This window comes from Eschrichtius robustus, chromosome 19, assembly GCF_028021215.1.
Source record: "Eschrichtius robustus isolate mEscRob2 chromosome 19, mEscRob2.pri, whole genome shotgun sequence".
Classification (NCBI taxonomy): Eukaryota; Metazoa; Chordata; class Mammalia; order Artiodactyla; family Eschrichtiidae; genus Eschrichtius; species Eschrichtius robustus.
In genome coordinates, this window is record NC_090842.1 from 30,797,262 (window position 1) to 30,869,350 (window position 72,089).

The 72,089-nt window shown below is 45.1% G+C and overlaps 1 long non-coding RNA gene across 1 annotated transcript; it reads right to left on the reverse strand.

The window, feature by feature from the left end:
- Nucleotides 1-11,765: 11,765 nt before the first annotated feature.
- Nucleotides 11,766-45,211, reverse strand: LOC137753849 (uncharacterized). The gene is made up of 4 exons (XR_011071600.1): nucleotides 45,159-45,211; nucleotides 14,766-14,895; nucleotides 12,350-12,599; nucleotides 11,766-12,070 (listed from the first exon to the last, which is right to left on the reverse strand). It is a non-coding gene; the product is annotated as an uncharacterized lncRNA (long non-coding RNA).
- Between the last annotated feature and the right edge of the window lie 26,878 nt (nucleotides 45,212-72,089).

Consider the following 72,089-nt stretch of genomic DNA (forward strand, 5'->3'; position numbering starts at 1 on the left):
GAAGGAATGTGTCATCTCTATTTGCACAGAATAGATTGATTTTATGAGCTTTTGCATCCTGGGTGCAAAAACCAAACCCGAAACCCCACATCTCTCACCCTTGCCCTTCTCTCAGCATCGTGACGGTTTCAGCTGATTGTCTGTCCGGTCTCTATGCCCACAGGTGGTGATGGTGGAAATGGTAACAAAAATCCTTTCCCTTCAAATCGTTCGTTGAATCCTCACAGCAATAGCATAAGGTGAGTGTTATGATCATCCCACTTTACAGATGAGAAAACTGAGACTCAGTGAAGTTCAATCACTTGACCCACATCCCACTGTCAGTGAGGGTAGAATCAGGCCGAGGGCTTCAGCTTCCTGAGCAGACAGCTCACAGACCCCTTCTTCACCGGCAGAGCAAAGGGGTGGGAGGAAAGAGGTGTGGTTGACCAAACCCCACTAGGAAAAATGTTAACCTCTGGGAAGCCAGGAAGCCAGCATTGGAAGACAGGTGCTGATGTGAGCACTTCTGTCTTAGATCCTGGAAGCAGGAGGAAAGGCCTGTGAGGTCCATTCATTCATTCACCATTTACATAGAAGGAACTCCGTGTCAGTCGCTGGCTGGGGACACAAAGTTGGTTATAGCCCCAGTTTTCGAGGTACTCACAGTGTGGTTGGGAGAGGGAGGTCTGTAGTCATGGGAGTCCTGCCTCCCTGCGTGCCCCCTCCCGCTGCTGCTCTGAGGGGTCCCTGGGCTGGCTGGGGCCCAGCTCTCGGAGAAGCCCCCCAGGTGTGGAGTGAACAGCTGGCGGCCGCCCTACATTTCCTACCAGTGGAAACCTGTGCATCCGTCTGTTTCCTAACATCTCATCTTCGGTCATTTTCTGAGCCTCCTGTTTCTGAAGTTATGGAAATAAGCCTCATTCTTACCCTCAGCACAGATCCCAGGCCTCTGCTTTGGGCCCCCTTGGGTCTGTGTTAGGATCCAGGAGCCAGCCATCCTGCTTCTGGAAGAGAGATCATTTCACCACCCCATGAGAGGATTGGCAGCTCTGGCCACCCCGTGGTGTCATTGGACCCAGTGGGCTGGGCACCCAGTAGCAGGGATGGGAGGTCACATTTCCACTGGTCCTGGCCTCTCTTGACTAGCATCTTCCCCAGGTCCCAGTGTTGTGCCAGCTTGGTAAACAAGAGGTGTTAGGAGGCCCACAGGGAGGTTATAGATTAGTCTGGAAGCCACAAGGCATGAAAACACAGGACTCGAATGGAATTATGGGGAGATTGGGATTGAGAAAGACCTCTTACCATGCCCAAAGCCCATCAGTGCACTTAACTGTTCCCCCTTAGATGAAGGCTAAACAGGGACTGGGAAAATAAAGCTTTGGCACTGGAATCTTTATTCACTTGTTCACACATTTATTCATTCAAGAATAATTTAGTAAGCTCCTTCCACATGTCTGGCCCTATAACATTAGATAATTTAAGTTCCTGACCTCATGGAACTTATAGTCCAGTTAAGGAGACAGGCATTAACCAAGTAATCGGATAAATAAATGGCAGCCCCGAGGCTCTCACCCTCACCCCTCTGGGCAGCCAAACACCCTCATGCCTACCCTCCCCTGCCTGGAGAGGGTGGGTGCCCTCTGTGGGCATCCCCAACCTCAGATGGGGACCACTGCCTGTCACCCTACCTCCTTCCCCAAGCAGAATGCCTCAGTTCCTGAGCATCTAAGCACCCACCCTTTCCTGTAAGACCCCCAAGAATCACTGGTTGAAAATCTAGTTGTCCTTATTTGTCCATTTGTCCTCAGCTTGTGTGCGCCGGGGTGGTTACAACAAACAGCACTGTTCAACTGCTAACGAGAAGCATGGGAACGCCTCTCTTCCAAGTAGGAGCCATCAAACCTTATAATCTTTATCCCACCAGCACAGACTGCCCATGGAGCTCAGCGCTTTCAGGAGGAAAGCCAGGGGCCTTTTGCAAAGCAGATATCACATCCTGCTCTACACAGTTTTTTTTTTTTTTGCTACCATGCTAAGGCATCATTTTAGTTGCAGTGTCCCATGAACTGCACCCATGATCATTAAGAACTTTCTGGAGTTAGATTGATGTTGGAAACATTGATCTCCTGCACTAGAAGCTTTCCACCTTCCATCTGTTGGATGCTTTGACCTTTCCTTAACACCATTAAGAGATAAAAAGTTAATCTACTGAGAAAAGATGCGTGACCTTTCGGAAGAGAATGGGTACCACTGTGCGGCCTCCCATGATTGAAGGATTTTTTACGTTCAGGAGTCAGGCTTTATATGTCTCTGAGCAGGATAACTGTGGAGAATAATATCATGGCACAACCAGGAAGGTCTATATCCCAGCTAAAGTAGCTGGGGATTAGGCAAAATGAACGTCAAGGAATGGGGTCACGTGACCTTGTCACGCCACAGCTCACGCTCATGACCAATCCACTTCATTGTTGAACACAGACTTTGGCCTGAAAAATGGTACTTGCTGACAAGAAACTGTTGACTATGGTAACCCTTAGCCAGGAGACGAGGTACCTAGGATGCAATGGACCAGAGTCCTCTCCATTCAGTCATTCACTAATTTGACAAGTATTTGTTGAGTGCCTGGTATGTACCAGATACTTGTCTAAATATTGGGCACATAACAATGAAAAAAGTCAGAAGCCCCTGACTTCAAGGAGCTCATATCCTAGTTGAGAAGACAGATAATAAATAAGATACAATGAAATATAAACAGTATATAAGTAAAATGCATGGTAAGTAAAATAATGATGAATCCTAAAGAAAAAATAATGCAGCAGGGCAGAGGGGCAGGAATTATCTGAGTGGTGGAAAGCTGAAATTTTAAATGACAGGCCAGAGGAAAGTATTGGAATTGTTTGCTGTCGTTTTGTTTTTATTTTTGTTTTTTTACCTATTATGTCTTTTGAGAAGGGCAGAAAAACAAAAACAAAAACAAACCAAAAAACAAAAAAACCAAGCTCCTGGCCTATGGCTGATAACACATTAGCTAATCTCTTCTCTTTATAGCTAGAGACTTTATCATACAAATTCATGTTTGGGATGAAGAAGCTTACTAAGTCCTCCAAGATCAAGGAAAATATCTTTCTTTAGTAAGTGAATCAAGCAAATGGAAGCACAGATGTTGGAGGGATTTATAACAACAATTGACCAAGGTGAGTCACAAGTAGCCTGAATATATTTAAAAACAAATATATATATATATATTTTTTTAAATTTTATTTATTTATTTTTGGCTGTGTTGGGTCTTCGTTGCTGTACGCGGGCTTTCTCTAGTTGCGGCGAGCGGGGGCCACTATTCGTTGAGGTGCGCGGGCTTCTCATTGCAGTGGTTTCCCTCATTGTGGAGCATGGGCTCCAGGCGCACGGGCTTCAGTAGTTGCGGCACACGGGCTCCGTAGTTGTGGCTCACGGGCTCTAGCGCACAGGCTCAGTAGTTGTGGCACATGAGCTTAGCTGCTCCGCGGCATGTGGGATCCTCCCGGACCAGGGATCGAACCCGTGTCCCCCGCATTGGCAGGCGGACTCTCAACCACTGCGCCACTGGGGAAGCCCCAACAAATATATTTTTAAACGTGACAAATAGAACCTTAGCATCCTACATTTCATACCAAGGTAGAAACGTTCTTATGAAATTAGCGAGGACCGAGTGGATGGGTCCCCACACCTTGGCTTGTGAACCCTCACGCCCATTCCCATTCTTGCCCTGACCCGTGCTGTGTGGCAGAGGTTGACTTGTACCCAGCCATCAGGTAGTCCGTCTCCAGTAACACTGGCCGATGAGAGGCACAGGAGGTGCAGAGCAGCAGGAAGAGAGAGACCAGAGCATCTCGCCCTTCCTTTCTGCTTCGGGTGGTCCCTCCGGGCAGCGGCTCCATCTCCAGCCTGGCTCAACCTCCTGTAGGGCAGCTCCCCTTCCATGGTCTCGACGCTGGCTCTGCAGGTTCTGGTTCCTTCTGGGCAGCCACATCCTTCCCGGTCCCAGCTCCCTCTGGATGGCCGAGGGAACAGCAGCTTCTTGCTGGTGCTGAGAGCTAGGTTTGCTCTTTCAACTCATCCAGCTTCTTTGGCTCACTGTGAATTCCCCCTGACTGAACTATCTGATGTGGGTTCTGTGTCCCTGACTAACCCCTGATGTGAATGCAAATCAACTTCAATAGCTCTAGGACTGAGCCGTAAGAGATCCGTGTACCAAATCTCTCAGCCCCTTATAAACCACCAAAAAAAAATTCATGAATCCATCCCAGGCCATTCCTGCGAGTGAATGCCCTACCAGCCTTGTTTACCTGCCCTCATTAAGCCCCATCACCATTCTTCACTGAAGCACTCATCTTCGCTCCCTGACTACTGGACACACATCAGGCTGCTTACCTCCCTTTCTGAAGATGGTCCACCCCTTGACTCCTCGGCCCCAAACACTTGGGCCAGGGCCCCTTGGTTCATGGGGCTATATTTGGTGGTACTACTTTTGAGAGCCACACATGGAGGCTGAGGGCTCCATTGCGACCAACCCCTCTTTTCTCATTAGATGTTACCAACTTCTTCATCAGCATCTCCTGGAGCTCCCAGAAATTTGCCTCTCAAGGACTCTGGCGGCAGTTTTTTTTTTTTTTTTTAAATGAAGTACATGTGGGGTGACACAAGAGCTACAAGTGTCCGATTTGGCTCTCTGGACACTGGCTCTGCCTGGTCTTCATTTCTGTTTTCTGAAGGGTGAGGATTAGCTGAAGCATAAATGCCTTCTTTTCCGCACAAGAAAAGCTCAGCTTTCTCCACTGCCACCTTTCTCAAGCTGTAATCTGAGGAGCAGTAAGATTTGAATGTACTTAGATTGTTAGTAATGAAGATTCCTGAACCCTACATCCGACTTAGCAAAGCAAAACCCTTGTGACCTGAGAGTCCTGGTCTTAACCACCCCCTGGGGATTTTCATGCAGACCGAAGGTTAAGAATCTGTGTGCCGGGCTTCCCTGGTGGCTCAGTGGTTGAGAATCTGCCTGCCAATGCAGGCGACACGGGTTCGAGCCCTGGTCTGGGAAGATCCCACATGCCGCGGAGCAACTAGGCCCGTGAGCCACAACTACTGAGCCTGCGCGTCTGGAGCCCGTGCTCCGCAACAAGAGAGGCTGCGACAGTGAGAGGCCCGCGCACCGCGATGAAGAGTGGCCCCCGCTCGCCGCAACTAGAGAAAGCCCTCGCGCAGAAACGAAGACCCAACACAGCCATAAATAAATAAATAAAAAATAAAAATTTAAACTGTAGTTCATTCATTAAAAAAAAAAAAAAAAAAAAGAATCTGTGTGCCACAGCTTTTCAAAGCCTCAGACAAGGGCCATGGACACCTACTTGCTCTGTGTGTCCAGTGACCCCTCCACTTCCTCTGGGAAATGCTTCCCTTACCACACAGGGAGTGGTATATGACTTTACCCCACTGGTCAGAGTTCCTTGGTCCAGAAGTAGGCACCTGACCCAAACTAGATCAGTCAGAGACCCCCCTGGGAACTTAAAGTTGGAAGCAGGAAAGAGAGGCAAACTGTCTCCAGGGATGGAATCAAAAGCCCCAATCTGTCAGTGAACATTTTCCACCACAGGTAGAAGAAGGCATGTAGAGAAAGAACGGAAGCATCAAGCAGAATTCTAGAAAAGAAAAGGCATGAGAAAGTCCTGGGGGCCCAGATATATTTCTGCTCCTCCTGTAGTTTGGTAGTTCAGTCTGGTTTGGCTTTACGGGCTCCTTTGGATTCTGGGAACCAGTCAAGTCCTCCTTTTACCTAAGTCACTCTGAATGGAGTGGAAATTGCAATGGATAGATTTTATACCGTGTTCCACAAGTACAAAGAATCGGTCTCAAGCCTAAATTCTCTCTTTTACTTTGCACTTCTCCTAATCGGAGCTGGAAGAAAGCTGGGAAATCATGTCGTCCAAGGGATGTCACACAGTGCTATAGAGTCCTATGTTTCCCTGGAGATTCTCAAGAATGAGCAGGATCTCAAGTGCTGGGGTCCCAGATCCACTCCCAGCACTGCACCTTTTACTCTGTTTAGATACTGGGTTTCCAGAAAAAATTTCATTTGGAAAAAAAAAAAAAAAGAGTTCTATTTCAAGGAAAACAAACAAATACGCTGACGTAGCCTTTCTCCCATTATACAGACGGGGAAGCTGATAAGCAATGCCTTGCCCAAGGTCAAATAACCAATTCTGAGACTAAAAACCTTATGGAAACAAGCAACCTGATTAAAAAATGGGCCAAAGACCTTAACAGACACCTCAGCAAAGAAGATATACAGACAGCAGATAAACATATGAAAAGATGGTCCATATCCTATATTATCAGGGAAATGTAAGTTCAAACAACAACGAGATACCACTGCGTACCTATGAGAATGGCCAAAATCCAGAACACTGACAACACCACATGCTAGTGGGATCTGAAGCAACAGAGACTCTCGGTCATTGCTGGTGGGAATGCAAAATGGTACAGCCACTTGGAAAACAGTTTGGTGGTTTCTTGCCAGACTAGATATACTCTTACCATATGATCTAGCAGTCATGCTTCATGATATTTACCCAATGGACGTGAAAACTTATGTCCACACAAAAACCTACACGTGGATGTTTACAGCAGCCTTATTCATAATTGTCAAAACTTGGAAGCATCCAAGATGCCCTTTAGTAGATGAATGGATAAAAAAACAGTAATACATCCAGACAACGGAATATTATATAGCTCTAAAAATAAATGTGCTGTCAAGCTATGAAGGGTTACGGAAGAATCTTAAATGTGTATTACTAAGTGAAAGAAGGCAATCTGAAAAGGCTACATATTGTGAGATTCCTACCATATGACATTCTGGAAAAGCAAAACCATGGAGACAGTTAAAAAGGCCAGCGGGGCTTCCCTGGTGGCGCAGTGGTTGAGAGTCTGCCTGCCAATGCGGGGGACACGGGTTCGAGCCCTGGTCTGGGAGGATCCCACATGCCGCGGGGCGACTGGGCCCGTGAGCCACAACTACTGAGCCTGCGCGTCTGGAGCCTGTGCTCCGCAACAAGAGAGGCCGCGATAGTGAGAGGCCCGCGCACCGCGATGAAGAGTGGCCCCCGCTTGCCCCAACTGGAGAAGGCCCTCGCACAGAGACGAAGACCCAACACAGCCATAAATAAATAAATAAATAAATAAATAAATAAATTAAAAAAAAAAAAGGCCAGTGGTTGTCAGGGTTTGGGGGGAAGGGAGGAATGAATAGGCAAAGCACAGAGGACTCTTAGGGCAGGGAAAATACTCTGTGTGATACTGTAATGGTGGCCACATGTCATTATACATTTGTCCAAATCATAGAATGTATAACCCCAAGAAGGAAACCCTCATGTAAACTGTGGACTTTGGGTGGGTGATAATGAATCAGTGTAACATCATCAACTGTAACGCAAGTCCCACTCGGGTGGGGAAGGTTGATAATGGGTAAGACCACGCACATGTGGAGGCAGGGGATATATGGGAAATCTCTGTACCTTCTCCTCAATTTTGCTGTGAAAAAGACAATTTTTTCCTCTGAAAAAAGTAAAGCCTTAATAAAAAAAAAAAAAAAATCAATTGACACACACACACAAACCCTTATGGAAACCCACCATATACTTCCTAGATTTGATCCTCTGAAAACTTTTCCTTTTATATACTTGGAAAGGTACGAGTTTTTTAAAAAATAAACAGCAGCATGAGGTCCACTTGGGAACCTATTATCTGGAAGAGCGGCGCTTTTTAACCAGGCTTGTCTCCTGTCCCAGCTGTCCTTTGTCTTATGCTGCCATGGTACATGCCCAATCAGACTTTCCACCACGCCAAACTGCTGTCATCACATAAATGCAGTGGGGAGCCACTTGGCATGTCGTAGGCCCTCAATGGGTATTTACTGAATCAAGAAATAGAAATCTCCCTTTTCCAACAACCTTCCTTCCCTGAGTTAAAACACATTCCAACAGCAACAACACAAAAATGCAGCCCCGCAGCTCAGGCAGTGGGGAGGCGGGGCGGGTGGGAAAAAGCTGATTTCGGGTTCCGTCCAGCTGCCACTCTGAAGGGCAAGGTTGGTTGCCTTCAGTGCCAATCTCAAGAGTGCGAGCAGATGTGAAAATCAAACACAGGATTTCAGAAGTATAAACTGTTTATCTGTGTGCTGAGAAAACCTATTCATCGCCTGAGCAGGCCACTCAGTCCCCGCAGTTCCTTCCTTCCTAATGGGCGTCTTGCAGTTATTTTTTTCTTGGTGGCAGTGTGACTCCTCGCTGGGTGGTAGGGTGTAGGCTGGGCTGTGCAGTGACTGCCCAGGAGACGAGGCCAGCCAGGGTAGGGTGAACACCTGCTGCCATTAATTTTTAGGGAACGAGCACCGTGATTCTACCCAACACCAAGTTTATGTGCCAGACAGCCACCTCCTGGGCCAGAATGGAGCTTGCAGAGCAAGAAATAAAACATCAGGAGAATCCAAAGCATTGTCTGCTGGGAGGAAAGGACTGAAGGGCTTGCCTGTCGAGATTGATGCCAGAGCAGGCCCCAGAGAAGCATCCTGGAATGAACTCATGTGGGTGCCAGGGAAGGACTGTACCCATCCAAGGTGCCTGGGACCCTGACTTCTGGGAGAGAGTAGCACAGAGCAACTGGAGGGTGAAATGCAAAGAAGAGACCTGAGAGTCGCAGGTCTGTGTGGGAAGCCTGGCTCCACCACTTCCTGATTGTGTGACTATGGTTCAGTTGTTTCCCTTCTTTGGGCTTCTGGGTTCTCATCTGTAAAATGGGACAATAGTAGTCCTGAACTCCTAGACTGTCTGTGAGAGTTGAATGAGATTGTCCACATAGGGCTCTTAACATAGTGGGTGCTCAATAAAGGAAGTTATCATTGGTACGATGATCACTGGCCTGTGGGTCCAGGCCATGGAGCAATTGCCTGCATGATGGGGGCTGAGCAGGCCTCCCAGACCCTCTGTGTCCTTGTCCCAGCTGTCAAGGTGGCTCTGTTCTCTTGACCCTCTGACTAGTCAGACACAGATGCCACCTGGGAGGGGTAACGTATCTGGTTTGCTCTGCCACCTCCTAGCTTGGGGCAGGTCTCTTAGCCTCCTTGTAGCTCCATTTCGTCTCCATAAAACAGGGCCAAGAATCCTTACCTTTGGGGGGCTGCGGCGAGCAGTACTGAGATAGTGAGTATAAATTGCAGTGTTCTGTCAGGCGTGCTTGAAGCATCTGATAAACAATAGCTATAATAGCTATGATGGTAAATATTAATAGTGACCATGGATAGCTGTCAGAGCCCCTGAATAATTTCTATCTGAAGGAAAGGCTTTGTGCATGGAGAACTGCCCGGGCAAGATCATACTAAGCAGGCCTCTAAATCCTAACAGGATAGTTACACAGGCTCTACAGAGTCAAAATCTCCTTCTATTCTCACAAAATCTTATTCGTGGAGGAGGACAATTGATAGCTTCCCCTACTTTACAGAGCAGATCACGGGGACTGATTAAGCATATTGTGGGATCACACAGCTAATACCTGGCAAGGTGAGGCTCCAGACCTGTCTAAAATCATGAAGCCCAGTGGTCCTTCCACTGTCACAGTGGATTGCAACCAGGGGCAATTTTGCCGGCTAGGGGACATCTGACTATGTTTGGAGACATTGTTTTGTTTGTTTGTCACAACTGGGAGGGGGAGACCCTACTGGCTTCTAGTGGGTAGGTGCTAGGGATGGTGATAAACATCTTCCAATGCGTAGGACAGCCTCCACGACAAAGAATTACCCAGCTTAAAATGGCAGTAGTGCGGTGGTTAAGAAACCCTGAACTACCCTCTAGCTGCTTCGACCTGAGGTATCCTGACCAGTAGAGGTCAGAGGGATATGGAAGGGAGACAGGAGGCGATGGCAGTGGGGGAGAGGGGAAGTTCAAATACACACCTCACCTCCCCCACCAAGGGAATGCAGCAGCGGAGATGCTATGCCAGTCTGAGCCTCCCGTCTTAACACGCCTAGGATTGCCCACCTCTGCTCTCTTGGGACAGAGCCAGTTTGACTTCCTTGAGGCTAGGTCCTCCTGCTCTGCCTGAGCTGCCCCAGATGACACCATGTGGAGCAGGAATGAGCTACCCAGCTGAATGCAGCAAGACAAATAGCGGTTATTGTTTTAGGTGACTCGTTTTTGGAATCTTAATGATTAAAAAAAACCAACAAAATTTTTTATTGTATTGGTGAAAGCACACGGGCCTGCATCAAAAGGCACTTGGGCCATTTAAAATGAAAAGAGGGCCTCGGGGCCCCCAACATTCTGTAAGGTATACTCAGCTACAAATGTGAACCATTTCTTAAGAAAATGGAAGAATCTCTCAAAGGACAAAGCTAAGAGCCCAGAGAGCTGAGAAAAAAAGCTGGGAAGAAAATGGAATCAGGGGCACTCTTCTAGGGAGAAGAACTGGGTCATGGTCAACTAATATTTCATGACCCCCTCTCCCCAGAGCACAGGGCCCTAGCAACGTATGCCCAGTTTAGGTTTCAGAATTGCTATGGACCAACGAGTGCTATGCGTTTCCCATTCTTCTTCTTTTTGAAAGGGAGTTATCTATTGCAGTTATTCTATCCCCGTTTCACCATTGTACATTGGGTGCAGGAGTGCAGGTAACTAGTCCTTTTACTTTTTACATTATGGCTCTCTCAGGAACTTCATCTAAGGAGTTTTATGTGCATCTGGACCTGATTTCAATGACTACATCTTGAAATTTCTAACTAATGTTGTAATGGTATGTGATTTGTGCAGGAGAAGGGAGTGTATTTTGCATGTGGCAGGGATGTGATTGTTGTGACTACAAGGAGGATTGTGGCAGATGGTTTCAAAGATGGCTGCAAAAATCCCTCTCATGTTCATGTCCTTTTATATTGTGTGAGCAGCCTCTCCCATCAAGAGATGGAGCCTATTTCCCCTCGTCTAGCATCTGGGTGGCCCTGTGACTTCCTTTGACCACCAGAATGTGGCAGAAGTGATGTTGTCCCACTTCTGAGGTCAGACCTCCAGAACCCTGACACCTTCTGATAAACTTCCAGAAGGAGATCTCTTGCCACCATGGGAGGAGGCTCAGTCTAGGTTATTGAATGTTGGGAGACCACATGGAGAGAGAAGTCACATGGAAGAGAACCAAGGTGCCCTATGTGACAGATGGCACAATGTCCCGTGAATGAGGCCATCTTGGAATCTCCAGCCCCAGTCAAGCCAAACCAGCCAACTCCATGAGGAGCAGAAATGAGCCATTCCTGCTGAGGGGAGACCTGCCAAAATTGCCAACCAACAGAATCATGAGCCATAAAAGGTTGTTTTGAAACACTAAGTTTGGGGGTGATTTGTTACACAGCAATGGCTAACTGAAACAAGGGGTTTGTTCAGGTGCTTGCTCACCCTAAGGTGATGAAATTGCTTTCGATTCACTCCAAATCAAAGCTGAGCTGCCAGAAATGACATCTCAGAACCCCACACCTCATTAGTAGCCTGACTTCCTGACAGGCCTTGAAACAGCTCCCCACATAAATGCTGGGAAGCTCAGCGGGGACCCAGATGCTGCTACCAAGAGCACTCGCTTTGCCAGGCTGACATCTCACTTCTTTAACTTCCAAGAAAAAATGAGGAGTGGAGGACGAGAGAGGAAGAAACGGCACTGGTGCTCTCTCATTGCCAAATTCCAAAGAGGATTTTTTTTTATTGTGCTCATTTTCCTTTTTAGCTGCCACTACTGCCCAGCTGTTAAGTGCCAGTCATGTTGCATGGATAACTTTTAAAAGTTGAAAGTTGATTCCCCTGCAATCCCCACTTTGCAGATGACAAAACTGGGACTCTCAGAAATGATGTCACTTAGGTGAAGGCATTCAACTCGAAGGAGGGTAACCTGGTATAAGAACCCGGTGTTTCTGACTTTGGACGCATTCTGTTAACCTCCGTGTTGTCACGTAACACGTGTGCAGGGCTGTTGTTCATTTCGCCTCCCTTCGGCGTCTACACTGCACTTGTCCTGGCCACACCGAGCTCTGAAAGCAGAAATATAATTTGTAAATGAGGTACCCGAAACGTAGAAAGCTAACTGAACGTCAAGGTGTGGCTTGGGATGGTCATGAACCTGGGCTGGGGTGAGGTACACTACCCTAGGCAGAATGATGGCAGGAAGTGAGTGGAGTGCTTTTTAACAGAGAAGAAAAGGCAAGGTTTATTAGGGATTCCATTCTGTTTGACACTGTGCTAGGAAGTAGGTATATTCGTCCTATTTTAGAGATGAAGAATCTGACCCTCAAAGAAGCTGAGTAACTCACCCAAGGTCACAGAGGCAGTAAACGGCAAGGAAGAAGTTCAGATCCAAGTGTTGCCAATGCCAACGTACATTCCTTTTCCATGAGTTGGGCTAGCTGTCAGAGGGGTGGGGCCGTCGAACTCCTCTTCCAAGCCCGGCTGGAACTGAATATCCATCTTCACGGGCAAAGAGAATTTTCCTTTGGCTCTGTTCCTGTGAGGCTTGGCCATCAAATCTCGAGCAGCTACGTCTGCCCCTCCAGGATCCTGAATCTGCGAATAAAGCTGGTATGTAAACTAGCTGGAAGAAATGAAAGTGTACGACTCTATAGGATCAAATAACCTGAAAGAGTGTGCGAGAGAGGATACCCAGTAATCTCTGTCTATTTCTATTTTCAGTTTTTCCTGACAAGGTCTTCACTGATTCATTCCTTTGACAGTGTGGATTAAACACACACCTTGTCTCAGTGCTATTCTGCTTATTCAAGATGCATTAAGGAACAATACAAAACCCCTGTCCTCAGGAGATCTGCGTTCTAGTGGAGCAGAAAGACCCTACACGGTTTTCTGCTAAACAAATCTCCTTTTTCTCAAATTAGAAACAAGCCCAAGATGGTCAGAAGAAGCAGGGAAAGAGCAAACTCTCCATCAGTCTCCTTTTTCCATTTATTAAAATCTAAACAAGTTAATCTGGGATGAAATCTCAATGTGTAATGATTTTTACCCACTGGCCCACGCCACTCCCCATCAGGAGGTCAGGCTGTGGTGAAAGGCTATTTGGAGCACCCTGACTAAGAAGCCCTCTGCACCCACCCCGACGGCCTAGCTGACCACAGGAATCCTCACTCAGAGCCTTCCGTGTAGCCAACCCAGCTCCAAAGAGTCTCTTAGAAATGCGCCAGGAGCGCTCCAAGACATATTTTTCCCCTTACTGATAGCAATTAATGTGCCACAAGTCATTGCCAAAATAAGTTGCTTATTTTAAAGCAACTCAAATAGGCTATTTCATTTTCTAGGCCCATTCATTACAATGTTGATTCACCCTTCGCAGAAGCAATTGAAGCCCTGTTTGGGAGGACGACCACGGGTCCAACTTTAGCTTAACTCCTTGGACTTTGAGGTTATTTACTGCTTCGTCATTCCAGGAGGGCGAAAGGGCGTCTTATTTTGATATTTAATTCAAAGGCAGAGGAATTAAGGAGGGGGTGGGTAGTGAAATGACCAGTTAGAATTGGTATCATTGGCAAGAGTTTTTAAGGTCATTGAAGAGTCATCGACCCTCACGGCTGACAATTCCAAAAAAAATAGTAGTTATAAAAGGGAAAATACCAATTGTTGTCTTGTCAAACAAAAAACTAAGCATTGTGTTTCGCATGAACACCCAGTAGCTTCCACCAATTTTGCTAAGCACGTTTCCCTTTGGGCGGGGATTGTCAAGTCTTCCCTTCTATTACATCCTTTCATTGACATGCTGGAGGCCCCAGGGGAGGACAAATCCACCCAGACATTTGTAACTCTGAAAGTTCATTTGCGTCATTTGCGTCCAAGATGGGTCATTATTCTAGGCTCAAACCACATCCTGCAAAATGAAAACAACAAGGAGACCTTTGACCAAAAACTGGGGAGGAGGTGAGAGAAGAAGCAAAGGGATTGGCACGCTGGTAAGGTGTTAAAAGACGCAGCTAGTGTTTCAGGATTTTTTAGAAACAAACTCTCCCTGCAGTGCAATGTACTTACAACCTTTTCTTGGCTACGTGTAGTACCCTGGAGATTACCATAAGTAACTTATAATAGAATTTTTATTAGCGGTAGTAATTTTTTATGATAATTAGCGTAATCTGCAGCCCATAAAATCAGAAGATATATAGTTATATCTTTTGTACAGGAAAAGTGTTTCTTCCAACAATGGAAACACCATAAATGGCAAATGCAGCTTTATGGCCACCGTTGGCTTTTACGCTGGGCTGTTTGGTGTCCCTTTCCTTATTAACACTCTTCATTACTCTGGTAGTAAACATTGGATGACAAATTCAAAATGTGCTCAATGCCATCAAAAGGCAGCAGAAGCATCTCCAAATGCCTGCTAGCCTGGTGCCCTCCTCCTCCCCTGCTTTCTCTCTTCTGTCCAGAGGTTTCCCAAAGGCAAGGTCATTTGTTAGCCAGCCCCTCCAGGCCCACCCCCAAGCTCAGCCCTGTCAGCCTCTGCATTTTGGGTCTGACACAGAACTATTACAAAATGATCCAACTAGGCTATAATTTCAAGAGAACTAATGGGGCTCTCTGAGTTTGTCCAGAGGAGTATGGAAAACGATTTGAAAAGAATACTCAAGTCTGTACTGGCTGTGCACTAGTAAATGGACGTGTGTATGCTAGCTGCTATAACAATTAAACCCCTGCATTTCAATGATTTAACACAACAGATGTTTATTTGGGGCTCACCTATTAGTCAAGTGCCCGTGAACCTGGTCAGAGAGAGTCTTTCCTCCAAGTAGTGATTTAGAGACCAAGGCTTCTTCCATCTTGAAATTCCACCATCCCTTGGGGGCTCATAGTAATCTGTATCCATTTGCTAAATGCAGAAAGAGAGAAGGAAGAGGGCACTCATTTATTGAAAACCCCATCTCAGAAGTGATGCACTCAATTGGTGAGAACTAGTCACATAACCACAGCCAGTCGCAAGGAGTTCTGGGCCCTTTAGATCCAGGCATGGCAGCTGCCTCACTTCAAGAACTTTAGTCTATAGAAGAGGAAGCAAGAATTTTGTTGAGTAGCTGGTCCATCCCTAAGCCACTGAACAAGACACGGCTAGCATTTATACAGACTATATGGATAGATGTATGTAGATGCCAAGCTCTTCACAGAAACATAACATAATGAGTATAACGTTTAAGAAAAAGATTCTAAAGTCAGACCAGCTGTGTTCAAAGCCAACGTTTTCCTTTTATTGTCATTACGTTATTATTCAGGTTACTTAACCACTCTGAGCCTCAGTGTACCCAGCTGTAATATGGGAATAAAAATAGCTAAAGTGAATTGAATGCATAAGATATGCTATATAGTGTTCTAAGTGTGCTACAAATGTAAGTTCCTTTAATACTCATTGTAGCTCTATGAGGGAGGTGCTATTATTATCTGAACTATGCAAATTGGGAAGCTGAGGTACAGAGAGGTTAAGTAAGTTGCTTATGGTCACACAGGTTATAGTGAAATCAGGATTCAATCCTAGACCTCTCAGGCACTAGCCCCATAGCCTCATTAATGATAATGTCTATCTAACAGAGTTGTTGTGAAAATTAGATGGGATAATAAGTAGAAAAAGATTTTGACAACTAATGAGCACTTAATTTATCTACTTAATTACTTATTTATGCCACCAAATATATCCGCCATCAGCTGGTTGGAGGAGATGCACACAATTAGAATCAGTGGTTTAGGTTAAGGTAGAATTTTTCAAAGGCTGTTCTGCTTAAGTCTATTATCAAAGGGTATTCCTTAAAAGGGGTCTCTATGGTCAAATAAATGTGGGAATGCCGAATATCTTGTCTTAGAGATTCATAGGCATATTAGCCTATCAAAAGCTCTGATAAGTCCTGCAATAAAGAAACCTGTTAAATTCTGTTTAACCTTGCAACTCTCAAGTGTATTTGCTTCTGAACCCCCTAATTAATATAGCCTAAGAAGCTAGTGTTCCATTTAATATACTTTATTACACACTGGGTAATGTTATATTGTCTTCAGGAGCTCTCAGTTGAAAAGTATGTATCTGAAAGTTATGCCTGCAAAACCTATCTGAGGATGGGCCTTAGGAATTTTGGTCAAGAGACTGATGTTTTGTAAATATGTCTGTTTCTACTTAACAAGGGTTTTGTTTGTTTGTTTTGTTTTGTTTTTGAGGGGGGCTGCATATCTATTTAAGCTCTACTAGCTTTCCCAGAAATTCCTGGTGATTTTTTACTGACATCATCAAAAAGGGTTAATTATAGCTCTGCTGAGATCTCAATGCCTTCTATTTACCTTATGTTCAGTCCTAAGAAACAACTCTGCCCACAGTATGGAGGGAGTTGTCAATGGCCACGGAACAGGATAGGGGAGAGGAAACCAAATCAAATTCCCTTTCAGCTTCATTATTTCATTTGCAAATGTAATACAACTTTGCAACATGTCCCCAAGTTAACCCCACCCCCAAATCTTGATTGTTTAATCAACCAGAAGTCAACTAATTAGAATTCTTAATTAACCAGAAACTTGTCCCTTCACTATTCGTTGGAGAGGAAAAATAGATAAATGACAAATTAATAAGCTGATAACAGTAATTTTAAAACAAATGGGAAAATATTTTCCGTAAGAATGACGAAGATATTATTATCCTTAGTGAGTAAACAGGTCATAAAAAATCAGTAAAAAATATCAAGAGTTAATAGAAAATATAGTCAAAGGACAGGAATAGATTAGGTACAGAGAATGCAAATGGCTAATAAACATAAAAAGTCATTTTGGTAATGAAAAAATGTAAATTAAAATCGATAAAACCCATTTTTTCACGTGGCAAATGAATAAAAATTAAAATATCTTCCATGTTTGTCAGGGTACCAAGCATAATATATTTATGCCCACTGGCCTGGTAATGCCACTTCTAGAAATTTATCCTAAAAAAAATCGAACAATCAAATACAGATTTATGTATAGATGTATTTATTGCTGTGTTATTTGTAATAGTGAATGAAAAAAAGGCTAGCTTAACTGCAGAGAAAGATCTGGGACTATCATGGTTGTCCATAGTGGAATGTTATAATTATTGAGTATAAAATGATATTTCCAAAGCTGTATTAATGATACAGTAAAATTATCATATAATTAATAACAAGACACGTTGCAAGATATGAAACTACATTTATACTATTAATTCTGTAAATATACAAGAGGGACAGAAGGAGAAAGAAAGGGAGGGAGAAAAATGAAGCAAATATAATTAAAATGTTAACAGTGGCTATTTCTAGCTTGTAAAAGTTAGAAGTTACTTTGTTTTGTAATTTCTACTTTTCTGTATTTTCCAGCATTTCTACAATGACTGTGAATGATTTTTATAACCAGAAAAATGAAAAAAACAATCAAATCAAAGAAGACATTTTCCGATTACTGCCGATTCAGGTCAGCTCTCCCTTTCACACCCAAGCTAGTATATCATGAAAACTGATGTTTATTCAGAATGGCAACCCAGCAGCCCTGGGAGAGCCTCACTCACTGAGAAAATATTCGCTGAATTTACCACACTGAACTTCCTGAGGCAGGAACGTGAAACACCACATCTTGGAAAGATTTTCAGCAATAAGAAACCAAAAGATGTTTTGGCCAGCCCTCATTTAACTAAAATATCATGTTAACTAAAATAGCACATTAACAGAGAATTCTGATCAGGTGAGATTCTACTGTGCAAATGGTTGTTTAATTATCTGCTACTCTGGCTGACTTATACCTCTGCCTTTATTTTTAATAACATGGAAACTAAAACCTGGCTATATAACTCAGTTCTGGAACACTCCCTACGTTCTCTCCTGTGGCAGAGGTTATTTTGTGTTCATCCAATCCCACAATTTTTTCCACCTGGGCACACAGTTAGACTGCATTTCCCAGTCTCCTTTGCAGTTAGCTACCTCTATGGGATGAGCGCTGACCAAAGGAAAGTGATCAGAAGGGAGGTACACCACTGCCAGGCCTGGCTCGTAAAAGCCTGCCACGTGCTATCAGCTCTGCTCATTCTTGGTCCTCCCCACTTGCTGGATACATGAAGAGACTCCAGTGGAAGAGGACTCCCTAAGGGATGAGGAACCATTAGATGGAAAGAGCCTGAATCCTTGAATGACCATATGGAGCAGAGTGCAGGCATACACCACCACCACCACCACCCGCCCCCCGCCACACACATACACACAGAGCAGGCCTTTTGGGGACTGTGTCATGAATAAGAAACAAACAATTGTTGCATCATTGAAGTCTGGGAGGTTGTATGTTACAGCAGCTAGCTATCACTAGACTATCACTCTACGACAAACCCACTCAATGCGTTACTCTTGGCAGGATGATGGCAGAGAGGCATTTTAGATGAAGCAGAAGATTTAGAGATTATCAAGCTTGGATTTAAATCCCAGTTCCCCCTTTGTCTAGTTCCAGGGCCTTGAACAAGTTAACTCTATCTCTGTAATGCTCAGTTGCCTTTTCTGCAAACAGAGTACAAAAAAGAAATCCCCATCTCATGGTGTTGCCATGAAGTTTAAATTAATGTATGTAAGTGCCTCACGCTGTTCCAGACCAAAGGTCCACAATCAACAAATGGGGGCTTCTCTTTCTCATATGAACAAGATCCATCATAGCAACTGCTTTTCTCAAAGGGAAACTAAACTTCACACTTGGAAAGCAAAGAGATAGTTCCCTGAGGTCAGCTTTCCAGATCCTATTCCTTCATCCAGGCGCTGCCCACAATTCCCCAGCTCCTAGAACCGTGTTCATCATCTCCTCCACACAGCTTGAACCAAAATGTGTCTGACAAACTAAAAGTAGGAGAATCAAATAGAGGAAGTGTCAGCAAAGGACCCTAAATAACCTTTGCTGTGTTTGAGCGTGGCTGATGTCAGTCCTGTATCCTCAGAACGAAAATCATCTGGGATTGAGATGGTGGAATAAAGAGCCCATCATTGATTCATTCATTCAAACACACATTTCCTGAGCATCGGCAGGCATGGTGGCAGGTGCTGGGGTGACAACAGCAGAAGGAGCCCTCAGCCCAGTGGGTGAGAAACAGACATAAACAGACAAAAAATAGTCAGATCAAGGGCTACAATTCATCTATTTAGTCATTCAGTAAATACTGAATATTGAAATGTGCCAGGCACTCAGAGGGGCCAAGGGCTCATTAGCAAACAAAACAGAAAAAAAAAAAAAAAAAAAGAGAAGAAATCCCTGCAGTTATGTGATTCACCTTCTAGATAATGTACAATTTATCAAATAAATAAGTAAAATATATTCCATGTTAGAAGGTGATCAGATATTTGGAGAAACGTAAAGCCAGCATGGGATGGGGATGGGGGCGTTGCCATTCTAGCGTGATCAGGGAAGCCGTCACGGAGAGGGTGATTTAAGCAGAAGCCTGGGGGAGGCGGGGAAAGGTACCGTATTCTCCAAGGGAAGAATGTCCCAAGCAGAGGCAATGACCAGGACCAAGGCCCCACAGCGGAAGTATGCTTTGTGGGATCACGGGACAGCAAGGAGGCCAGTGTGGCCAGAGCGGAGAAAGCACCCCAATTTTGCTTATTCCATCTTGCCCATCGTGTTGCACTGGTGTTGGCCCTAGGGTGTGTTGGCTTCTGTTCTCCAGCAAGAGTGGGAGAGCTCCTGGCAAGAGGACACGGGTGTAGAGAGGCAGGAGCTGGAGGACTGTGATAAAAGTGGATATGAAATAAGCAAAAGACAAGTATTCTCATGTTTGCTACCACGATGACATGTATTATCACTCCTTCCTCGTCCAGAGATAAGGAGATTGCAGCCTGCAGGTCAACAGAGGGGAGAGATGGAAGCTCTCGCAATGTAAGTAGTTGCTCTTGGGACATGTCAGAATCAAATAGGTCAGAGGCTGCCACTCGGTGGAGAGGGTGAGGCAGATGAGCATGAAGGGGACACAGGACAGGAGCCCAGTCCCAAGAGCAGCCCCTGGAGTTTCTTCCCCCCTTGGCCACCTCCCCTTACCAATGGCGCACATCCTCGGGGTGTCATTGGGGTGGGCTGGGGAGTAGTCAACTGTTTCTATTCTACTTTAAGCCAGAAAGCTGCTAGGAGATAGTGATCTGGCCTTTTCCATTATTTCACTGATTCACAGACCCCGACACCCTGGGCAGGGCCTCAGGTGGGGGCTTACATGACGAGCAACATCGCTCCTGAAAGCTACAGCAGATGCTTCGGGAGTCTGGAAGCCTAGCACCCTGGGCTCCTTTACTTTGCACACCCAGTTTTTAAGATAATTTTCCACTGTGGTGATCAAGTCTGAGCTTTTAAATAGGGTTTGTAAAAAATATCGACTTCATGCATTTCTTTGAATAGGCAAAACCTATTCTTATTGCACAAAATCCCAAACGTCTCGCAGTGAAAACCTCCCTGCTGCACCCACCCCGACCACCCACAAGACCGAACCCATGTCCTTAATTTCTTGCATATCCATGGTCCAAAAGAGATCATGTAGCTCTATCTCCATCTCCCCCTGCCCTTTAGTACAAATGATAACATCTTGCTTTTCTCACTTAACAATAAATTATTACAGAAAGAGCCTACTTATTCTTTTTCATGGCTGCATAGTATTCCACGGTGTGGTTGGACCACAATTTATTGGACCAGTCTTCTACTGATGAGCATTTAGTTTTTTTGCCAACGTTCTGCTATTGCCAACACTATGGTAATGAGTATGTACACAGCATTGTGTGCGTGTTTGAATATATCTATGGATGGATTCCTGGAAGAGGGATTTCTCCATCAAAGGGCATATGCACTTGTGATTTTGGTAGATGCTGTCAAATTGCCCTCTCCAGAGGCTGTTCCAAGCTACCCTCCCACCAACAATGCGCAAGGGAGGCTCTTTCTCCACTCCCCCTCCCCCACACAATTTCTTTTCATTTTCATCCCTGCCAATACGATAGGAGAACATGGAATTTCATTTGATTTTACTGTTTGGTTTATTTTTATCATGAGGGAGGTTGTCTCCATGGAGGTAGATCGGGACCCTGCAGATACACACCCTGCCCCTTCTCCACCCTGCTCTGGACCTGGGGGGCTGACCTCTAAGAATGATTGCATCACTCCAGCTCTCTCACCTCTGGTTTCCCGTGGGCAGGATGAGGAGGAGAGAAGAGGGAGGAAGGGAAGAGACACATCCTTCTCGGCCTCGGCCTCACTGATTTCTGGTCAGCGCTGGGGTCACAGGGTGCGGGTCTCCGCCCACAGGTGCAGCACCTCGGTGGAGACCCTCTTCCATGGTCACAGCTCTCACCAAGCCCCGTAGCATCATTCTCTGCCCTTGCTCCTTTAAGCTAAAGGGAGCTAGCACCTTCCCGCTGGTACCTCTGCATCCCTTGGGGTCCCCATAGCCCTGCCCACACCTCTGTACAGAATGTCATCACCAAAATCTCTTCAAACAAGCCCTTTGGATGTGCCATCCCTTTCCTGCCGGGACTCTGATGGGTGCAAAAAATATACTTTTAAAATTTAACGTGCCAACCTTTGGGGCAAGTTTGGTGTTGGAGATCAACTGATAATTACACATCTAAGAAGAAAAAATCCTAAAAGGAAAGGGTCCTGGCACCAAAGCCCAGTGCATTTCCATTAGCTACCTGCCCTCTGAGCAGAGGCGCCAGTCTGACTGTTCTCCTTGGGAGAGTCCAAAATACTCGTGTTTATCTACCACATCTGCTTTTCCTACTAAACCAGCATCTCTGGCCACCACCATTCACTGCGAGCATCTTCTTCACCCTCCAGCCCACCTCACTTTGAAGCTACGTGAGGTCACGTCAACTACGACTATCCTTCGATGACTCGCAACTTCTCTCAAAAATAAAGTTTAAACCCTAACCGACAAGGTCACGTGCAAGTTAATTCCATAGTTGCTCGCTAAGCACCTATTATGTACTGGGCTCAGAGGAAACAGAGATAAATAAAATGCTTTTCTTTCTTTGAGGTCCTTATAGTCTGAGGGTACGGGGGAGATAATATACTGATAAGGGACGTTAGTCATTAGTGGATTAAAAGCCTATTGGATCTTTGCAAGATAAAGAAAATTAGTGACCCTGAAGTAGATAATCCCACAAACAGAACCAAAAACAATTCAAAGATATAATAGCACCGAATTTCCTTGAAATGAAGAAAGAACTGAATCTAGTTCACAAGGGTACGCCTGGAAATATTGGGTTCCAGGAAATACTGATGGAGGGTGACAGACAGGGAGACATTTCCTGGTCAAGTTCTTAGACTTCAAGAGGAAAGAAATATTTCTTCAGGCACCCAGAAACCGCATCAAGGCTCTGGCAGTTGAGAAGTCATCCCACTGAGGAGTGTTTGCTGCTGAAAAGGTGACTGGGGAACATCTACAGAGTTCTGAGGACAAGAGCAGGTGACCTAAGTAAATTATACCAGTCAGGCTGTCATGCCAGTATTAAAGCAAGAGGGAGATATTTTCGAACACAAAATATAGCACCCCTATCCTTTTTAAAATTTTGTTAAAAAAATAAAACTGTTCAATGACGAAATGCAACCAACCAAGGAGCAAATGGTAAAGAACTAGTGTGACATTCAGTGTCAAAAGACAGTGGATGGGCTTCCCTGGTGGCGCAGTGGTTGAGAATCCGCCTGCCAATGCAGGGGACACGGGTTCGAGCCCTGGTCTGGGAAGATCCCACATGCCACAGAGCAACTGGGCCCGTGAGCCACAACTACTGAGCCTGCGCGTCTGGAGCCTGTGCTCCGCAACGAGAGAGGCCGCCATAATGAGAGGCCCACGCACCACGATGAAGAGTGGCCCCCACTTGCCACAACTAGAGAAAGCCCTCGCACAGAAACGAAGACCCAACACAGCCATAAATAAATAAATAAATTAATTACTTAATTAAAACTTTAAAAAGAAAAAGAAAAAAAAAGACAGTGGAACAACATCTATGAAGTTCTGAAAGAGAGGGTAAATTTTATACCCAACCAAGTGGTATTTCCATTGTAAAGGCAACGGTCAACATCAAGCATGAATGAACTCAAGGCAAACAACCGAATGGACCTGTCTTGATAAAAACAGTATGCTTGGTAAAATCTACCCAAGTACCTCCTTAAACTATTACAGCTTATATAACTTCCTTACAACCCCCCAGACCCAATTCTCATATATAGATATTTTCAGTTCTTACAGCCCGCGCCCCCCCCCCCATTCCAAGGACACTCTCTTGCCCAGAACTAGTGTTGTGAAACCTTCTCTCCCAATGCAGGGGGTTCCTCTTTCTTTGAGCCTTCCTTGGGTACCAACAGCCAACATGCTACTGAGGAGCACTGCTGCGGGACACTGGAAGAGGGCAGCACTACACGGGAGAGCCGAGTTTCCATCTTCAGATGCAGTCAAGGATGGACAGGGATCCCGACCACACTTCACAGTGCCCCTTCACGGAGATATGCCCTCATTTGTAACATCTCTGCTGCAGGACCTCTGTGAGTCCCAGATTTCCACTGTGACATCAATAGGACGTTTTCTGCTTCATCCAACTTTTTGGCTTTTCCATGTGCCAAGAGTAAGTGCCAGAGTGGCCAATGCACAGTCCTGGGGACTTTTGTGCCACATCCTATTATGGGGGCTCATACAGGTAGCACTGAGCCCAACTTGTGTGCATTCTAAGAATTTACCTGTCTTCTTCCTCCCTTCCTCCCCTGTGGAATAAACCACGTCTGAGTTGCAGGGCTGACCAACTTTCTTCATAGCTCCAACTTGGAAAGTTCTCCCTATCCTTGGAAAGAGGAACCAAAAGAGGAACCAAAGGGAGGCTTCGGTGGGTATCGTTCATTTGTTTATTTGAGACTTAAGCTCAGAAAGCCAGATCCAATCTTCGGAAGCTTATCTTTATGGTTTCCATTTTATTGAATCTCATTTTGCTAATTCCTCATGATTCCACACTCGCTATTAGCCATAATGGGTTCTTTATGGGTTTACCCCTAAAAGTATGTTAATTGATAGCTCTTATTGCTTTCAAACCCAAGCTTTCCCACGTTGAGAAGCCCAAACAATCGAGCCATCACTAATAGGGCTTGGATGTGGGGAGAGTCGTATGATTCCAAAGTTGGCAGGGCAGAAGGGGGGTGTGCTATGCACAGAGGTGTCCCAACGTGAAGTTCCTTCGAGGATGTATAAAGGCGCTGGTGGTGAGTCGGGAAAGTGGATGGGCAGCCTCCGCGCACAGTGTGTCGCTGCCTAGAAAAGCCCCTTCTTGGCAGGTGACGCCGCTTGCTGCTGGCACCCCGACAACACATGGCATCAGGACCACGTCATGTTTGGCTATTTGTAAACCAAGCAGGAGCCAAGGAAACATCCCGCTCACAAGGAAAACACTGATTTGAAGAGGCTTGGAGTGGGGCTCCAGCCTCAACAAGCGCGGAAGGGCCTCCTTAAACTGACACAATAAATTAGTTCAAAGCCGATGACAGCCCTGCAGATTACCCACCGCCCCACAAAGGAGGGAACGCTCTGGTCCCCTTCACGAAAACATAGATAAAAATTGTGTTCTTCTCCTCTAATGAGGCAAGCTCAGATATAAGTCAATAGAGCAATTCATTAACAAATCTAATGAAATCCCCCGGGGTTGCCAACGAGATGGCAATGAAATCTCCTTGGGCGGCTGGTCCATATGTCGAGGGTCAGATTGTGGAGTGGTTTTCCTCTGGCCTATTCACTGCCCACATATGGCAGTTAAGGTCACTGTTATCAGACACTTTCTCTGTACACAAAACAAAATTTCCATATGGCCCATGGAAATGGCCCGGCCGGGCTCCTGGGCAACTTCCCACGGCTCTCTTTGTGCAGCGCTGGTTAGAAGTGTAAAAGAGGGTGTGAGGGGTTACCACGTCACTCAACTGCTCTCCCTGCTTTGTGCGTCAGTCCAATTTAGGGAAAATCTGCATCACTTTTCCCCCTGTCTTTCAGGCACAAATGCTCATGTCAGTCTATTAGAACGTGATGGAAGTACTGATCGCAGCCTCCGCATTTAAATCCTTTTGAAACCGCGGTGACCTGCTGAAGAGGGTTCTGAGGGGAAGGACCTTCTCAAGGCTCTTTCAAATTCACAGAAATAAAGGCCTTTCCTGGCTTAAAGTGGCCCCTCAGATTGAGCCCCACAGAGCCCCGAAAAAAAAAAAAGCCCAACACGATTGTCATGGATATTACATGACAGGGACAAGAACAGGCCAGCGAAGACAAGACTCCGGGCCGCACAAAACTGGACGGGGCTTTCTTCCCCATTTGGGCCTGGGATTGTTGACAGCCCAGTAAATAGGCTGTTTAACCCTTTGAAAGTGAATAAAGAGGGTGTAGACAAATGCTTTCTGATGGAGTTTGTGCATGTAATAGGCAAGAGCGTACACACACACTCGGGGACTTTGGGGACTCGGGGGCGGGGGCGGGGGGCCGGCTGAGGACAGCACGAGGCTTCCTTCTTATGCTGCAGACAGAAGTCTCGATAGAATTTCTGATGAAATGGATGTGATGGGGCAGGGGTCCCGGCGCCCATATCTGGACGTGCAGGTGAAGAGAAATGTTTGGGACAGCAGCAGTGATGCCTGTAATGGTCTTGGGTGGCCCCCACGGCTTCTCAACACCCGGTGTTCTGGAAAGTTTGGGGTATGGTCCCAGAGGCCCTCGTTCCCTCCTACCTCCTCGGTTTTCACTTCCTGCTGAGATGAGGACAAGGACAGCAATATGCATAACTGACCATGGCAGGCATCCTGCTAAGCACTGTATATAACTTATCTTACTGAATCCAGGTAACCACTCTGCAAGGTGGAAACAATGAAGCCCATTTTGCAGATGAGGAAACTGAGGCACGGCGTGGCTGAGCCACTTGTAAGAGAGTCACAGCTGCTGAGTGGTGAAATGGGGCTTGGATCATTCTTTCTCCTTCTGCTAACCAGTCTCTAGAACTGGTCTTCCCATTGTCTCGAAACAGGAAAGTTCCTGTTCAGTTGTCCCATTGTTTTAATAAATGTGACAATGCAGTCTCTCTCTCTCTCCCTCCCTCCGCCCACCACCCCCCCCCCGGCCCCCTCTCAATTTGATTTTGGGTAAAAATATATTCCTATTGACCTAAGAAGCCAAAATAAACAGGGGATTGAAACCGGCCGCCCAGAAATTTAAAATTATGCATATTGCCTCCAATTTCATAAGCTGTTTAGGCTCCCACGGAAACAACTCCCCCGTGAGCCACAATTCCTAAGGCTTGGCAGCCTCTGAGTTTCCATAAATCCAAACACTACTGTTTCTAACCTCTGACTGTACTTTAACTGGGAAGGGCCTTTTTAATTCATTTAACTCATTTTAATTGTCTTTGGGGGGGACGAGAGCTTTCTTTGGCCAGCTCTGCTGGCAGGGGGAGCTGATTACAGAGCCCAGGCTGCCATTCACCAGGACCCTCATGAAAATGCATGTGGGCTCCGGCACCCTCGGTAATTGTAGTATTTCTTCCTTACTGTTTATGTCAGAGAGTCATTACTGGGAGAGGCTGACACATGTGACATGTGTGGCATCGACACACATTAGGTGGTCCTTAGATAATTTTTATACAAAGTTTAGTCGGTGTAGCAGGAACCCAGCCCTGTTGTAAGCAGCAGACATAAAAGGAAAAACATCTTCTCGTGTTGGCTCCTTGAACATTATAATTAGCCCGATCTGTGTGGGTTTCTTTCTTTCCCCCTCAAGACCATAAAGTTCTTGCGGTCTGGGGCCAGGTCCTAACCAGGTATGTACCCTCCCTCCCTGGAGGCTGGTATTTCTCTTGTTAGCTATAGTGTCTCCAGCACGATGTTGGGTAATTTACTTATAGTTATCTCCTTTAACGTTCATAGCAAACTTATGAGGCAGATGCTATTACTATTTCATAGAGAAAAAGGTCTGAAGCCCAGAGAGGTCAAGCAACTTGGGCAGAATTAAACAGCTCATACGCCTGAATCCAAACCACGATGTGCTTTCCACCACGCTGCCTCTCTTATTGCAGTGCCCGGCACAGTAAAAAAATCAGTAAGTACTTGGGTGGCTAAGGTTTGAGCTGACAAAGGTTCTATCCTATCCAGGACCTTGGTCTTGCCGGTCCTTCTCCTCCCCACTTTTTTCATCTCTACTGCCCCTCTCGTTGCTTCTGATGCTGTGGGCATTCATTTAAGGCAAGATCAATCCACGTTCAGAAATGTCTCATAATTGCTTGTGTTTTACCACTGAGAAATAAATGAGCATTTTCCATCACCTGATTTAATAGCGCTGATTCTGACTGCAAGAGGAAGCAAATCAATGGCTGGTGAAGGGAAAGGAGCATTTTTTAAAAAAAAAATAACTCACACTTTAGAAACGTGATCTCTAAGTTATTACAAATTATAAGGTTAAGACCTCTTAGACGAATCCTAGCTGCTTAAAAATTTAAAGCTCCAGGGTAAAGCAGTGAAGGACTAATGAGCTTCAGGCAACTAAATACCAGGATCTAGGGGGAGAAGCTTTGTTTTATGTGAGAGCAATGAGGGCATAACAGCCACTCTGTGAAAATCTTTCTATATTGGGGGGGTGGGGGAGTGGCAGTGGGTGTGGGGTGAAGGTTCAGAGGGGTGGTTTAGAACATTCCAGATGAGACTGGCTGGTTCTCTGAGATTCCTTCAAATGCTTCATTATGACAATGCAGAATTAGGTTTCCGTAGCACATCCTTTCACTCTCTGAAGGGAAGAAAGAAAAGCAGTTTATGAACCGCGGTGCCTTCACGCCAAGGTTGGAGGGTGTGTGTGTGTGTGTGTGTGTGTGTGTAAACCTTTCATCAGGAATCGGGATTAAAATCTCTAGCAAAATATAGCAGGCAGAGCGCCATGCAGTATTTATTTTCCCAATGGAAAGGTAAACGGTGGCAGGAAAAGATGAAAATATTTAGAGAAGAAACTGACCAGACCCAATTAAATGCTTCAAGAAATGCCGGCCTTACGAGGACGGGCCAGGGCTGGCAGGCTTCCTTGCAAATGTGACAACACGTGTCACATTTACCTGCCTGCCCACCCCCCAGACGCCCCTCCAGCTCACCACCAAGCACTTTCTGGGGGAGCCCACGGCTCACAGAGACCGATAAAGACCCCATAAAGTTCCTACTCTAGTTCAAAGTTTTGCTGGTATTCAAGACGACAATTCTCGGGTTATTTCTGTTTCCTGCCTTTCTTAGGTTGGAATCACTTTCTCATCCGCCCCAATCTACTATTCTCAGCTTCACTCCCACTCCCCTGATTCAGGAACAGCCCACAGTGACACTCTCCACGTAGCGCTGACTTTTCCCTTCTGATCACCATCATCCCAACCGGGGCTAACAATAAATCCCCAAACGCTCTTGTTTTAATTACGGATGCTAAAATGGGCCTTTTGGAGAGAACTCCTGTTTGCTCAACACAAACCTCTTGCTCTCTGGCCGTCTTGGGTCTGAATTCCACATTTAAAATTAAATTATGCCTGGGATAATATTGTCTTGAGCTCACAGTTGCTGCCATGGATATTGACAAAGACTTAGCCAGTATTTTAATAAGAAAACAAAACGCCAGAAAAGGCGCCAGAGTTTCCAGGCTGATATATTAAGAAACCGCCTTGGAGGCCAGAGGCTGGCGCTGACTCCATCACAGTTCGTCACACAACTTAAACTTCTTTTGACATCTAGTTATGTCGAAATGTGACTGATCACCTAGGGGTTGGAGCTCCTGAGAGGGAAAAGTTCACTGACAGACAGCCATGCGCGGAGCAGTTCTTAAATGAGAATCAAGAGAAAGTAGCATCCTGGCGACCTGACACTCTGCAGCTGCTACCTGGATCCGTCTAACTCAGGCAGGCCTGTTCTGGTGAGTTCTATTAGCATCTGCATGCTTCTGTCTCATTATCACGCATCTGCCCACCTTTATTCCAGGGACGCTGCTTCTCATCTGACAGCTCCGGCGTTGTCAAGAACTGATATTAGGAGAGCAGTGTACAGTGGGCTCGCCGTGTTCAGTTTTATTTTCTAAAGACTGGTGTGCGCTTTGACAGTACCATGCCGAGGAGGTAAAGGAGATAATTAACATATCGGGCAGTTCCTAAACAAAGCCAAGGCGCGGATGCGGGGCGCCACCACCACTGCCTGAGCGGGGGTCGTTTGTGAGGCCAGGAGATCAAAGCCATTGTCGACCTCAACTCCTGGCCCGCTCCCATCGCAGAGAGCCACAGGCCACAGAGGAGCTTAACTTCTCGACATTTCAGCTTTAAAAGACAAAAACAGAAACTCTTGCTTCCATGTTGATCCGCTGAACCGTCCACAGCCCGACTTGGGGATCTTCCGCGGGAACATCGCACCTCAGCTGTGCTGGATGCTTGCAAACGCGGACACCCGGCTGATGGACCAGAGAGGCGGAGCCCCTGCTTGCCCTCAGTTTCCTCCTGGCCTTAAAACAACTGGCAAATGCGGATGCGTGAATGTAAAACGACAGCCTCGCAGAGCTACATCGAAGCTAGGAATCTACCAGTGCACCTGCCACCCCAGAACCAGTGGAGGTGATGCTGAACATGTCAGATCGGAGGGTTCTGGGGTTCCACTCAGTTCCAGTTGCCAAAGGAACTGGCTTTTCCCCTTGCCTGCTGGCTTCTAGCTAGAGGGAAAGGCAGGTGCCTCTGTGTTCAGATAGTCTTGGGTTCTGAAGGGCTGTGAGCATTTCTGAGTTGAGTTCTAGATGTAGACTGAGGTCCTAGGCACCAGAAAGATAAAGGATAAAACACCATCCCTCTGAAGGGAGGGAAACCCAGCCCCCTGCTTCCCAGACGCTGTGAACACAGAGGAAACAATAGAATTTGGCAGAGAGGGTGAAAGGTGCCCCCTGAGAGTCACACCCCGAGGAACCCCAAAGGGAGCCCCAAATAGCATCCCGGACCGGCCTCAGCCAGCCTGAGAAGCTGGTGTGTGCGGATGCATTTGGAGCCATTTAGGAAACCCCTGGCTTCCCTCCCCGTGCTCACGGCTTTCATCCCTCTGATATTTCTTTGTTCTCCAGCTCGCTGAGGGTTTGTATGGGTTAATGGAAAAATTACTGTTATTTTGCAACAATGCAATCAAAGTCAGTTCAGCAAACCCTGATAAAGTGAGAATAGCTTATTCAGATGAGCTGGCAGGCCTGAACTCACAATTGCAAAGTTTGAATACAAAATAAGATATTCCCCCTTTTTTTTTTCAGAAAAAAAAAAAAAAAGACAGAATCCGTTGTCATTCACGCTAAAAAGGCATTACAGACTGTCGACACTGTACAGAAAAATAGGAGATGTTGACCTTTTTATTATAGACTTTTCTCTACTGTTGCCCTTCTTTCAGCGGCACATCGCGGCCCCCCTCCCCCCGCCCCCCTCTGCACTCACACACACTCTTTTCAGCTGTATGTTATCTCAAATAATTACCCTCGCTTCTGGCTGTCCCTGGTGACTTCTGCTGCTAAAAAAGCTACTCATTGTCAGAGACTGAAGAGGGATTTCAAACCTGCTTCTTGTGGCCGGGCAACCGCTCTTAATTAACCACTCAGGTATTGGGGAAGCTCCCAGCCCAGCTCGCTTCCATATGGCTGGAACATGTCCTCAGTGATAATCACGGAAGGAAATATTGTATCAAAAAAGAGCTCACACAACCGAAAGCTTGTGCAAATTATTTTTAATGATTCTTCTCTGGTGAGTCGGCTTATTTGTTATTTCAAGCAGAGAGAGAGAGAGAGAAAGGAAGAGAGAGAGGGAGAGTAAGGAAGAGAGAGAGAGAGGGAGAGAGAGAACCCAGATCCCCCCAATACACACCCCTCGTGCCCCACCCCATCCCAAATCGGATCCCAGGACACTGTCAGGAAGAGGGGACCCCTCCCAGCATCTAAGCCCCTCCAGACACCCTAGAAAGCTTTCCTCACCGTGTTTTTCATCAGCTTTTGTTTCTATTGGGTGCCTGGCTCTTCTCAAACATACGCACAGACACACACGCCAAATTCACAGAATTTCCACCAAGCAAGTGATTTTATGTAACTGGAGTGAGCCGTCTGGCAGTACTTCACATATTCACACCTCTGGTATTTCTTGCTTTACGAGAAACCGGGGGTGGGGGTCAGGGAGCTGGGTGGGAGTGGAGGTGGGGAAGTTTATAAATCTAATTAAAAATGAAGTTGCATTTCCATTTTAAAAAACCACCCGTCCACCAGCATACTGTGTCACTAGACATTATGTACGATTTTACTTTGCGACAGAAACCATTACATTTAAAAATTCATTACAGCAAGGTTAGTTAGACACATGATGGATGCCGCTTTAATCCTGCCATATATTATTACAGTTAAAATGTAAATGATGAAAAATATTTTGTGCTTATCAGCATTTATGTGGAAATGTGTTTTACAGTGATATATGGTGTGATATTTCTATTATTGTGATGGAAAAGAAAGCAGTACAAAAAGACAAAGTGTTTATTAAAACATGGTTACTTGTGATAACATATTTCTGTTGTACATGACTTTAAACATATTCACTGAGGGCATTTGTCCAAAACAACTGTGAAATGTATTTGCTGTGTGCATCGGGCTAAGTTTTTTTCTTCTGGTTACAGCTCTTTTTAATAGACTAATATTAATTCAAAATCATGTAGAATGCTGTGAAGTTGGCAGTCCTGTTTCCTTTCTGATGTGGTTAGAAATGTGTATGTGTGTGTGTGTGTGTGTTTAGAGACACAGGCTCTGGCTATAAAAAGAAGGCTTGCGTGTTTATTTGGTACAACCATCCAGAGGAAGGCGAGCCACCCAATTGAATGTTGTTTCCAAAGTGATGTCATCCAGGGCACAGTAAAATCCTATTCAAGTTGTAATTAACATAGTGGAAAAGTAATATCAAACGTCACTTTCCAATCAGGTGTACGTGAAAAAAACGAAAAGCCCACCTCGGGTCCCTTCGTGGTTCCATCAGGGCACAGGAATGTTTTAGTTGCGACCATGGAAGAACTGATGAGGCCAAGCGCTCTGGAAGCCTCAGATACTGTGCGGGACAGGAAAGTTACCTCCTGACTCTCCTTTTTGCCAAGTTCACTCACAATGTGGTTCCTGCCTCCTGCTCCCCTCCCCTTTTTTCACCAGCTCCAGAACAATAGTACATCCAACTACAAAATGAAATAGAACACAAAAAGAAAATAAACCCTCCTCAGCAACCAAAAAAAAAAAAAAAAAGGAAGAGAAAATTTATTACTAAACCCTATTTAAAGAAAAGGCACATAAGACAAAAGGCCTTCCTACAGACACTCTCCGCTATATCTCCAGTCATTTTAGGACAAGGTGCTTAACATTTCATCCACGTGTTCATTCCCTGCCCACGGCAGAATCTTTAAAGTTAGAATATTGTAATAGTGATACCCGCGAATGACATCCATTAAAGGTAGGTCCACTGTACCTGATTTGCTACATAAATTGTAACTCTTTCTCCCACCTCCTGTTGATGACACATCGTGTAATAGATTTGGAATTGACCAGACCAGGAGATCAGTTCCACCTTTCCCCTTCTTTCATTCTGTGTCCCAAGTGTCCCGGGGGCTGCAGTTGGGGGAGGGGGCCGCGGGAGAAGGCAACATAGGCTTCATGCACATTTCCATCAGGTTTTTGCCCCGGCTCCTTTTTCTTCTTCTCCTAACATCTGCTCGTAGGAGGATGTCGTTGTGTACATTAGCACTGCAAAGTTTCGCACCCTTCGGGGCTACCTCTGGCACAGGAAGCCAGGACTGGTGAGCCAACGATAATACAGGCCTCGGTATTTCCTATCTCAGCACCTCCCTCACTCTGCTCCTGGACCGCCCGGAGTTGTTATCTTTAGGAAGTCCAAGGTGGGGGAGAGGGAGGGCTTATCTGGCTCCCATCCTAGTTACAGACATGAAACTCCTCCCTGTACACCTTGGGAACATTGTCACAGAGGGGTCACATCCGCTCAGATTCGATGCCAGTGACTGAATGAGACCGTGACCTACACCGTCCTTCACCTCCCTTTGTTCGAGGCATAAGACCGACTCAGCTGATTTCCTTCAAAGCACAGGTTATAGAATTTGTGCAAATGTCTTCCCATTCGATCAGGAAGGCAAGAGCCCACACACCCTCTGCAAGGCACCGTCTTTCGCTCGCATTTCTCCTTATTTTGTTTTCCTTTTACAATTGTTAGTTTTTTATTTTAAACATACACACACACACACACACACACACACACACACTCACGTGCATGCTCAAGGAAACAGGGGCTCTCAAAACAACTCACCCAAAGCAAACCTCTTCAGTTCATTTTCCTGCTTCACAAATTTTCCTGAGCCAGGATCCCAGAAGCTGTGGACTGACCTGGGGTTGCCCTATTAAATGTATTTATTTCTCAGAGCTGAAGAATATTTGCTGAAAGCTGGATTATCACTTGGTAGACCACCAGCAGCTGTTGAAAACCAGGGCATAAAAGCTTGTTTATGTCTTTAATGGCCCACTTAATGTTGGAGCAAGTATGTTATTCATAATAAAATGCCAAGGAATAATCTTAATACCCCAATGCATGGCGCTAGTGAATTAAGAAACATCTGCTATGTCATAAAAGAACATTTTATTGGGGGTCTACATTAAAAACATGATTCCATGGAGTTCTACTGATTTATATTGTACACAACAAATTATGATGTCTTGAAGTAATTATACTTTACAATTAAACCTACAAGGGCCACTCTTGGGAAAAAAAAAAAATCCTGCCCGGTCTTCATCATTCAAGATCATTTAAGCACATATTGTGGCCTTCCTTGCCTCGATATATTTCACCAAAGCAATGTTTAAAATCTCCCTTGGCATTTGTGCCTTTCCAGGCAGATAACCAAGCTGAATAGGACTCCTGAAATCACCACTGCAGAAGAAAACAGCTATTTGGATTCAAGAAGAAAAGTGTAAAAAAATAAGTCATTTCTGCCTGTCTCTTGTCTGACTCTGACTTGGGAGCTTATTTTCATGTTACTTGAGGGAAGAAGATTTGGAACCTGGGCATAGTTGCGGATAAAGAGGATGACCCCATGCCCCGCCCCCCAGGCTTAGTGTGTGTGTGTGTGTGTGTGTGTGTGTGTGTGTGTGGCAGGGGCAGAGAAGTACTCCCCCAGAGGCAGAGATGCCAGGAGCCAGGGACAGAGTGGCCCTAGAGATGTCCCCGAAGGCAGGAAGGTGCTGAAGGGACAGGGTGTGGCCAGGCCAATCCCAGCCCCTCCGTCCTCTGCTCCAGATGGCGTCTGTCTTCCACACACCCGTTATCACACCAGGAAGCCGTGTGTCACCACTTCCATGCCCAACACCACTCACGAGTCCAGGGACAAGTCTATTGCTTCCTGGAGCTGGGTCCTCAGAAAGGCATACGATGTAGCAAGAGGAAAGAGGAGTTATTTTAAAAGCTAGCTGCAGGGCAAGCTGGTTGTCCAAGGACAGTGGATCTTGACCCGGGCTGCTTTGGGGAATAACCTGGGCAAATAACCTGTGCCAGACTCTAACCCCAGGGGTTCGGTTCCATTGGTCTAAGATGCCCTCCCCAGCAACACACGCGCGCACACACACACACACACACTCACACTCACATGCCTTGGTAATTTTTTAAAGCTCCCCCTATACATTCTCATGTGTATCCAGGGTCAAAAATTCCTGCTTTAGGGAGATAGGATTTTTTAAAAGATGGGTGGCATTTTCATGAGGCCAACACCTCCATAAGCTTTTTTTTGGTTTTGGAAAGTGAGGCTGCCTGAGGTAAGTGGGAATGTTAAATATTAAACGGCGCTGTAGACAACAGTATGGCGTTTCCTCAAAAAATTAAACATAGAATTAACATATGATCCAGTAATTCTACTTTGGGGTAGAATTGAAAGCAGGGTCCTGAGAAGGTGTTGGTACACCGATGTTCACAGCAACATTATTCACAGTAGCCAAAAGTAGAAGCAATCCGGTGCCTATCGGTGGATGGATGGATAAACAAAAGGTGGTCTATCCATACAATGGAATATTAGTCAGCCTTAGAAAGGAAGGAACTTCTGGCACATGTTATTGATACAACATGGAAGAAACTCGAGGACGTTAGGCTGAGTGAAAAAAGCCGGTCACAGAGAGACAAGTACTGTGTGATTCCACTTATCTGAGGTACTTAGAGTAGCTAAATTCATAGAGACAAAAAGTGGAATGGTGGTTACCAGGGGCTGTGGGGAAGGGGGATGAGAGAGTTATTGTTTAATGGGGACAGAGTTTCAGTTTGAGAAGATGAGACCCTATGGAGACAGATGGTGATGTTACTGGCACAACAACATGAATGTAGTTAATGCTACTGAATTGTAGACTTAAAAAGTGGCCAAGATGGTAAATTTTGCTATGTTTATTTCACCACAGTTTTTTTAAATGTTAAAAGTGAGGCTGCCTGGGCTACTCTGGAGCTAATGACTCTGCATAGTAAAGTCACACAAGTAACACTAACTTTGGTCTCCGTAAAGGACCAGTTAGTATGTATTTCAGGCTTTGTCAGTCAAATCAGTTGCAAATACTCACCTCCGCTGTAGAAGCGCAAAAGCAGCTAAAGATAACGCGTACATGAATGAGTATAGTTGGATTCCAATAAGACTTTATTTATGGACACTGAAATTTGAATTTCACATTATTGTCACAAGTCGCGAAATATTATTCTTTTGTGATTTTTTTCAATCATTTAAAAATGTAAATGTAAGAACCATTCTCGGCATGGCAGGCCGTACCAAAACAGGGCTGGATTTGCCCAAAGGTCATGCCAACCACTTGTCTGGACTCTACTCCTGGCACCCAGGACCCTAGAATTTTCCATGCCCGAGCCCATTTCCAGGGCTGCTCAGACCTGCTCCCCAAGGGCTAAGTGCGCCACAGCCCTAGGCTGTGTGTGGAGACGACGGATGGAGACCGGACGTGAGTCCAGAAAAGTGAGGGAGAGCCTCTCCCACCCACCCCCACTCCTCCCCCAACCCCCAGGGGGTTCAGGGACAACGGCAGGGAGAGGAAGGAGGTGAGCTGCAGACCTAACTCCGAGGAGCTAAGATTCTCAATTCAAAGCCTCCTTCCAGGTGGTTGCCAAGTTCTCTTTGTCAAGGTATGTGGGTAGGACATTTGCAAATATGTTGATATTTAGAATATTTAAAACTTTTAAGTCATGGGACTTCCAGTAAGTGGACCTCCCTCTATTTGTGTCCCAGGCTGTGTAAAGGGTAAGAGTGGGCCCAACCCCTGTCATTCTGCACTAGGGTCTGCTTCTCAGAGCAGATGGGGTAATGGCGCTTTGGAGGATGACAGGAATGGTGCTGAGCAGGGCGGGGGGCATGGTGGCAGGTGCCAGCTTGGCACAGGGCTTCAGAGAGACAGAAAGAGGGGACCATCCTCAGGAGTCCTCAGACCTCTTGGTGAGCGGCTGGCCCTTCCTCAGGGATGGATGCTTAAGCCTTTTTATTTCGATATTGAAGACAGGGGGAGCGCTAAAGGATGTGGGCACACTCGGGGCTCCAGGGGGATCCTCGGGTTCCCGGCATCCTCATCGGAGGCTGCCCATCTGCAGCTGGCCGGCTGCAAGTCTAGTGAGATGCAATCAGAGGCTTCACTCCCCACACGCAGCACCACCATGGAGCTCTCTCTGGGCCCGTTCCATCCTTTTCTGCCTAGCTCATCTTTTAATTCTTTAAGTGCAATTAAAGCTTCTGTCCAAGGGCCAGCCTTTGCCCAGACAGAAGCTGGCAACGAAGAGGGAAGACGCATCTGTAAAACTGCTCCAGAGGCGGATCCCTGCTGCACGGAGTGAAGTGCTGTGTGGACCAGATACACACATCCCAGTGGTCCCCTTGGCCCTCCTGCCACCAGAGCCAGTGTAAACAGTATAGACACCATGATGGGACGGGGCCAAGCAGGCCACCGGAAAGGTGGCCTTAATACACACTCATGGAAGAGGGTCCACATTGCAGCCAAATACAGTGCAGGCACCGGATGGGTTTACTAAAAAACAAAAGCAAGCAAGCAAGCAAACAAACCAACTTTCCATGCCGCCCAGGTCCTGTAGAATCCAGAGCACACCTCTAGCCTGCACTCGAGGCCTCTGTGACCTGGCCCCAATCCTGCGTATCCCATGGGGTCACCATACTCTCCTCCAGCTGCATTCATCCACTCACAGTTTCCCAAGCCAGCCTGGTGTTTTCCAGCCTCCGTCCCTTTGTTCATACCATCCTAACCTCTTAGAATTCCTTCTATTTTCAACTTCACCTTTCAGAGCCTCTAGGCCCCAGCTTGCTCATCAAACAAGGATTTCATCTCTTCTTCCTTTGTTTGAACCTCAGGGTCAGCGCTCCATCATCTGCTTTGGGTCTGGCAGTTAAACCAGACGGTGATTCTACCTGTGTGACCTTGGGGACCTGTACGGCCTCTCGGAATTATAGTTTCCTCCTCTGTAAAATTGGAATGTTGCTAGATCTGCTAGCATCACATGTTGTCTGAGGATTCAGGGAGAGGAGTTATCCTATCTGGCTCAGTCAGTGGCGGCCACCATCATTAGTAGAGTTAGAGGGGTACCGACCAGGATTCCCTGGACGGCAGGCAACTTTAGGGTGAGGACTGAGCCTAATGCACCTCGTAGGTGAGTCACATTGATGGACCCTTAATAAGCAGTTGCTCCCTTGAATTCCACTTCATATTCTTGGATAAGCCTTACCAGATGACAAGGCATGGGTCCTTCCACTAACATGACTCCCCTTGCTCCCCAAGAAAGGGTCCTGCTCTGCTACCTCCCCAACCCTCTCCTTTCTCCTCCCTTCTGCATTCTAGGGCAGTATTTCCCAAATCTAATTTGCATGCCTCTGCTAGGATTTTTGACATATTCAAATGTATTAGTTAGGTATAAATGTATCTGCATTCAACAGCCCCCAAATAACAGTGGTTTTTAAAAAGAGAGAATGGGGGACTTCCCTGGTGGCGCAGTGGTTAAGAGTCCACTTGCCAATGCAGGGGACACAGGTTTGAGCCCTGGTCTGGGAAGATCCCACATGCCGCGGAGCAACTAGGCCTGTGCGCCACAACTACTGAGCCTGTGCTCTAGAGCCCGTGAGCCACAACTACTGAAGCCCACGCGCCACAACTACTGAAGCCTGCGCACCTACAGCCCGTGCTCTGCAACAAGAGAAGCCACCGCAATGAGAAGCCCGCACACCGCAACGAAGAGTAACCCCCGCTCGCCACAACTAGAGAAAGCCCGTGTGCAGCAACGAAGACCCAATGCAGCCAAAAATATAAATAAATAAATTTATAAAAAGAGAGAATGAATGTTTCCCTCCTTTCCAGAAGTGTGGAAATAATCAATCCAGGGCATAGTGCGATGACGGAAAAGCAGGCCCCTTCTATCTTGCTGCTCCTCACTGGGTGGCTGCCATTCCAGAACCATCATGGATCCTGGAGCTACAGCAAGAAGTAGGAGGGGACACAAAACAGGGCCACTTCCTTTAAGGACACAGCTCAGAAATTGTATATACTACCGCTGTTTGTAATTGGTTGGCCAGAGCCACATGGCTATATTTAGCTGCGAGGGACCCAGGATTACCTAGGGCTTATTCTAGATGGACAAATGTCCAGTGAAAAACTGGGGCTCTCTTTCAGAGGAAGAAAGTGAGAATGGTAACTGGGGACAGGGAGAAGCTTCTACCCTATTGTGAAATACCTGTATTGTTATTTCTTTTACTTTAAGCTTATTATAAGTTTATCAAAGTAATACAGGCACGTAACTGAAACAGTCAAATAATGCTAAAAGGTTTATAATGGAAAGATAACATTTTTCGCTGCTCTCCCCAATCCACCTCTCCAGAAGCATCAATTTTAATTCTTTTAGAGGTTTCTTCAGGCATTAACCTCCACACTTCTTACATAATATGATGGTACAGCTATCTCTTGATTGATTAATTTTAGGCTTTTTATATTGACTTTCTTTGGTAAATAAGGATTTGGCTTTCTTTCTCTCAAACACACACAAACACACACACACACTCCTGCCCTGCCTCCTCTCCCCCAGATCTTCCCAACGGGATGATATAAAATTTTCCAGTTAAATCAACATCCAATATTTTTATTATTTTGACAGTGCAAATATCATTCAATGTTGAGCCTAATGGAGCTGCCATAATTATGTTTCCTTTTTGGGAAATGTATCTCTTCTTGGAATCAATAATCATCTTTATATTTTTCATTTTCATAGTTTAAAAAAACTATTTTTTTTGCCTCCCCCAGCTTGTGGGATCTCAGTTCCCCGACCAGGTATTGAACCCGGACCACGGCTGTGAACGCCCAGAATCCTAACCACTGGGCCACCAGGGAACTCCTCCCAAAAAACTATTTTAAATCCCTCCCATTGCCTCCATTAGCTGATTAATAAAATCATCCATGTATCAATATATCAGATCATCTGTTTTTTTTTCTTAGAGATTCTCCTTCTGGAGCCCTCTGTCTTCCTGATCCAGTCTGGACCAGTTACACCACACTGGTATATGGCTGTTGATATTCCCTTGTCCCAGAGTTCTCTTTGCTTCTTTCATGTGTTATATTTGTTTCCTGGATCCCAAGCTTCCTTCTTTGATGAGGTATATCCTCTAGTCACTTCCTGGGAAGGCGTCCATGCGAGGTTAATGCTCTGTCTGTGAGATGCCTTGATTCTACCTCAACATTTGGTATTTGAGCTGGCAACAGAATCCTAGGTTGAAAACTCATTGTCATTCAGTGTGTTGAAGACTGTGTCTCCTCTCTCTTGGAGTTAACAATCTGATTCCGTTATTCCTCCCTGTCTTGTGAGCATAACATGGTTTCTTTTCTTCTCTCTAGAAGTCTTAGGGTATCTCTCATTGGTGTTCTGGGATACCATGCTGATGAGCCTTGGGTGGACCTTTTAAAACTCACTGTGCTGAGAGGGACTTCCCTGGCAGTCCAGTGGTTAAGACCCCGCACGTCCACTGCAGAGGGCACGGGTTCAATGCTTGATCGAAGAACTAAGATCCTGCATGCGGCATGGTGCGGCCAAAGAAAGGAAAATGTGCTGAACTCTGAGTGGCTCCTCTGAACCCACACAAGAAAACTCATGTCCTTCAGTTCTGCAATTCTTTCTTGTGTTATTTCCTTGATAAATTTCACTCCTCCATTTTGTGTTCTCTATTCTTTCTTTCTAGGAGGTCCGATAGTCAGACGTCAGACCTCACAGTTAGGTTTTATAATTTTTAAAATATTTTCTTTCCATTTTTAGTCTCTTTTCTTACTGAAATGTTTCATCAACTGTACCTTCCAACCCATAAACTGTATTTCTTATTTCTTTGAGTTCACAGAGTTCTTTCTTCTTTGTTCTTTGAACCTTAAAAGCAATAGTATCCTGTTCTTGTTTCAAGGATACGATATATTTTCATCTCTCTGTGAATATTAATTATAATATTGTGACATTTTCTTTTATTCCTTGCATTATTTCTCATACCTCAGAATTTCTTTCCTTCTGATTTCTTGTTTGGTCTCTGTCTTTCTTGGTTGGGGTGTTCTTTTACCATCTGTGAATCCTTTGCAGTCATTTTGAGTTTAAGAATGCAGCGCTAACAAAATTATTGACTGAAGGGTTCCTGTACCTGAGAGAGCGTGTTGACAGGTAGGTGATTAGATGGCAAACCAGCTTTTTAGTGTGGTCCTATGTATTTCCTCTGGCTCCAGGTTCTCCAGAGAGGAACTGTCCACCCCTTCACCCCCTACTTTTGGGTTATCAGCCTGATAGTACACTCTGGGCAAAGAAAGTGCACGGCGAGGCTGCACTGTACAGTCAAACTGGCTTTCACTTAATCCACATCTTTCTCTTACAGCACCTCATTCTCATTCTAACTCGGTTATCTCTTCTATATCAGCTTTCTGTTTTAACATATTATGGGTAAGCATCTAGATGGCTTCAAGTTTCAGTAGAGATGGAGACTATTTGGGTTTCTCATTCTTGCAGACATTCTTGCAGACTCACATGAGAAGAGAAGGGGGAAGGAAAGTACCCTATTATCTTCATTCTGGAAAGTACTATGTTATTGTTTAATTTATATTTGTCTCTGTATTTGATTCATTCTTTTCACTTAACTACGTTCATTCAAAAGGGAAATTTATATCACTATTGCAAAATGGCCAACTGGAAAGAAACTATAAAAATGAAGAACAAATAAAATAACACTATTAATTCTAGCAAGGTACCATTGTTTGCTGAAGGTTTGGGGCTTTGTTAGAGAGGCAGGCTAGCAAGTATTAGAAAGATGTTACTAATAGAAAGACATATGAATTAGAAAGAGATATTAATATCATAACAGCACAAAAAAGAATAAAATAATGCCATTTGCAGCAATATGGATGAACCTAGAGATTATCATACTAAGTGAAGTAACTTGACAGAGAAAGACAAATATCGTATGATATCACTTATATGTGGAATCTAAAGAAATTATACAAATAAACTTATTTACAAAACAGAAATAAACTCACAGACATAGAAAACAAATTTATGGCTACCAAAGAGGAAAGAGGGCAGGGGAGGGATAAATTAGGAGTATGGGATTAACAGATACACACTACTGTATGTAAAATAAACAACAAGGTCCCGCTGTATAACACAGGGAACTATATTCAATATCTTGTAATAACCTATAATGGAAAAGAATCTGAAAAAATATATATATATAGCTGAATCACTTTGCTGTACACCTGAAATGAACACATTGTAAATCGACTATACTTCAACTAAAAACAAAAATAAATAAACAAATAAGAAAGAGATGCTAATACCAAATGGAGACATTATCCTTTTGTTAACCAAACAGACCAGAAAAAAAAAACCCAAAATGGGAATAACTGACCCAGTCCGTAATTCAAGTTTATTTACCACTGTGTCCCTTACCACTCCTCTACAGATCTCTGCGTAGCTTTCTTGTCATTGTTCAAATTTCAGCTCAAACTTCTTCTCGGAGAGTCTTCCCTGACTACTCCCACTAATATAACCTCTAGACATATCTCACTACCCTGTTTTCTTTGATTTATTAACACTTATTGCTACTTCAAATGACTCTATTTGTTTACTTGTTTATATTCTGTCCCTTCCACCCCCCTGCTGGAATGTGTCACGAGAACAGAGAGTTGTCTGCCCCATTCACCCAATATAACCATGCCTAAAATAAAGATGGACACATAGTAGATGCTCAATAAATATCTATGAATTGAATAAATGCAGGAATAAAAAAAAATAAGAACCAAGTTTACGATTCAGTCTTAGTCTTTTGCACATTCTCAGCCCTCCAACAGTCCTGCTTTTTCTCTCCCTGCCTCTTTCTCCTCTTCTCTCATCCTTCTCCTCTGTCATCAGGTTTCAACCACTAGGCTCACTCCTATGTGATGGGAAGAGAAGTCATTTTTAAACGGCGGCTGAAACCAAGTTGAAATGTGCTGACAGCCTTCCCAACACCTCTCAACATCTCTCACGAGGGCCAACATCTCACAATGGCAGATGCTGGTCAATTAGGCAGAAATACTTTCATCTTTAAAAAGAGAGAAAAAAAGGACTTTAAAGACCCAAAGGTATTTTTGGCTGACATAAGTGTAATTAAGTTTTTCACAAGACAAAATGGACAGAAAATGAATGCCATTAAGAGATGAGTTTTTAGGCTGTCAAACCAACAAATCAATTCAGGGAAAACAGCCAAATGACATGTTTTCTTTTTCCCCCCCCTCACAGTTTTTATTTTCTTTCAATAAAGTTTACAGTGAAAAGTAGAGAGAGTTTACATAAAATTTTTGATTTCCAGTTAGTCTTATCAGATGGGGTGATCTAAGTGCATTGGCCAGATTCCATCATCTGGATATCATCATGGAAGCTGAGTACTGCCCACCCATTTGGGTGGGGCATGGCATCTCGAGTTTGCCACACTCCTCGCCTGGCCTGCATCAGGGCAAGTGCTAAGTGCTAGGTCTTACTCCTCTTCACGTCCCCTACAAGACGGAACTAAGTACCAGGTACACAGGCAGTGCTCAATAATTGTAGGATAGTTGGATAAAGTTCCTTGTATTTTCCCTCTTTGCAATCAATCTATTGACTCTCATGCATTGGTACCTTTATGAAAATGTCCATTTTCTCAGCCTAAGGGGGTTCCCCTTAATCAATAAGACATCTCTCTAAATTTGTTTATAAATAACATCTTCAACCAGAAATAAAATAGACCTTATTTTAAAAACCCAAGATTGAAACCATTACTCTGTGTTGCCATAACCAGACTGACAAACACTTTACTGCAGAGGATGCCATTTTCAATGCAGAAAGGACTTTATTTCCTCTCCGATGAACAAACATAGAAACATATTCTCTAAAATAAGGTAAGTGCCTGTGCTCACTCATAGGCCAGATCGCTAGATCACGCTGCACCTGGAGGTCAGAGGCTCTCCCAGGCAATGAAGAGAGCTGGCCAAACAATGGCATTTCCACGGTGACTGCAGGGGGCTCTGGGTTCTGTGTGTGCTCCCTCCACACAGGCCAACTTCTCTCTGAATGAGTGAGTAGAAGGTCATATGGACTTGAAGAAGTGGGTCAGTGGGAAAAACTGCAGGTGATTACAGGGCTTTTTTTGAACATTAGCCAGTGAGAAAGTGAGCCGCTATCCTTCTCCTGTAGAATAATTTCCGCTATTGAGACAGTGTGCAAATTTATTTAAGGTAATTTTAAAGAAAAATGACTTGGCAAACATCAGGAAATGTCAGAGTCTTCTCTTTAATTAAGCACCTCCTTATGGAGGCGAATTTGCTCACTGTTCTGAATACTGAGCTGGAGTCAGGGGGGCTTGTGTCTACTTTGCGACTGTAGTATGTGCAATAAGACATAACAAAATAATAGCTGATGAAATTTTGCAAGTGATTGACCCTTTCATATATAAAGAAGAGTTGGTTCTTAGTAATCCATAGAACAGTGTCACTGACTCATTTGCCTTTCTGAGCAGGAGAGAAAAAGATATGGTTATCATATATCAGGAATTTCACATAACCCAAAGTCCAGGTTATCATTGCCAAAAAATGTACTGAGTAATTGTTCCCAATGTACTATTATTAGACTTGATCTGTTCCATTACTATAGAAATTAACTTCTCTGCCCTCAATTTTTTAAGGTTAGTCAAAACCTGGGTCCAGGGGCTTCCCTGATGGCGCAGTGGTTAAGAATCCACCTGCCAATGCAGGGGACACGGGTTTGAGCCTTGGTCCGGGAAGATCCCACATGCCACGGAGCAACTAAGCCTGTGCGCCACAGCTACTGAGCCTGCGCTCTAGAGCCCGCGAGCCACAACTACTGAAACCCGTGCGCCTAGAGCCTGTGCTCTGCAACAAAGAAGCCACCGCAATGAGAAGCCCACGCGCCGCAACGACGCTCACCGCAACTAGAGAAAGCCCACGTGCAGCAACAAAGACCCGACGCAGCCAAAAAACAAAACAGAAAACAAAACAAAACAAAAAACCTGGGTCCACCCATGGAAGCATGATTTCATACATGTCTTAACAGAAAACAAAATGTTAAACACCACTGCTCTTTTTCATAAAGGCAGAGCATTTGCCAGTTATCATTTTTACATTACCCATTATGTTATCATGTCTCTTATGTAAGAATCTATGCAATAAATTTCTCCAAGAATTTAATGTCAGGAAAAATGTTTTTCTCCAGATAAACTTATATGGCTCCTTTCGATCAGATCCTGAGATGAACTACAAAGTTCATCTTCTTGGCTCTTTTGCCATCTGCCAGTAAGTCTGGAGTTTCAAATTTCATATCACCTTGCAGTTGAATGCAGTAAAATGAACACTAAATCCGGAGCCTAAAGATCTGGCTTCTAGACCTAGTTCTATCACTTGTAAGTTGCATGTGCCTTGAAAAATTAACTTGCCTGAGCCTCAGTTTCCATATCTGTCCAATGATAATAATAATATCTGCCACCCTAGGATTTGGAAGACATTCTTGGTTGCCTACTTACCGGTCATCCCCCACTTTTTCTCTTGATAGCAGAAGTCCTGTATTATTCTGAGTTCCCAATGGAAATGTGCTCAGGAAAGGCGGACCCAGTTCTAGCGAGTGAGTCATCGTTGGTCATTGCCAACTATGGTGATCCCAGCCTCCTTTCCCTGAGCTTGCTTAATAGTTGAGTATTCTACTTCTAGTCACCATAAGTATCTTACCTGTTACTTTGAATAATTATACATCAAAACATTTTGAAAAACTATAAAAAGTTATGATAATTATTATGTTTATTCCCAGTGCATCTATTTCTCCTTTTATCTACAAGCTTCTTGACTGCTCACTTTTTATCTGTTTTCCCTATACTGGTTTAAGTGATTTTATGGCAAGTCAGCTCTAGTAATTCTTATTGTTATTTGTTATTGCTATTGATGTTATATAGTATAGCTACTACTCATTGACAATTAATCATGAGGTTAGTATTGTGCTGAGTGCTTTATGTACACTATCTCATTTAATCAACACAAGAACCCTAGGAGAGAGACATTATAATCATCTCCATTTATAGATGAGTAAATTGAAACTCACGGAGGTGAGGGAACTTGCCCAAGGTCACACAACCAGCAAGCAACAAAGATCCCGTCTGAATGATGTTAGAGGTTGTATACTTAACCAAATTCTCAAATATCACTCATTTGGGAGGTGAAAGTGACAAATCAATCAATCTATCAATAAGGAACATACATCTTAGACACCAAGCCTTTTTTTTTTTTTAACATCTTTATTGGAGTATCATTGCTTTACAATGGTGTGTTAGTTTCTGCTTTATAACAAAGTGAATCAGTTATAACCAAGCTTTTTTATAACACCAAACCCAAGCGTGATTTGTCCAAGGATTTCAAGAAGGCTCAGCCTGCCCACCTTTGCACCTCTGCCATGTTAAACACTAGAATTTCTTACCACCCAGTTTCCGCCATTAAAACTTGGCAGCCAACTGAGCAGGTCAGGTAGAATCTGTGAGACAGGAAGGGAGAAATCCAGACTTTTTCAACAAGACAAAGAAAATAAAAAGGGCGGAGGGGTGGGAAAGGCAAATCAGGTTCACCATTTTCTCACAAGTCCCAAACATTACAGTACAAATCTCAGAACCGGTTAAGGTCAGTTAGTGGCGAACAAAATTCTCACTATGCTGACATCACAACCATACTTCTTTTGCATGGTTGATGAACCCACCTGGTGTAGAGGGCTGTCGAGAATGTATCAGTTAGCTCAGATATTTAGTGGCTTGACAAGAAATCCTTATCATAAGCAGGATGACATAGGCATCTTCAAGAAGGTGCTGAGAGAGAAGTTTTCCATCAGACTCATCTGAACGAGAAATCCCTCCCCAAAGAAATGTTTGTCAGACTCCATTTCGACAGATGAAAAGGCAAAAGGAGGAATTGTATTGAGTGAGTCTGAAATCGTCTACCACACCAAGAGGTCACGTTCTCTTCTTAAAGAGTTGTTGTCGTTCAGTGTGTCATCAACTGTCCTCAAGCAAAATCACCAGCCTCGAAGCAGTGGGAAGTCGGAGACTGGGGGAGTCGAGATTCAGAGGCTCTAAGCAGAGGTGATGGGTGAAATCAGTCTCCTGTGTCTAAAACAAACGTCAGGGCACGTGCTCAAGAAGCTGACTTAGTCCCAAAAGCACAGTCAAGTGCCAAGAGGGCTTAAAAGCCAAAAGGAGACCAGTGGCCTCTTGAAACGGGGCTCAGGAGAGTGTGGCCCGGAGCTTGTGCTGACAACATAGCGAAGGCTCCTAAGAGTGTGAGGGAGGAAAGTGGGTTGCCCTGGGGAGAAGTTTCTGGTAGCAGCCCTGTCCGAGGCCACAGTGCTGGCATGTGCATGCTCTCCTAGAAGGATGTGGTACAATCCAGAGTGTGGGTGCAACCTTGCACTGGTGACTGGGAAGGTTAGGAGACTCTGGACAGCTTTAGGGAAACACCCTTAAATGAGGACCCAAGTAGACTTTTTCCACCTGTCTCTTATCACCAAGCATCTGTTTGTCCAGCCATCATCTTTGTGTGAGAAGACCCTTCTTACTTTGAGATAAAAAGCTCGTGCCCTGGTCCCTTCCTCCACCCAGCCTTTTGCACAGTGACCACCCCAGTCTTTTCCATTCCTGCCACGCCCAAGAACCGGAAGACAATGCTTTGACCGAGTTGTCCGCGTTCCGCCCAGGTTGGCCATTCACCGTTGAGACATAATGGGGCACCATGGAGTGCCAGGACCCACAGAGTTCAAAGTTGCCTCTGTTATCCCCTGTTTAGGTCAAGCAAAGGAGCTCTTGTAATTCACAGAGCGCCTATACTCAGAGGCATTGCACAGTCTCATTACCATTAATTTTTGCATATTTAACTACAGTTTTTAATTAGATGGTATTTTATTATTCATGCACATAATTTGAGTCCAAGTCGGGCTGCTCTCTTGGAGGAAAGGAAAAAAAAAAAAAAAAAGAGGAGGGGGGTGCAATTCTTGTGAATTGGAAGTTGGTCTCGGCATTCCTTCTTGACTGGTGAGTGAGCATGGCAGACTGTAAGTCTATAATGGTTCTCTTTTAATTTTGCTAATAGCTATCATGTTATGTACCTTTATAAATTTGTTAAATTCCGAGTGCTGGGAGTTGTCTCTGTATGCGGTAACTGTAAATAGTTTACTCTGTTTGGTTTGCACAGACAAACTGTTTATTCAGGCTCCTTGATGTATTATTAAAATGGGTAATGGGCCCCTGGGAAACCATCTAGTTCTATGCCTTCATTTGCAGAATAAACCATGCGTTGTTTTCATCTTTACTCATGATTGTTAATGGCACTGATGATGAGATGGGTGGATTTTTTTTCTCCGCTGCCTTTATCAGCACTGTTTTATTATGCAAGCAAAATGGCCAGGCTGCTGATTTTGTCTGAGGTTTTCAATTAGTCATTTGACTGAACACATCTGTGCTGGCATCCACCCAGAGCCGGACTGCAGCTATTACCGGTTTACACCTGCTGAACCATGGCCATAAATGCGGATGGGAATAAACCTAAATTGGCCTTTTAGATATGGTTGAAAAGTTGTAATGTTGCAGTGTTTTATAGCGGTGTCAGGAAGGTGTGAACTTTTCCGCCTTTAAGGCCTAAGAACCTGCCACGAAATTCCACTCCACTCAAATGACTCACTTAGAGGTTGGTTATTAATATCTGTTTGCCGTTTTGCAGCCCCAATGACTTAATCGGCTGACGTGAAGTAGATAAGATTATATTTGTACCGCAGCTGGGAATGGTCGAGGTTTAATTGTGTTGGTAAACAGAGCCCAGCGGCTGCTTTGGAATCTCTGCCGACGCCTTGGAATTATTCCTCAGCAGTTTGGAACGTGACTCTTACATCTTCCACTGAAATGAAAATTGCTTCCTGGCAGAGCAGAGGCCTCGGTGCTGGAACTGGAGGTGTGGTATTACTTTAATACTCCAAAGAATCTGTCATTTACAGTGGAGGAGGAAACCGGGGCAAATTTCTGCAAAATCAAATGCAATCTCCTCACTGCTAAGTGCTCGTGTGTTTTAGGAGAGACGTTGCTAATTGCTAAATATCTAGAAGTCCCCTGGGTTGGTCCTCAGGAGCCCCAAGGGTCAGTAAGCCAGGCTGCTGAGAGCAGTTGCCAGGTCACTGAGAAAAAGATCTCCTTTGGCTCCTGGAGTTCTCCGACGTTTGTGGAGGCAGCAACATTTATGTTGGATCCAGCAGGTTCACTGGGGACTGGAATAAAAACATTTCCCTCACTGTGGGAAAATCCTGAACAATGTTTCAGACTCTCAGGATGACAAAAGAGATTGGCATTGCAGCCAGAATGGAAGTGTTGGCCATGACACCATCTCTGCCCCCGAGGGAGTAAGCTTTTGTTAGTTTCACTCTGGCCATGTGAATGTATGGCTACCATATTTTACCCCTAATAAGCATCAATGCCTCTGTGCTGAACCCTTAAAATCTGGTTTCTATGGAAAGACCCTGTTTCTTTATTACCCTTTCCTCTCTATCAGAGGCCACCAGCTCTCACTATTTTCCTGACTATGAGATGAGCTTATCTAGTTTGTAAGTAAGGATCCAATCTTTCACTTGGTTCATACCAGCCAAGTTCATTTCTCTGAGCTTTAGTCTTTGTTGTTTGTTTTTACTTTTCCAGTGAATACCTGAGGCAGATCCAAGCCATTGCTAATCGTCATCATCTCATCCCATCCCACATTTACTGGGCCTATGAGAAAAATCTATGCAATGAACACTATGTAACACATCCGATTTTAGGAGATTCACTTGCGTTAATGCTTTAAGTCTTCATAACAGCCCTATGAGCAAGGTGATATTATTGTCACTCCCATTTCACAGATGAGGAAACTAAGGCAAAAAGAGATCAAGAAAATTGCCTAAGATCACACTATGAGTAAAGGAAGGAGATAAGATGCATGGCAGGCGGTCTGGGCCAAAAAAAAACCAACCCACAAACACCTATGTTTCTAACCATTAGGCTACACAGCCACTTAGCATTAGAAGGAGTTTCTCAAGCCATGGGTTTGAAATAGCAAGCTGAGATCTTGCTGGAAGAGTTGCGTGGGTTGAAACTCTTTTTGCACCCATACCCCTTATTGGTAGATATTTAGGTTGTCCCGGTTTTTCCAATGTTTTAATAACACCTTTTCCATCTCCTTGGGCACACATGGACATATTTAGAAGTGGATTTGCACAATTATAGGTCATGCACACTTGAATTTTTACTAGGTATTGCCAACTCACCCTCTAAATGGTCAAACCAATTTATACACCTACCAGCAGTGTATGGCAGGAGCTGTTTCCCATACCCTTGCCAACACTTTGATATCATCAAAGTCTTCTAGTTTTGCCAATCCAAACGCATTTTTCAAGGTTCAGATTTTCGGCTGTTTGTGAAACTAAACCTTCAGACTTGCTATTTGTGAAGTTAAGCCTCTGTCTCTCAGCCGCCACCATCCTCACTCCCACCTTGGCATCCAGATAAATAAAGAAGCTCTAGGTTCTTTCAGATACTAGTCAAGACACAAAATCTTTTCTCCTCTGGTTGTATAGATCCAATATCGGAATAACTAGTTGTACTGCAGAATTTTTCAGCCTCAAAACTTCACAAATAGCATGTTGATAGGAAACAGTGTGATAATTAAGTGTACAGGCTCTGGGCTTACACTGCCTGGGGTCAGATTATGTAGTTTACCACTTCCTACCTGTAAGGCCTTGCTAAGTGATCTTTCCTATGTCTCAGTTTTCTCATCTGTAAAATGGGAATGCTTGTAACACCATCCTCGTAAAGTTGTTGCGAAGACCAACATTTAAATGAAATATGTATAGCCCTGAGAAAGCTGCCCGGTTTATAGTAAGTGTTGTTTTGTCCATTAGAAACTCTATCTAACAACTGGACCTAATGGGCTAGTGAACAGAGAATATATTATTCTCTCTTGTTTGAGAGAGAGTAATATATTCTCTGTTCACTAGCCTATTAAAAGCATCTTTTTTAAGATTATAGCGTTTGAAATGGTAGGAACTGTTATGGTTATTGAGCCCAACCCTTTGTAATAGCCACGAGCCACTTGCCAACAAGGGCCATGCCTTTTTCCATTCCCCAGCGCCCAACCCAGTGCTTGGTACCTAGCGGGTATTTAGTAAATGATAGCTAAACGGATGGACAGACAGACAGACACACCATGGTTCATTGGCCTCAGTAGGCAAAATCTGTACTTGTTCAAAATGCAAATGCCCAGGCCCCAAGCTAGACTCACTGGATCAGAATCTCTTGGGTGGGGCCTTGGAATCTGCATTTTGACCAGCTTCCCCCATAATTCTGACATACTAAAGCTTTGGGTGAAAGACAGGAGATAATCCCGGCTCTAGAGAAAATTATTTCCAGCTCCTGGTACAATTCCTTCCACATAGTTGGTATTTGATAAATATTGTTGATGAATGAATTAAACGTCTCAGGCGGTAATTAGAGGATTTTCTCGCTCACGTGAAAATTTCTAGAGCTCCCAGAGATGGAGGCTCTTTAGACCCTTTCCACCACGGTTCCTGTGGCGTGGGTCTCAAAGTCCAGATCCCGATGCCATGCTGGGCTCACAGGAGGAAGAGGCCAAGGTCCCCCGTGGCAATCTTACCTCTCCTACTGCTCCTCCAGCTAGCCTGAGGCCATCTGCTGTCACCCAACACCCTGAAATGACTTCCTGCAAATACCGGGGACCTCCAAATTTCACGGGTACCATTAAGCAGGCTCTAGGGTAAATCGTTTCGAGCCCAAGGTCAAGCGCATCTCAGCAGCCGCTCCACCACTTCCCCTGTCCTCCGCAGACCTCTTGGACTGCAGACCGTGGTCTGCCTGGACCTCCTCCCGCCTTGCCAGCATCCCCCACTGACAATCACTTTCTCCCTGCACCGAAGGACCTCTGGTCTCTGGCTTGGTTTTCATCCCTGCCATCACTCCTGCTGCGCCTTCTCCATATCCAGCCTGAACCAACACTCCCAGCTCCCCCCAGACCCTGCCTTATTTGGGGGATTTGGGGCTCCCGAGGACTGAGTCCCAGTGTGGGTCATTCCAATGAAAGGAGCAGAGTCCTTAGAACTATAAAGTGCTCAAGACACATTTGAGGATGGATGTTGGCTGGGCTGCATTAAGTTTTTTGAAATCACGATTTTGCTTAATAAACATTATTTCCAGTGTTGGAAGAAGCGGTCCTCTCTTGAAGGTGATTTAACATATTCAGGATCTCTGGACTGTGTTCACATGAATATCAAATGGATGTTTTCAGCGAGAGCTGATGTTTGTGGAGCCCTTTCCAGCGCCAGGCGGAGCGGGGGGCCGTTGAGGGTGTGTTGACTCCACTGGTTCTTTGCAACCATCCCAGAGGTTCGATATGGATACCAAACCCATTTTACAGAGGAGGAAACTAAGCCAGAGAGTGATGCAATCACTGCTCAGGGTAAGACAGCTAATAGGGAGCAGAGTTGGGTTCAAACCCACACATCTGGCTCCACGCACCACAGGTGACGGTGGAGGCTGTCGCATCCTCGCATGCCCTCGTTCCCTTCTTTCCAAGGTAAACGTGCCCAGAGCAGCAGAGACATAAACAGGGCTGTCCTTGTTGGGAAGGGAGGCCAGACCGGTTGGACTGGCCCAGGTAGAAAAATCCCCCAGCTGGTCCCCACGGTGACAGTGACGACTACAGGGACAGCAGATCGCCTCACGGAGAGGTTATTTCAGGCCCGCAGCCACCCTTCCTCCAGGCTTGATCTGTGTCGCAGCTCCCCTTACGGGCCTCCAGCGCTGGGGTGGTCACCTCCTCCCCACTCAGTCCCCAGATTGGGCTGCGCACGCCGGCGTCCGGCGAGACTTCTTCTCCCCATGTGGCAGCTGGGATGTACAGTCCCAGCACATGAAAGCAGGGGGCCCGACAAAGGGAAAGTGAAATTTCCCTTGAGCTATTTGCCCTGGCTGACTAACCCAAACCTTCCTTCTCAGGATGAAGAACAGCTCTGATGTTCTGATTTTCAAAGCATCAAAGGCGGATCCCCTCAGCTGAGCGGTGACACACAGCTGCTTGTCAGAGAGGCCTCGGGAGTTCCCACCTGCACCGTTTCCAAAGCCCAGACCCCCTGACTCCACCCTGCGTCATTAGCAGCCAAGATGCCACGCGTCAGACAAGGGCTACCTGGGCCACATTCGTCCCTCCTCCCCTGTCCACGGTGTCACCCTCTGACCCCCGCCTCTAACGGGGACACAGATTCTGGCCTTTCCTAACACCCCCTGCACTGGCCGTGAAGTTCAAAGGCCATGGAAGGAGAGCTTGGAGAAATACAGATCAGCTTCCAGAAGGCTGGGTAACACGGTTTCTAGAAAAAAAAAAAAAAAAAAAATCTCGGCAGTTTCATCTTTTTTATTTTCTGAGGGCAAAAATGATCCATGTTCACCGTTGACATTTCAACAATTCAGAAAAGCATAAAGAGGAAAGTAGTCATGGCTGCAGAGCCCACCGTGGAGAGAGTCCCACCGTTACCTTCTGTTGACAGCGGTTGGCTTAAACAGCCAAGAAGCCTGATGCAAACACTTATCCTAACTTGCACCCCCCTCTTTATGTGGCCCTGTGACCTGCTGTCCCCTCCCGAGGACTGTGGCCACCTTGCCCTCTTAGAGACTTCTTAGAGCCTCTCTCCTAATAAGCCATCAATTAGGAACCTCTTCCAATATCTCCCTTAAAATACAAGAGCGTCGCTGGAGACAGTACTGAGCACACTTCAAACTCTGCTTTTAAGCGAAATTGAACACTGAGAAGATGGCTGGCAACCAACTTCAGACAGCCCCGAGCAGCTTTGTGAGACAAGAGCCTCTCTCCACCGTTTGTATAAAGCAAAAGCATGACCCCTACCCTCCTTTGTTTTTAGAAATTAATAAAGCTTTTCTAACACGCAGCTCGCTATCCCTAATAGCGAACAGTCAAATCACGGCTTTTATTCCCAGCTCACCACGTCCAGTAAATAGAGGCTTACGGGATAGGCGGGGGAATGATAAGCAATTCCCACCGCAGCGAATTCCTAGTATATAAATTCATCCGGCAGCAGTTTAGTATCAACTGGCAAAACCAGGAACAATGGGAAGCAGCCAGGCCTGGCTCTGATGAGGTCAACCATCAAGGTTATCTATATTCAATTACTGGTATCTACAAACTTGCATAGCTGTCAGCTGGTCAGAGCCCAAATGAAAACTCACCATGCACTCAGAAAGCAAATATAGTTTCCGAGGAGAGCCTCAAATTAGCTCTGTGAGTGACTTGGCTTCAAACGCCCAGGAGCCATCATCAGCCTTTGGGGACGTTCTGCCGGCAGCGTCTCAATGTCTAAATTTGGGTGTCATCTTATAAATCTCTGTTCCCGAAGTAGGAAAGGACTGGAATTGCTCCTTAACCCTGGGCAACGATAAATTATCTCACTTAACAATAGATAAACTTCAGACACTTTTCCTGTACCAGGGACCTATTGTGAGGTAACTGCTAATCGCCAGTATCTCTCCTCCCCCACCAGCCCCACTAAAGACCTGTCGGTGGTGAGGAGACACAATAATTTGTTTTGCAGCTCCTCCTCCGGAACCATATATCATGTGTGGAAACAAAGCTCCGCAACAACAGATATGTATCTGTTTCCTTTATCTGAGTTCCTCTTCCCATCAGGGGCGATGCGAGGGGAACACGTTTCCAGTGTGACGCTTCCATAGCCTGGAAAGGAGGACCATCCCCCGCCCAGACCCGGCTGGAGTTGGGGTAAAGGCCTGGTTCTCTGGGAGGAGAAAAGGCATGTTCTCTGGAAAAGAGGGATTTCTGTTCACAGCCACTTCTGCCATGGCTTAAATCACACGTTAAATCAGTTCTTCCTGGCAGGTGCCTTTCAAACCCAGGCTTCATTTTCAGGTCCCCCATGGAGATTTACTGACTAGGCAAGTCAGGGTTAATCAATGCCTAGGTAATTTCTAGATTAGCCTGGGGAGGCCGTAAATTGTGGGCCTGTGAAGAACTAGATGTCTTTGATTTTATCCTGTGGCCAGAAGCATTTGGATTGTTGCTCTCCCCCTATCCGGCCCACGCTTGGTCCAGTATCTGCCATTTTTTTGGTGTTGGTGATTCCCTTTCCAGTAGCCCCATTCTGATCCCCTCCTGAGGCTGGTATGCCAGCCATGCCCACATGACCACCGTGTGAGCTGCAAAATTCAGGACTGTACATTCATAAGTGGAATCTGGCTAGACGAATAAGACCAGGCTTTGGGACAGAGGTAAAAATATGATTACTTTCATTAGAAACTACTTGACACGGGCTCATATAGGGAGGAAAAGGCCAGATGGAGCAATGCCAGTCCTGACTCTTAATCAGGCCAGGACATGACATGCTCCCACCTCCAACTTGGGCCCCTGGACACACTTAGACAGAGCCAGCATATGTACAGCTGTGCAGGTTGTGTACTGCACAAGAGCTCAGATCTCAGGGGATGCCATTCACATATTCTTTGTAGATTTCTATATTTGTCATGACAATTTTCTGGCAGATGACAATAATGTGTTTTGTTTAAGCAAATCAGTACAATTTTTGATGGAAAGAAGTATCCTGAGAAAGGCAACCTGTCTTTAATTGGCACAAAGGCACCACGAGGGATAGTGGCAGTCCTGCCTCAAGGGACACACTTCTTATCCCTGAAACCCACATGGCCACTTATTTCGTGGCTCTCTTTCTACACGTCAGGGAGGAAATTTGTTATAATGAGATGATCTGTTCATGGGTCTGTCTCCTCCCATGAGGATCTCCTTGTCCATCCTTGTAACCTCAGCACAGAGACCAGTGCCTGGCTTGTGAAAGTGCCCAATACTTGCTTGTTGAAAGAATGAATGAATGAAATTCTATATCCTTCAACCCATATACAATGTCTACCACATAGCAGTTTAAAAATGAATTTTTTTGAACGAAACTGATTCCATCTAGGTTTTGGAAACCTCTCTATTTGCCAAATAGAGCGTGAGGATATTAAAAATGGAGGAACATTTTGATTTTTCTCTTACAACCTGATGCTAAGAGGTTATCCAAAGGAGATGTTTCAGGGGTCAGTGGGGAAGGAGGAGACAGCCGCAACCCAGGGGATGGTGGTGATAGACTATGGACAAACGTTTCCTAGTCCTGTCTTAGGATACTGGCACACATTTTCTTAAAGCATGGGAAGTGTGTTAGGGAGCAGAAATGACACACTTTACAAGTGGTAAACTCAGTGACTGTGCTGAAACTCCACGCTGAGGATTTTAAGATCAACTCCCCTCAGACAGTCGACATGGAATTCCTATCAGGGACAGACAACCCCAATGCCTGCTTCTTCTCCTGTCTGGGAAGTACCAAGTCCTGTGACCACCAGGCACTTCCGTCCCCTTTGAATGTCCCCTTTGGAAACCCTGGGAGCACTTAGCTACATTTCTCATGGGGTCTGGAACATTTGTGATCATGACCATGGAGTCAGCCATGGAGGCAGGATAATTGGGCAATGTTAAAACATAATTATTACTGTATTAGTGCTTTATTTGGTGATTATGAAACAAATGATTGTTCGTAGTGAAAACTAATTCAAAAAAGAACAGAACACTGTAAAGAAGGAAACTGCTTGTAATCCTACCTTGCCCCCATCAGAGATTAACATACTGATAAGTTGGTCCCTGTCCCTTCATAGTCTTTCTGTGGAATTTGTCTATGGACACCTCTGTTCCCTTATGCATTATCCATTAAGATAGTAAAAAAAAAAAGAAAGATCCATACCATAGTACTGTTTATGTAATATGCTTTTTAAATTTAATAATATATTGTAAACAATTGTCTTGTCAATATTTTTACCTTACTTTTTAAAATTCCTGAATAGTACTTAGTTATATGAATGAAAGGTCATGCATTTAACCAACCGTGATGGATGGGCATTTAAGTTATTCAATAGATTGAATGTTTATGTCCCTCTCAAATTCATATGTTGAAATCTTAACTCCCCATGTGATTGTATTAGGAGACGGGGTCTTTGGGGAGGTGATTAGGTCATCAGGGTGGAGCCCTCATGAATGAGATTAGTGTCCTTATAAAGGAGACCTCAGGGAGCTCCCTTATCCCTTCCACCGTGTGAAGACACAGTGAGAAGATGGTCATCTATGAACCAGCAAGCAGACCCTCACCAGACACTGAATCCTCCCTCTTCTTGGTCTTGGACTTCCCAGCGGCCAGAAATTGTAAGAAATTGGTGTTTAAGCCACCCAGTTTATGGTATGAAATGGTATTTTTTATTATACCAGCCTAAAAAGACTAAGGAACCTTGTTTTCTCCTTTTTGTTGTTTTTTATTATACACCATGCTGTGATGAAATTCTCTATATACATATCTTTGAGCATTTGTCTGCTTATGGAATTTACTTTTAATAGGAAAAAAATAAAATCTGCTCTCCTGGGATGGAAATACAGAAACAACATAAGTGGAAACCCATTTAGTTAATCAAATCACATGTATTAAGCCCCCTTCCAGGAGCCAGTCACCGTGATGAGGATACTGTGGTAAGGTAGACATGAGTCTTGCCTCTGAGAGCCCACCATCTAGTTGGGTAGGAAAAGAATAAACACAGTACATCGTGGTCGGTAGAACTACTATCAGTAGCGTGGAACTACTGATATGGGCACCCAGAGAGGGGAGTGGAAACTAATCCTGCTCCACGGCGAAGGAAATAGTTGAGCCAAACCCTGAAGAATGGGTAGGTGTTTGCCAGGTCAATAAGGGAGCTGTTGTAAAAGAGATTTCTAAGAAGAGGGAACAGCATTGGCCAGACACGGAGTCCTGACACACTAGCATGGGTGCTGACAAAACCATAGTGGTGAAGAATCAAACTTTCCATGCTTTAACCACATCTTTGTAATTACTGCCAGGGAGGCCCTAGCACATGTTACCTCAGCTTTGAGAACTTTCGTTTTCATGTGTACATTGGACGTACAATGGTGTCAGCTCACAGGCACAGGGCAGTTAAGGGCTCAGATGCTGATGCCAGACTGACCGGTTCACATCCTGACAACGCCAAATTCTAGCTGAGTGTCTCTGGATGATTTCCCTAACCTCTTTATGCCTCATTTTCTCATTTACAGAATGAGATCATAATGGTTCCTACTCATAGCTGTCGTGAAGATTAACCGGATGAATACATTTAAAGCATTTAGGGCAGTGCCTGACATGGTTATTATTTTGGTGGGGATAGAAAAATTGGTTACTGAATGCCTACTCTCATTCAGATTCTAAGTGGAATGCTGATAAGTCCATGATGCCCAGAAAAGATAAAATTCTTGCCTTCATGGGGCTTAGATTCTAGTGAGAGAGGTAGATTCCCCCCACAAATAGAAAAGAGTAAATAATTGTGAGCTGTGATCATTATTATAAAGGAAACAAGTGAGGGGATTGAGACAGACTTGGGGGATCCACCTGAGACAGGAGGTCAAAGATGACCCCTCTAAGACCTGAAGGAAGGGAAGGAATGAGCTGTGAGAAGAGTGACGGTGTGGGGAAGATGGAGAGAACACTGGGGCAGGAAGAACAACATTTACATCACCCAGAGGCAGGAGAGCACTTCGGTAATTCAAAGAGTGGGAAAAGCCAGGGTGACAGGTAGAGAAGTTGGCAGAAAGGTGTTTGAAATAAGGCCAGTGACCAGGCAGAGGCCGGGTACCCCAGCCATATGCTGTGTTCCAGTTGGGGTTCTATCCAAGTGCAATGGAAGGTACTGAAGGATAATGTAAAGCAGGACAGAGTCATGATCTGACTTATGCGTTAAGATTATGCTGAATGTTGGGTAGAGAATGGGTTGGGGAGAGTGTATCAGTTACCTAGTGCTACCATTTTGCTGTGTAACAAACTACTCTCCAACTTAGTGCCTTAAAACAATGTTATTTTTGTGGGGGATGAAATATGATTTATCTAGGCTGATCTTGCCTGGACTTGACCATGCAGATGCAATCAACTGGCAGATTGGCTGGGGCTGGCTGATCTAAGGATGGCTTTGGCTGGGATGACTTATCTCTGCAGATAAAGGTAAGATTGGGATAATGGCATTTCTGATGAATGAAAGGTTTTCACAAACAATTCAGTCACAGAACTAAAGAGTCTAGAGGATGAAAGGAAGAGAGGGAGGGAGCGAGGGAGGGAGGGAGGAACGGAGGGAGGAAGGAAAGTCAAAGCCTCCCTTGAGATAGAAAATCACATTAGGAACAAAGAAGCTAAGAATTCACAATATTTCATCAAAGACATAGCACAGTATCTTCTGTTCACTGAGTGCCTGCTATGTGGCAAGTGTTCTACAGACATGAGCTCATTTTAACTCATTTGTACCTTATCACAACCCTCTCGGTCAGATGACAATACTAATAAGGAGGACACAGTGGCAGACAGGAGTTCAAACCCATGACTGTCAAACTCAGAAGCATACTCCCTCCTCATGGGTAGGGTGGTGAGTCATGGTATTAATGTTAGTGATATTAGTGATGGTGGTGGTAGTTATGTTGGTGATAATGGTAATGGCAATGGTGGTGGTGGTGGTCATAGTGGTGCAGTGGTATCCATGGTGGTATTATTAATAGTGGTTTGGTGATGGTGATGATGGTGGAGATGGTGGTCGTGGTGGTGGTGGTGATGGTGGTGGTCATAGTGGTGATGATGGTAGTGGTGGTAGTCATAGTGGTGCAGTGGTACCAGTGGTGGTATTGGTAATAATGGTGGTGGTGATGGCGATGGTGGTGATGGTGGTGGTGGTGGTGGTGATGGCGATGGCGATGGTGGTGGTGATGGTGGTGGTGGTGGTGGTGGTGGTGATGGCAGTAGTGGAGGAGGATGGAGGTGAAGACTGAATAAAATGCAAGAGGTTAGCTCTACTAAAAGACACACCAGGGAACTGCCATGAAACATAAGCATTTGGACCCAGGAAGACACTAGGAAACTTGCAGCATATGTTGTGTCTGTAAATCATGATTAGGACCAGGGCAAGGCCAGAGTAAGGCCCAAGAAAATCACCCTGGCTCCGGAGCTCTGGCTGACATCATCTTTGTTGATTGCTCTTTCTCTACTCTGAAGAAGAACCAGCTCACCTTCTGCCCCACCCAGTAAAATGGCTCAGTAAATATAATTACTTGCACCATCTAATCAATAGTGGATTGCTCCTGGCCCCTGCTTGTTCAATATCAGTGTCTGAGTTCACAGAATCTTGATACTTCCCTCAAGATGCCAATTTCTGCTTAATGTTAGATAAACCACATCTACCACCCCATGCACTAATGAGATTTTATTGTCATTAATAATGCATATCTTAAAAAATACGTTTTCGACTCATATAACAGGAAATATGAGGTTGCAAATATTTGACACTTCCTAGTTATAGAACTCCCAAATGCCAGTTGAACAACCCAAATCAATGTTGTATTAAGCAAGCTCAGAAAGCGATTATAGAATTTGAGAGACAACCAACGGCTAGGCGAAGAGAAGCTGCTTTTCCATCGATTTCTCTTTTCTTAAAAAAATTTATTTTATTGAAGTATAGTTAATTTACAATGTTGTGTTAATTTCTGCTATGCAGCAAAGTGATTCAGTTATATATATGTACACATTGTTTTTCATATTCTTTTCCATTATGGTTTATCACAGGATACTGAATATAGTCCCCTGTGCTATACAGTGGGACCTTGTTGTTTATCCATCCTATATATAATGGTTTGCATCTGCTAATCCCAAACTCCCAATCCGTCCCTCCCCCACCCCTCTCCCCCTTGGCAACCACAAGTCTGTTCTCTATGTCTGTGAGTCTGTTTCTGTTTCATAGATAAGTTCATTTGTGTCATATTTTAGATTCCACATCCACTGATTTTTCTAAAAGAGAAAGAATTAAAAAGCAGTCTTCAGTCATATTAAGAGGCCTTTTAGCCTCTTGTAACTGGTAGCATTTGTCATCCCCAGAGGAGCGTAGTTCTTTGCTCTGAATTTGGGTCACGAGTTCCAAAGGAACGCGGGGTTCTGAGGTCTCCGGGATGCTCTAACATATGAAAACCAGGGCTCAGACTTCTCCATGAAGAGGAAGCAAGGTACACCCTTCTCATTAGAAACACATTGCTGATAGCACGTGGCTGGGATGCCTGCTGGTGAAGTTCATCTGTGCATAGAATAAACATTGGGCAAGCAGCTTGATTCTGAGTGAGGCAGTCTCCACGTCCAATCCCAGGAGGGAAAACCCCGGGGATGTCACTGGGCCATAAAACAAAAACAGCTGCAAGGAAAAGTAGGACACAAGGAGAAGTGCCATGGAGTAATTAACACCCCCAGTTTTCTTGATCAGGAAAATCACATTTATTTTAATTGCCTCACTGTTGTGTTCATTGTATAAAGAATTCGGCTCACTCTTCTTGATTCCCTTGTTAGAAATACTCTCTCATTTTGGGACAAGGTGATACATCTTCCTGGGATTCGTGGCTCTTAATGAATGACAGACAGAGTCTTCACGAGGAGAGGTTGTCTGTAAACATTTTGTGAGTAATTCACCATAATATTCTACTCTATAGTTCGCTAGTTATTTCATTAGTGATATAATAAATAGCGAGTTTCTGACGCAGAGGGAAACTGTAAATCGGGGTACCCCATATACTAAGAGAGTGGGAGCATCTGTTCTGGGCGAGCATGAATGGATTTGGGGTTCTCACGCACAGGATGATTTGCACTCAGGCAGGTAGCTCTGTGTGTCCCAATATTGGGGCTGACTGTTCAGACCTGTGAGTTTATGTGCCGCTAAAGGTCTAGGGGAGTATATACATGCACGTATACACACCGAGTATTCAAACATCTCGGATCCACAACTAGTTCCACACCACTTTACACACGGTTGTGTACAGAAGAGTGAGTGTCATCTCAAGAACTGTGACTGGGTGTGACGTGAGACGTATATTCCATGGTTTCCCAATTCAGCCTTTGCTAGAAACTACAGTTACCTCTCTACAGAGATCAAACAGCTGTTCAGCTTCCGCAGACAGGCCCCTCCATGTGAGCAAAGTCTGGATCCATCTCTTTTTTCTTTCCAATTTCATAATCATTTTCAGAGATTTGCTTAATATAACCTTGACTGGGCTCTAAGGGTCCTTCTATGTTTGAGTTGCTATGATTCTAGAATTTTCTCCCTTTTTTATTTTATTTTTTTGATAAACATTGCATTTTTTTTAATTCCCAAAGGGTGGTGCAGCCTCCACCCTCTTCTCCTGAAGGGTTATGACCTTCTTTATCCTTTTTCAAAGTCTTTTTTTTTTCTACTGACTATTTCATTGATTCTAGAAACATCGGTTGCAGCCGGGTAGCTATCATTTCAAACAAGAGCCATTCTTCCTGAGACGTGGCAGACAGGACAACAGTGTGTGTAAGCCGCTAATTTTGTGTAACAAAGGAGAGACACAAGACCATGTGTTTGTATTTATATTTGCAGAAAGGAAACTTTTGGGGTGGTGTGATCATTAAGGAGGGGTGTTGAGCAAGACTTTTCACCAAATATTTTGTATGTTTGGATTTTTGAGTTACGGGGCTATTCAAAAAATTAATGATCGTAAATTTAAGAACAAACAAACAAAAACTCATTGACTTGGGTTACTCAGTTGGCCTTTGAGGGTTGTTATGACCATACAGAATACTTTGTCAAAGATAGGCAAAATTTTTAAAAATGAGTCAGTACATTTGGTGTTCTGCTCAACTCACGAATTAACTGGGGGACTTGACAGTGACGGGTTGGCTTAGAGCTGGGTAGACAAAGCCTGAGACAAACCCACAACAAGAGATCACCTGGGACAATATTTTGTAAGTATGCAGGCGGGTGGGAGAAGGTGCAGTGTGTGTGGAGAAAACTACAGGATGCCTGATTCCGAAAATAGCACTTAGGACTGAAAATTGGGGGAACTGAGGCAAGGCACTGCGAGGGCAGATTTTCAAGGGGTATCAATTTTCTCGTTACCCTCAATTGTGATAAAATATTTCCAGAAGCTGGTATGGATCAGGAAGACACTCCTTCAACCAGAAGTCAAAGGTCGTCCATTCCACTCCTGGGCATCGAGGGCCAGTGTCGCCGGTGTCCAGGAGAGGGTTCTCGCCAAAGGCATAATTTAGTTGAAATGATGGATCTTTCTGAACTCCAGCTATAGACCAAGCAGCCGTTAACCAAAGACAGCCATCCCCTCTGCTCATTTGCTTTCCATCTATTTTTCCACACTCATCCAAAACACTACCCTCTAGCCTCCCATTTCTCTTCACGAATCCCACGTGGAAAAGACACCAGATTAGGGAAGGCATACAACCCGTGTTTTTCTTCCCTTCTTCTTTCTTAAAGCAAAGATTCAAAAACATATCTCAGTCTAAAAACAGCACCATTATTGATCCACTTTATTTTTGATGGCTGCAATAAACACCTGGGCAAGGAAGGGGGAGGTGGAGAAAGTAAAAACAAAACAGTGGATTCATTGGCCAGAGACGGTGTTTATGTGTAAGTGATACTAAAACTAAGCCGGGTAACTCAATAGTAAAATGGGCAGGGTTTAGGGCTGTTGCCATTAAGAAAATAACACTAATACAAGACACATGTGGGTGCTGGCCAGGACACATCCCCAGAGCTCCTGCGCAGCCCGAACTGAGGATCAAGGCTGAGAGTTCAACTCCAGCTCACAACCTCTGCTGTGATCCCAGGTCAGAATCTGGTAATGTAATTTTCTGCCAAAATGGGGGAATCCATGTGTTCCCAATGACACATCAGGAGGTTTTGTTTTGCTCTATTAGATCATGGAATCATTGACCTTTAAAGTTCTGAGATTTTTAAGTTTTGCCTGGTCCTTTCTCAAAGAAGTAACCCAGAGAGGTTAAGTAACTTACCCAAGTTCACACAGTGAATCTGTAGCAGAACCAAGACCAGCCCCTAGATATTAATAGCTGTTTTGCAATCAATGTGGCCAAGGAAATAAGTTGGACCACACATCACCTCTACTTAAGCAACATACTTGGTCTGGGTATCACTCTAATTCTGAGAGGTTGTCATGATAGTATATGCTCATACATCAAAGCACTGTGCAATAAACCAAGAACATGAATAAAACAATAAAAGTATTAATGGAGATTCCGCAGCCTGCAGTTGCTGCCTCCTTTCTGAAGTCTCCTCTCTTTTTATTTTGTTCATGTTTGGGGGTCTCAGCTTGAAGGTCACCGATGAGAGAGACTCTCCCTAACCTCCCAAACCCAAGTTGTCGACCCTCCACCACTCATCTTCTAGCATCTTCCTTGTTTGTTTCTTTCACTGAAATTATCCTGTCTGTTCAGCTGTTTCCTTACTTCTTGTCTTTTTCTCTTTTTAGAATGTGAGATCCGTGAGGGCAGGGATTCCCATTTTGCTCGGTGCCATATTCCCAGTGCCTGGCCCATAGTAGATGTTCCATATATTTGTCTGCATGCATGACAAAATGCATGAATAAATTCCACTAAGTGGATGCAACTTTCCCATCCTTAAAACCTCCATGCATCCATTCTATTACATGGAGGTTTTAATTAATAATTAATTAAATAAATTAATAATTAAAATAATGTTAATTAAAATTAATTAATTTTAATAATTGATTAATAATCCTTTTAAATCTTATGGCACCTGTATTCTGCCTTGAAAGACCCACCCCACCCCATGTAGCCCCCTCTATCAGGTTGGAAGGCCTCTGAAGGCAGATATATTTATATTGTATCTGCAGCAGTGTTTAGGACCATGTCCTGATCATGTTGGTTCTAAAATTTAATTGAGACAGGCACATAGATCAAGACCCTTTGGAGCCCATCCAGAAATATAAGTCAATCCACCATTTCTGGACCACTGAGCTAAAGGAAGGCATGCATTTAAAGAGAGAGCTTCCATTGCAACTAATTAATATGTTTTGGTCTCTTCCTGTCTTCTGGACTTGAATCTGGGCACAGCCAAAACAGTGTTAAACAAACCTATCTGGACCGAGTTCTTGTTTGTGTCTCCTGAACACCTTCTCCCAGCTGGCTTTATTTAAGTGATCATAGGATAAAATTTCATCACAACCTCCAGTGATGTGATGAAAGATTGCTTCATTTCTCATCTCCGGGGCTGGTGCTCAGAGGTCCCTCAGCCCAAGAAGGGACATAAGACATTGGGGGAACCTTCATCCCAACAGAAAGCCCCACCCGGAGGCAGCCAGAAGGCAGTGCTGACCAAGGCCACCAATGAAGAGCAGCGAGCAGTGTCCTTGGAATCAGATGGGTCTGAGTTCTAACCACAGCTCTCTTATTTATAGGCTGGTTGACCTTGGGCCACTGGACCTCAGTTTCCTCATCTGGAAAATGGGAATGGTATACCACTTACATGGTTGATCAAAAGGGTAAGTGTTTATGGGGAGCCTGGAGCAAAGTAGCCACTTAACAAAGGGCAGTTATTACTACTCTTACGACCACTGTCACTTCCCCATACTGTCTCTTGTATTTAAAACCCAAACCCACTTGCATGCCTACAGGCTCCATATAACCTGAGCTCTGTCCTACCTCAGGGCCATTGCACTTGCTGTTCCTTGGACTTGGAACCCTGGTCCCAACTCCAACTCCCATGGCATGGCTTGTTCTTTTTCCATCTTGCAGATCTCAGCTCAAATGTCACTCCTCCAAAATGCCTTCTCCAATGGCCTAATCTAACCCCTCTTCATGGTGTTACCCTGCTTCACACTCTCACGTCCTCCTCATCCTCTGAAACTGCCCTTTTTTACTCACTCCGTTGTTGACCCTCTTCCCCATCAGCACCCGCAGTCTGTGAGCTCCCTAGGACCCTGCCTGCTTTTTTCACTTCTGCATCTCAAGTCCCTGACACGTAGTAGGTACACAGTAAGTACTGGCTGAATGACAGCATAGATAAACAAATGCGTCTCCATGAAAACGACCCTCCAGAAAGCCCAGAGAGCGGAGAGGGGGACCAACTATATAATTTGCAGAGTCCAGTGCAGAATGAAATGTGGGGCGCCTTATTTAAAAGTATTAAAAATTTCAAGACAGCGACTGCAGAGCGTTAAACCAAGCTCAGAACCCTTCCAAGCAACTGCGCAGATCGCACACCCACGAAGCTGGCCATGCCCGGAAGGCCATGGCAGGCAGCTGGAGGCCTTTACCGATAGGCAAGGCCCCTGGAGAGTTTTCAGATCACACTGTGCAGCTGGCCCCAGCAGACACAGTTCAGGCCTGGCCTTTGTCCCCGACGTCTTCCAGCAATTTCTCCTCACTCCAGAAGGCTAGTTCCCAGTGGGTCCCATTCCTGCTCCCAAGCCCCTCTGTGGGACTCTTCCCATCTTCCGGCCCCTCTTTGGGAGTATTGCTTCAGAATATACTCAACATAATGAGCTTCTGAAGGACAACCAGTGAGAAATTCATTCCACCCAGGGGACAACAGCTTTAAAAGCTCTGGATGGCAGAGAATAAGGGAGGCCCAGGAACAGGGCTGCCACATACAGTTGTGCAGGTTGCTCACTGCAAAAGGCCCTTCCGAGGGGTGAGTGAGGACTGAAGCCCAGCCCAGGCTACAGTCACCCAACCAGGTGCCCGGTGCGGGGCTGCACCTGCCCAGAGAGAAGGGGCACCATTTTCTTTGCACAAAGACACGGCCCACTTGACGAGCCATGTGACTGCCTGGAGGGGGTGTCATTTTCAAATTTGCTCAAAAGCACCATAAAATTTAGCAATATCCCTGCCCAAGACCAGACAAAGGCAGCTTTCTGAGCAGCTGAGAGAACTTAAAGAGTGTAACCAAAAGCCAAAAACCAAAAAAACCCTAGATCCTTCTTCCGCTCTCAATTAGGCTGGCCTGCTCAGTGCCCAGAGGCAAGAGGAGACTCAAACATGAAGATCGCCAGCAAAATCCACACACGGTAGTTATCGGGATATGACGTGGACGTGGAAATGTAACGGACAAGAGACCTTCCGCCTGCTGGCCTGCAGGACGCAGTACATATTCCTTAGAACATGGCAGGGGCCCCAGGGGTGGCAATTTTCTGGGATGTGTTTGGAGGTGGGTTTAGAAGGAAGACAGTGTCAGAGAGCTTTGGTGCAGCGTGAGATGGAAAGCTGATTTTCTGGGCTGTTTGCAGGGGAGGGAGCCAGTTTTCACTGCCACTTACCTCTGTGTAGCTTCGAAGGATTCTTTAAGCCCTGGAGCACTTGCTGGAAGAGTTCTGTGCTCTCTTCTTGTCTGGAATCCTCCCAGGATTAGGAGCAAAGAGGGACAAACAAGTCCTCACTCTGTTCCCTTAGGAAACCTGGCACAGGGGCTCTGCAGTCAATATGGCGGCTGGCAGCCCAGTGGGAGCTTCTCAGGACCTTGCAGGATTCCGGGCACCTTACAGGGCATGTCTGGTTCCAACAGAGGCCTCTATAACACCTCTTCAGTGCTCTTGAGGAGACCCTGCACCTGCCCTTTCTTTAACTGCCTTTAAAAAGTCCCTGGTTTTTAAATGGGACTTGTACTCAGATAACCAGAACTGCAGGAGAAGCCAAGTGGATTATTGTATTTGATTTGATTTTCAAGTGCCCTGTACCACCAGTTTACAATTGAGTAGGGAGATGATGGGGAACTGGGGAGTGAGCTAGTATTTGAGTTAGGTATTTTGCATTCGTGGTATCAGCTAGTTCTTACAGCAGCATTGTCAGGTGCAGAGTGAACCCCTTTTACAGATATGGAAACTGAGGCCAAGGAAGAGACCGTGTATCAAGGGCCAACTCTCCTCTGGGCGATATAATAACTTGCATATCTCATGTGTAAACAACCCTGTGAGATGGGTATTAGTATTAATTCCCATTTTACAGATGAGGAAAGTAGCGTCAGGAATAGACTCAGGTTTGTATAACCAAGAAGTGGTATTCCTGGGATTCGAACCCAAGCACAGATCCTTTTGGTTCTGTTTCCCTCTCAAAGTGAGGATGTCATAAAGTGGATGTTCTGGGCTAATCCACTGTGATCCAGTTTCCGTGCTAAAGCATAGGAACCCTTTCCCCCGGGCTCTGGATAAGAATGGAAGTGAAAGGAAAGTTCTTCACTTGCATGTTTCAAAAGTCAAGTGGTGAAACTTCGCAGCTGCCATCTGGGTGGGAAAAGCCTTGCCCTCCCGCCCGGTCCACAGCCACGGGCACTGAACAAAGCCAACAAGGCAATGACAAACATGCTCCCAACCCCCTCTAAACCCACACATGCCCTGAACCATGAGATTTACAACTGCCAAGGGCCTCGCCTTGGACAGAAACCAGCCCAGCATCATGATCCAAGCCTTGGAGTCTAAACCCTCAGATGGGGAAAACATCCTGCCCTTTACAAGTCCATTCCCTCTCTCGGTTTTATTAACAGAAGGCTGAGATCCGAATATGGGTTTGCAGTACCAGTTACCAGCTGGTGGGATCACAGAGCAAAGCCCTTTCTCCTGGAACCAGCCAGAAGACTACACCAAGCCGCCAGATGGGCAGTAAAATCTTTTAAACAGCTGCTGTCTACGGCTATGCTACTACTGGGGTTGTGAGTTTATTTTATAGGGATCATGGGTGTGCAGAGCCCTTCAGACTGAAAATTAAAAATACTAGTTTATGAAGCCTGGGTCATCTTCCCAGCCTCTTGGGATTGTGACAGCTTCCTAGAGTTTAGTTGGGGGAACCCTAGGCTCTTCTATGTTCTGGGGCCAGAATGTGGAACCCTCACCAGTAAGAGAGAATAATACAGCAACTATGACATTCAGGGGTGCAACACTTGTCCTGCATTCAGCAGATGTTATTTCTTTTAACCCTCATGACAACCGCATTAAGTAGGCACTACTAATTTCGTCTATTCAATAGATGGGTATTTTGAGGCTCAGAGAGGTTAAGGATTTGCCCAGAATTACACAGCTGAAAAGTGGTACAGACGGGTTACAAAGCCTGGACCCTCACCTTTAGGGAAACTCTCCCTACTCAGTGACTCCTACCTGCCCTTGGAATAAACAATCGTGTGGGGATGAGCCAGTCCACTAGGAAAGAGGGTCTGTACCTCTTGGGTCTTCTGCCTCCTCAGTCAATTTGCTGCCTCAGTTTCCCCAACTATAAAACAAGAATGGTAAGAATATCCCTTCACAGTGGTTCAGAGAAGCAACAAGGTACGAGATGCAAAATACTCAAAACAGTGCTTGGCATACAGTAAGCATCCAATCATTGTTCGTTATTCTTCTTTTGTCTTATTGTGATTATATATAAAGGGTCTACGGCAGCCCCGCAATTCTCTTCCCTGAAGACCATTTCAGTGCCTGGATCGTGTCTGTCCTTGGAAGAAAAATCTCTGGGAAAAATTCTGCCTCGCTTTGTTTTTAGAAGCCAAACGAGTCCCCTCTTTCTTTCACCATCATTTGTAGAAAGTTCTTAATATTCAAACCAGATCCCGTTTAACCTTTTGCCCAATGTAGCTTTACTTTACTTCAAACCCCTTTGGCTCTCTGAGGCCTGGCTTCCTTCAGGCTCAGGCTGTAAATGTTTGACTTTGATTTGAGATACATGACAATAAATTAGGGGACATTTATCAAAGCTGCTTTTTGCATAAATTACTGCATTATACAAATACACTTAGCAGGATCCTGCTTCTTTGATGTTGGGAGCAAAGATTTATGTGCGATGGAGTTTTTATTTATCTGCCTTGTTCACCTCTACAAGAGCTGGACATAGCCCTCAATTAGTTCCATACTTCTCGAAATGACATGTATCTCTCGCAACTTGAAGAGAAGGAACAAAGATGCTTAAGTCCCATCCAAGTGGCCTTTTTAAGGAGATGAGAAGTTTTATCTGACCCGGAGTGTCTCTGAATTCTTTCTCCTGAGAGCAGATTGAACAGCAAATAAATTGGTTGCTCTGGAATCTTTCTCCACTATTAAAAAAAATTGAACAGAGGAAAGGGCTTTCTTTTTCTTTTTATTATTACTATTATTATTATTATTTTATTATAGAAGTGACAGAAACACGAATACCTATCCAACCGGGTTCAAATTGATAAAGGGACATCTCCCTTGTCTTGGGCTTCTGAATTTCTAAATTTAGATCCATGGAGTATACCCCATAGGAGTAAAATTCTGTGTGACCTGGTGGGGGGAAGCCCAAAATTTTAAATTTCACTGGCCATTTGCATTCACTGGGGTGGCTATCCTAAAGTTACCATCTTTTCCCTTTTTTGATGTAAGAGTATTTTTAAAAGGAAAATGACCACTCTCTTCACCATTCTTTCAGGAAAAAAAGGATGCAGTTGTCAGAACACAGGATTTGAAGCCTGGAGATGCGGGGCAAGTCGTGGCTCAGACGGGCAGCCAAGGCTGAAGGGAGCAGGACGGCCCCTTCGGAGTAGTGGCAGCCCATTTTCAGACAGAGGGCTCGAGGGGTCTGCCTACTCCAATTCTGGAATATCACGTAGGCGACCTTCTGCCCCACTCTGACTCTGCTGCAGAGTCCCTATTCTCTGCAGGATCACAGCACTTAGAGAAATGGCAGTTTTCAGTCTCATCAAGGAAGGTAGGACAGAGATCTGGGGTGGGGAAGCTATGAGGGTAGCCCCTACCCAGGCAGGAAGAAGCTCCAATGCAGGGAGGCATGGCTGGCAGCGAAGGGAAGCACCTTTCCTGACCGTGACAGCCACGTTGACACCCAAGGCAGCCCCCTGTGGGGAGCAACCTGGAAATCAGGGAGGCAGGCAGCTCTCCAACTCAGCAGTGAAAAATAGCCCTCCACCGTTCCCTCAACCCCCCAGAGGCATATCCGCCATCATCCCATTTACACCCCGAAACTTACCCTCCTTCTCAGTGTAGCCATTCATGATCCCTGAAGCCCCAGCTAAGTGCAGACAAAGCGAGGGGCACAGGTACCATAAAGGTACAATTTAGGAAAGGATTTGGTTTGGTTTGAGTAAAGATGAGAGGAAATGGCACCTCAAAATGGGGGGAGAGTGGGATGAAGAAGACAGAAATATTTAGGAACAATAATGATAATATAGTCGTGCTTGCATTTGTCAAACGTCTGTTCTGGCCAAGCACTGATGCACGGTGTCATTGAACTTGCCCCACAAGCTATGAGGTAGGAACAGCTGTTTAGCCCCATTTTACAGATGAGCAAATTGAGGCCCAGAGAGGTCACATCGCTTTCCCTAGGTCACCCAGCTGGTAAACTGCAGAGCGGGGATATGAACCCAGTCTGACTGCACAGCATTTCTACTACTAGAAAGCAAGTCTGGAGGGAGAGTATGGGCCCTGGGACGAGCAGCAGACAACATTCGCTATGAGGCCCCTTCAGTGGACAGAGCACCGGAGTGCACCCGCAGTGTCCCTATTCTCTGCAGGAGCACAGCACTTAGTGAGAGAAGTGGCAGCAAAGCGTGGAGGTAGGGTTTCTATTCAGGAAGGTCTTGAACACACTAAAGACTTAGTGAAAGTTTGTGAGCAACAGAGTGACAGAGCAAGTGGGGCCCGCACCTACCTGTAGGCGGCTGTCAAAGGACCTCCGCACAAAGACCCCTGCCTATGCAGTGTCTCCATGCTGACCAGACAGGAGCGTAGATCCGGAAAGGTCTTCCCATGTGGAATCTCCCCAACCTTGGCCATTTCCGTGAAGCCAAGGGCTCCACACATGAGCCCTCCACATCGAGGGTGTTCAACTGAAGGTCATGACGAAAACTTCCAAACACCGGGCAGAAATACCCCCTAATAATCCCATACACAACCAAATTGGTGAAGGGGGTGGAGGCCAGAGGGCCCATGGCAAACTCTTGGGCATTTTGGTGGAAAGAGGAAAACCCTAGTCTTTGTAGAACTCTACCCTGCCCCACCATAGCTAAATGACCTTGACCATTTCCCTGCCTTCCCTGCCCATCCCTTTCCACATCTGGAAAATTTGGATTCTACTGCATTTTTCACAGGGCTATGGCAAAAATTAAGAGTTCATGGGGCAAAGGGAACCTAGGACAGTGGCTGGCACCTAGTAGGAGCTCAAGTCAGGCTAACTCCATTCTTCCCGAGTCTGTTCCAGCTGGTAGGTATTATGGTTTTCATGACGATAAATTTTTAAACAAATTTTCATTTTAGATTTACAGAGTTCTTCTGAAGGTAGGACAGAGTTCCTATCTACTCCACACCCACTTTCCCCTATTATTACCACCTTATATTAGCATGTCCATTTGTCATAGTTAATGAACTGATACAGATACATTATTATTAACTGAAGTTCATACTGTATTCAGATTTCCTCACTCTTTTCCTGATGTCCTTTTTCTGTTCCAGGATCCCATCCAGGACACCAT